The sequence below is a fragment of the Sinohyriopsis cumingii genome, chromosome 2 (assembly GCF_028554795.1).
Source record: "Sinohyriopsis cumingii isolate HCF-2022 chromosome 2, ASM2855479v2, whole genome shotgun sequence".
NCBI classification, from domain to species: Eukaryota; Metazoa; Mollusca; class Bivalvia; order Unionida; family Unionidae; genus Sinohyriopsis; species Sinohyriopsis cumingii.
In genome coordinates this window covers 102,652,476-102,720,633 of record NC_142962.1, presented here as the reverse complement: position 1 = coordinate 102,720,633, position 68,158 = coordinate 102,652,476, and the positions used below count along the sequence as shown (strand labels likewise).

The window sequence follows — 68,158 nt, the reverse complement described above, 5'->3', positions numbered from 1 at the left end:
ATAAATCCCGAAGAAATCCCAAAACTTAAGGCGATGACGTGTCTGTTATAGCTTATAGAATGTTGATGTGTCAACGGACTTTGGTTGAATCACAGTAAAATAATTCCAATGTTTAATTCAGTATAAATTCCAGTGAATGTCTTTATCCAAGAATTTTATCACAGCACTTTTGTATTTCCAGCGAATATAATCATTCGATTTCAATATTTTGAAGAAAATAAAAATCATTCCAACTGGAAACAACGTAAAACAACTTGAAAGCGCTAGATGTTAAAGCACGAATGTCCAAGTCCTCACAATCACAAGACTACATAGTTCTCTACTTGACCTCGGGTCACAATAAGCATTTTCTATTTTTTTTAAAATTAGATAATGGAAAATAACCTTCTAGAATGATCCTGATGTTTACAAAAACAATAACCTGGATTACGTATAATTCCCTTAGGAAACTCCAAAACATTGACCCAAATAAACATATTTACCTCTTATATTAATAAAGATCCTGATATTAAGCCCATACAAAGAGAGAATAATTTAGCTATGTATTAGTTGCTTACAATGAATAAAATACAAAAGATGTCAGTCAAGTCAAGCAGAAATGAACTCAATTTTGGACAAGATCAAGAATATCATATCATGTTAAATTACAATAGCATGTAATGAAATAATTTGTTAAAAAGAACCTAACAAAAAAACACAATTAAATTAAATATACATAACACTATAATCAACAAATAATCACTAAAATATAACAAAGCTGTAATTATGGATGTAAATGCAAATAGTACATACGTAAGGTTTATTACAATATTTTTTCTAGTATATTATCAACTCGTATCAGAGGTTCAAAAAAGAAATGTGATCATTTTTTGCATGTTTTTTAAAATATATTTTATAAATCGCCCCAAAGGTGACTAGGAATACTTTAAACGTCTAAATGAAGCTTAATGTTGCCTCAGTATACAGCTGTACATAATTAACTAATTTTTCAATTTCCTTCTCATAAGCTGTCTAAACTGAGTACAGAACGACTAACGGCTCTAAATCAGCTCAAACTCTACGTATTTTTTGTGCTAAAATACGATATTATGATTAAGCAACATTTCACGTTTCCTCCGGATCGTAAGAATTTAGAAAACCCCAAAATTGATCAAGTACAAGAATTGCTCAGATACAAAAATAATCTGGAACAAATTCAAAATTGTAGCAACAAATTTGAATAGGGGACACAATGCGTAGAGAATCTGAGGATCGAGTTTCCCACAAAACAAATCGAATACAGATTTGGTAACTTTGAAACTTAACGTTTCTGAAGAAGTTTATGTTCCGTTTAGTTATGCAAAGACTGCTTGAGGTAGACCAGTTCAATTTTATAGGCATGTTGTCATGCATTTGTATAAAGTAAACGCTATAATAACACTTTTTAAAACTTATTTGATTGAGAACCTTTTGGACTAAGATCTGTGTGGGCTGAAAGTAAGCTCACTCTGCTACGCTAGTTTTGTAATATTTAAATGTAGCTGTGTACATACTTGACAGGAGAAGGGCATATGTGTTTCACAAACACAAAGAAGCGTTCATTCTTCACTGTATTTAAACGTTTTTTTTTTAACGTTGTCAAGAGTTTGAAGGAATGTAATATCATTATGTCAAACAAAAACGTTGAAGCAAGATTATATTATGTTCGCCAAATCATATTGCAACAACGTGAAAAGAAGACCATCACTAGGAAATAAAATTATTGTAACGTTGTATTGTTAACTGGGAAAAAGGAAAATAATCATTAAAAAAAGAAATACTTAAACATGAGATTGAGGAAACACTCGAACCGTTGCACTTATATTTGACTAAGGAGAGAGAGAGAGAGAGGGTGAGAGAGAGAAAATTTCGATGAAATTCTGTACCGTTTTTAACTCACTTAGAAGACGGGAATTAATAATATTTTTATCGTTATATTTTTTTAACGCTCATGACTGATCAGTGGAAATTCATCACAGGATTAGAGAATATAGAAACGATAGCCTACTGTTTTAAATATAACCTAATGTTGAAACAAGAGTTATTATATGTGCGTATTAATGTGTCATAGGCAGATCAGTTTGATGTATCGACAGTACTGGTATATCATATTGCTTCATGCCAAAATTTGTAAAGCCATATATATATATATATATATATATATATATATATATATATATATATATATATATATATATATATATATATATATATATATATATATATATGCACATTTTAACAAACCAAATTTTGTTCATGTGGCCATATGGCGAGGTTGTAGACTAGTCATTTAAAATGATACAGGTTTTTTCTCAATATTTGTAAAATACTTATCAAAATGTATGTTACATATAGTTTGAATTATATGAAATGATTAAGTTTTGAAAGATTTTCAAAATGTTGTCTTTGTGTATGACAACCATTTCTCTATCTTCCCGGTATCCCATACTTGTCCTCCTATAGCAGACAAGTCTCCGATTTTCGCTGTGCACAAGGAGAAGCGTTCCGGATTTTTATTTAATTTAAATAATATTTGGATTACTTACGTGACTGCATTTTGAACGTTACGTGTCCGTTTTAACCGTATATCTGTAAAACGAAGTGACCATTTCTAGGGTTGTATAGTGGGCTGTCCGGTTTTCAGCTGGTCTGCCTCCTCCTTGACATAATCACTTTTTGCCAATTTTTATGTTCCCTTCGAGTTATTTGGATTCCAAGAGATTATTTTCTCCTGGAAATACTTGTGCTCTAAATTAATTCTTGGACAAGGACAGTTATCAAAATTCGTATTTATTTTAATTTAACTGTTTGTCAGTTTTAATTTTTTAATTCTATTATATGCTATTATAATGTAAATTTATTCAATGGAGATATTTTTACAGACAATCAGTTGACCTGAATCATTCTTTCGTAATCACCAGGTGTTGACCTAGATCATGACCTTGATTCAAAATTAGTATCAACCACGTAAATAAGTTCTATTTTTATTTTAAAATGATTGGTTGTTGTCGAGGTCATGATTTAAGATGTAAACAATTTTTTTAAAAATTTTTATTCTCAGAGGTAAAATCATTGGGTTAATCAAGGCCATATTATGTGTACGTTATTTTTTATACGTAAACACGGTCACGTTGCCCTGCGTTTCGCAATTCCGTTTGTTCCATTACTGCGCATTTGTTACTTTTAATAGAGATGCGTAGAGAGAGATTTCTGTTTTGGGCTCTGTACACTGATGTCAAGTAATTTTGTTGTAGCCAGATTTTGAGTTATAATTTTCTTCACATCAGTTGGATTTCAAAAGGATAAATTCTTTTTTCTCTGGAAATATTTTGAGGAGTGCTGACACAGAAATTTTGGAAAAACATTGCTTACAAATTTAATTTGGATTTCCAAAACCGGAGTGTCATTGTTTGTATTTCTACAGAACAACTATAAAAAAGGAAGAAGAAAAGGACAGACTACAGTATGCATCATCGTCAAACATCTTGGATTTTCCATCAGGATTCGAACTTGAAATTATTAAAACAATTATTACTAGGACGTTTGCAATTTAATTCGTTGATTATTTTTGGATATGATTCTTGAAACCATAAGTTTTCCTCCTTTTTTTTCTTCATTTTTACAGAATTTTTCCAGGGAAATAATTTGTTAAACTTTAAAAAAGCTTGTTGTTTTCACTCTTTCTGTGTTACTGTTTATTAGAGCCTAAACACGTAACATTACACACAACTCAAACACTGGAATATTATTTTCTGTGACTCAACAAAGAACTGTTGACACATCAGAATGGCGCTGACCACAGCATATATCATCACCTTTCATTTTTTGGATTTCATCGTGATTAGAACTCAGTTTCATTAGAACTTTTGATAACTAGGACTTCTAGTTTTTAATTCTTGGATTATTTTTGATTCGATTCGTAAAATAGCAAGTTCTTTTTCTCATTTTACCTTGTGTTTCTAGGGAAATAAATTATTTGTTAAATTTTACAAAGCTTACTGTTTTTACTCTTTTTTCGTTACTTTTGTAAGAGCCTAAAAACGTAACAGCCCATAATTAATATCTACGGGCAAGGATGCCTTTAGATCTAGTCAACTGACATATAGATCAATTCTACAGGCAAGTAGGCCTATGGATCAAGGCAAGTAGACCTATAGATCTAGTCTACAAGCAAGTAGGCCTATATACCAAGTCAATAGGCAATATGTATGAAAATAATTCATGGAATCAAAGTAAATGAACAATGATGTCAAGGAACATTGCTTTTTACTAGGTTCAGTGCTGATTTTATAACTTCAATGTTTCAGAGATTTTCATTACCATCATTCCTTTTTTAAGACAATTTTTGTCAAAAATGGCACAATCGGTTGCTTTATTTGTTGTTGTGTTGTACATCATTCCTTCATTTAGTTATTTTCATCCAATTATTATTATTGATTATAACCAAATTCTGCAAAACTCGATCAGCAACAGAAGAAAATAATACAACCGCCTATACCAATTGCAATCAACAATTTCATTTTTTTGTTAGTATAAAAAACAACCAAAACCATTATTAAATGCCATTTTGGTGAAAATGTCAAGCTGATGTGGCAATGGACATATAGGGGGCGATTTAAAAGAAAACCCACAGCTTGTCTTAATTTTTCAGTACGCCAAGAATGAGCGCAAACTATAACGTATATAAAATTTGCAAATGTGTTATATGGTTACAGAAGTGTCTACCGTAAAAAAAATCCAATCAAGTTCACTGTACCACTAGTTTTTGGAGGACTCCTAGAATGCAGAAATCAGACAAAATTCGAATTCTTCATGGAACAGATGCCTGTTTAGTAACACAATTAAGTGTCAATTTCACACGATTTTGTTGTGTATGTCAACAAATAGCAGATATAGCACAACCATGACAACTACCAATCTTACCCTTTATCATTCCTGTTGGAGGCCAAAATCAGCCTTTACCGAACCTGTCCTTTGGTTAAATCCTTTTGAGCGGAGAACATATTATGTACAAGTTTTGTAGTTTTTTGTAACGGTTGCCAGATTTGGTAGCGCATCAACATTTGTACAAAATGTAAAGCCCTTTAGTGCCAGTGTGCTTTCTGTCAAATTTAGTCCAATTCTGTTCTGCTGTTTTCAAGAAAATGTGTTTACCGGTGTTTGTTTTATTTGTTGCATTAATAGCAGCAATAATTGGAGATGGATCTGCATCATTTATATAAATATGAAACGACTTTCTATATCCTTCTAAGTACAAGCTATTTTAATTATAAATGTTTATTATTTTGTTCTGCTTATCTCATAATTGGAAATTTAGTAAAAATTTCATCAGTTTGATAAAATACTTAATTACCTTTAATCAGCACTATCAATGAAAATAATTATGTCAAGCTTGCGATGTATCAGGCTAATTATGAATAGGGAATAATATTAGGTAATGTATTAATTATAAAGTTCTTTCATTTCTGTTTATAAAAAAGTTGACAGAATAATAAATGCACATCAACTCAATATTTGAAATATATTGCATATCAGCACTTAGACCTATCATCACTTCAAGGACAACATTCTCAAATAACACATATCCACCACAAAATGTCATGGTTGGACAATGTTCAAGTTATAACTGGTTGGACAATGTTCAAGTTAAAGCAATTTGATTTGTATATGAGAAAAGATGACAGTCATTAGCTGTCACAGTGGAGATCTGTGGATGCCAGAGACCAAGTATTGTTCATTTAATGATAGCAACAGTATTGGTTAGCACCATTATATGCAAGACTTGAACTGACATATCTCGTGTTATGTTAATGCCCAAACTCTGGTTATGACACTTGGCATGTAAAATGCCAATCCAACCCAATCCTCTCTCTCTCTCCATTCTGCAAACTACGGTGGCCTTGTTCAAATGTCTTGTTGTAAACTTTGTATTCCAACTTGAAAAACAAGATGTTCTTGAATCCAGACACTTAATCTTACATGTAGCCAAAATTAATAACAAGGAAACAATTAGAACAGACCAACTGTCATGGAAGTTTAAGAGAAGATCAGTCTAATGTACCACATTCTTGTATCATTGATGAGTTTCTGCGTAAAAGAGTAGCAAATAAGTGATTTTCATACCAGGTACAAGTAAATACGTGACATTTTGTTTTCATACAAGGTACCAGTAAAGAAGGGAAGACATTTCGTTTTCACCCATATACAGTCCTACCCACTTATATCAACATCACTTATGTTGACAAGCTGCCTATGTCGACGAAAATGCTATGTCCCTGGCCCAAGGTCTAGTGTTACAACCAAATCTGCAATGCTTATGTTGACATCGAGATAAAAATTACACTTGGTCTCAAACTGAACAAATCCTTTGTTTTCTAATCATTTATGTCAACAAGCTGTCAGTTCTAGCCCATATTTTGTTCTACAAATATCTGATATCTGCAACAACAAACTAACATTTGTTTAGTTCTCCAATGTTGGGCTTTCACGACTTCTATAACACATACACCCTTCATCAAAGCAAGTCGACTACAATCTTCAATAAAAACAAAGCACACTTCATCAAAGGTAGTCTGCACCAAACTTGAATAAAAGCAAAAGTAACTTATCAATTGTTGCAGTTTCCAAAGTGATAGCACATTTATTGTGCAGTGAAAAGTTTCCTTTTAGCAAGAACAAAGTTTATGCTTACAATCGCTACTAACAGTGAAGTAAAACAAAATTAAATTAAATTTCTGATCTTTTGAATCAACAGACATCTGGCTGCCAAGATATCTGATGGTGTGACATCTCACAAAGATGTTTGTTAAACTTTTTCATTTGTTCTTGTTTCAATTTCTCTATAAACAGCCTCATCCTTTTGGTAGATTTGGCAAGATGAAAGTGGTTTCAGGCCGACCAAAATCTAGGCCAATTTACATACAGCCACATACTACTGGCAACATAATGTAGTGAATTGTTTATTGACACAATGTTTTGACAATAGGATACAGATCAAGCAAAGACTACCATTTTTTTATATACGTGTTGTTTGTGCTTTCTGATGGGAAGTGATTGATACATTAATTTTTTAACATGTCATCTATACTTGAATTCATGGATTTTTCATATACATGTACAGTATGTTACGCAATATGGATTATAGTACACGAATGTACGTTGTCAATATACACTTGTATTTCAGGCAAGTTTCGTCTTTATTTAATCAAAATTTACATTTTAATTTCCCTCAGTGTATTTCCTACTACTGACTAAAGGTCACCTCTTACAAATTTCACTTGTATGAAAAAATACTACCTTGGTCCTGAGGATGTCAAGAGAAGCAGGTAGTGCTGCACAGGTACAGAAGAGAAGACTTTCATTTACATACCAGGTACAATTTAAGAGAGCAAAGCATTTTGTTTTCAAACAAGGAACAAGGAAACCTTTCACATTCATACCAGTATAAGTAAAGAAGACACAACTGTTTTCATACCATATACAAGTAAAGACAAGACCTTTTATTTTCATAACAGGTACAAGTAAAGAAGACGGCCTTTTATTTTCAAACAAAGTACAAGTAAAGAAGACTGGACCTTTTGTTTTCATACCATGTACAAGTAATGAAGACAAGGCCTTTCATTTTCAAACCAGATGAGCAAAGATAGGTCCCCTGTTTTCATACCATGTTCAACTGAAGATGGCAAGGCCTTTTGTTTTCATACCATGTACTAGTAATGAAGCTGAGGCCTTTGTTTTCATACCAAGTATAAGTAATGAAGACAAGGCCTTCTGTTTTCATACCAAGTAAAAGTAAAGAAGACGGCCATTTGTTTTCAGACAAGGCCTTACGTTTTCATAGCAAGTACAAGTAAAGAAGAAAAGCCTTATGTTTTCACATCAAATTCATTCTAACAATGATAATCTAAATCACAGATTTTGAATGACATATGCAGTTATACTCTCAACAAAATCAAAAGAATAGCGATACCAATCACTCACTTGTAAAGCTAGACAAAAATACAAACATGATCAACATACATCTGCATATTCAATTTATACAAACATTATCAACATACATCTGCATATTCAATTTAAACTTGAGATCACTATTATCATTACCGACGTCTCTTCTTTTTTAAATGGAGTCAGGATATATCTCAGTTTCTCATAACTCTTTCAGTGAAGAACATTCATCTTGGCTATAAATCATGGAATGGATGTATGCTCACCGCAAATGTACAAGTAACAAAGAGACTGATTTTTAAATATTTATAGCTCTTTCTCTGCAATAGCATATTTTCCTTCTCTTCTAGGAAATAATAAGTATTTAATATTCATTTATATTAAAATCCTTCTTTCTGTCATCAGCATGGTTAGATGTGGAACTTGATTGAAATTCAAGTTACAATATTTATGTAACTGATATGTTAAAAACTGATCAAAGCTTAAAAATGTCAATAAAACAGAGTCAAGGAAAATAAATTTTGCAATCTACTCCCCTCATATGGACTCAGTTGATACAATCTGTAAAAACCAGTGTTACAAGTGTGTCACTGTTATTATATAAATGCATTAGTCATACATGAAATCACTGAAACCAAAATCAACAAATGCAAACTGTAGACATATAAAGGTACTTGTGTAATTGGGAAACAAATAAGGGACAAAAATATTTTTATACTCCATTCTCATTAACATGAATAATGATCTTCCAATAAAACACAACTGACACTGAACAGTGGTTCATAAAACAAGAAATATGAGAGAGTTTGGTATAGTGGAAAAATATTTGTATAAATAAAAGTGTATAAAAAGGCATTGTCAATATATAAGCTGAATAAATTATCTTTGGTGAAAACCACACTAATCTTCGCACTTAAAAAAACCCACCAAAATATGACAAAAATTTACTGTCGTTGTAACGATTCACTAGGTGGGCCTTCACTTGGTTCAAGTAAAAATGTAATAAATGGAATAGTCACCAAATGCTACTAGTATTAATCGAATGCAACACCTAACTTCCTACCAATATTTAAAGTACAGTAAAATGCCAATTATCAAGATGCCTGAGCTGTTCACTTATATGAAATCCCACCAAGTCCCCAATAAAACTAAATCCCCATACGATTTAAATTGATTATCCAGACAAAATCTCTTTAAAATTGTACCATATTTAGTCTCAAATAAATTGTGTCCATAAGAATGAACTGCAAAACTGGTTATTTTCTAAGGTTTTGGAGCTCTTATAAGATGTGATTCTTTGTAACAAAATCAGTTCCCATAACTTGCTACAACTTGACAGCACATGTTAATCCCACATTATTCTAAAATCACCAAAACAAATTATCCTCTAATAAAAAAAGATTTTGACATCATTTAAAAGTAATGAGATATTTTATTATTCGGTAATTGTTACCTTGTTTGTTTCTGTATAACATACACACAAAGTACCATCAGATTTTTATCTACAGTTTGTATTTGCTATACATAGGTGTTGTACATAGTCAATTATATTATGTTCAACTGTACACAGCAGACCCAGATCTACAGGCATGTAATGCATTGTAAGATCTCGGTCTAAGCAATTTGTTAGTGCTTACAAGTAGAACAAACAACATAGATATTGATCTGCTGTCACATTTAATAGCAGATCAAGGTCAATTATGCACACACTTCCTTGAAAGACAGTAGAAACTCAACATCCCGACTAACAGATTCAACTCTTTTGATTCTAAAACTGTAGACTCTAGCAAATAGAAACTGGTATTAAATTAAGTCTAAACAGATGAATATAAAACTTTTAGTTTGGTAAATTTCATGTTCATGAGGGACATCAATAAATCAATGCAGAAAATAAAAATGTTGGTTACTTAAGTAAGAAAGATGATAAAAGACTGATGAGCAAAGAAAAGCAAGGATATAAATCTGACTAGTTTACAATATAGTCACTTAAGTAACAACATAACCACAATGCTCAAAAACACATTCAAACAACAATTCATGATTGCTTACAGTTAAAAAAAAAGATGATGGAGGTTCCATTATATATATATATATATATATATATATATATATATATATATATATATATATATATATATATATACATACATACAGTAACAAGTCAATTATATGTACATCAATTATTTGGAATTTTCAATCACCAAGATAAAATATTGTCTTTTTAATATTTTTTTATTCACTTTAACTATCACAACAAAATGTGTTTACTTGTCAACATGAATCCCCTCACCAACAGGAATATATCTGGAGTAGTCAACAATATTTACAGACGGGTATCAAGAGAAGATGCTGAGAAAAAGGACATTAAGAACCTTACAACAAGAGATCTGCTTGGACAGCTTATTCAGACTTGTTAGAATAGCATTTGAACCTATTACTAACTGGTTGTGTGTCTAGGTTTATGACTAAGACACTGCAAGATTTAAATGCACATCATCACAATCATGACTATACAGTGCCGAGTAAGTTGAGGTATCCAAACACAGATACACAATAAAAAGGTAAGGCCCAAAATGAGTAAAATACTTAAAAGACAAAATACAACTTGTGGATAAAGATGTCCTATTGATCTAAGTTTGATAATGTAGTTTTGTCACCGTGTTACTTTCCATTTGATGCATCTACATATGGCATTTCATGTGCAGGTTAAATGGAGTCCTGGATGCTGAACATGTAATGAATAGATAGCTGAAAATTCAAGTCATTCATGTGTGAAAAATAGGTCACAGTGACTAAGTTTTGGCATGAACAAGTTCTTCTGGACACGAATCCACTTTTAAAATGTTCAGAAGAGTAGTGAAAAAGGCTCACAGGCATTGAAGGCATAATGAATGAATGTATGAACAAAGACAAAGACATGAACATTTGGGAAAACTGCCAATTTCCCCCTCAAAACTTTGTTAGTGATGGGAAAATAATCTTGAAGTCAAATCTTATTAGGTCTGTGTGGAATCTAATGCTTTAGAAACCATGCAAATTTCTACATGTAATAATTTTCATCTTCAGTAACCTCAAAACATATCCATAACTACATGTATAAGAAAAACAAAGCAAATATTACAAAAGAATGATAAATACATATAATAAGAGATTTAAATTTATGATTCCTGAAATTCAAAAAGTCACCTTTCAGACTGGTATCTTTATGTTAACATCATGATCTATCATTTAACTGGATAAATTGTGAAGCCAACTGCTCACACTGTACACTCAAATCTGCCACAGTGTAATATGCTGGCTACAGTGTTCATTCTACTTACCATATATACTCGCATACAAATAAATTCCAAACAGCATGAACTCATTTCTACAATCAAAAATATGTCAGCAGATCTGAGTCTATTCTACTGGTTGCTGAACCTGAGTTCTATCCAAGTATATACAGTATAGTTCTAAATTATCAGAGCAGACTTTAATAATTTACATTATGAAACAGCAGATCTGGATTTACAGTGCTTATAACTGAAATGTACATCAATGGAAACATTGAAAACAGTTCGCATTTATATATCTTGAACAAATCATAAATGAAGCTTGTGAATTAGGTCTTAATGCCCTTTTCTTATACCCACAGCATGGCACTATCACAACATATCACACTAGAATTTTAAAAATCATCCATTAGCAATAAAATAAGCAAACAAGACCTTAACACAAAACTTGACTACCAGATATATTCCTTTGAATGCTGATAAAGTGTTATGTTTTCTCAACATTATTTTCCGATCAGAAAACAATGACAGCTGTATTCTGATTTTGTTGTTATGGCAAGAGTTTATGATTAAAACAATCACTGAGTTCTCACTTATGCAAATGTATACAAATCTAGATGGGTATAACCTGTGACATGGGATTATCTAAAGCCTGGGATAACATGTGACATGAGATAACCTGTACACTTGGAATGAAATGTATTCAATGATGTACAAATATTGCACTTTTATTATTCAACATACATCTCCCATATATAAACAAGGTTCACAGACTTCTGAAATACTGTCAACAATCATACTAATGTAATCCACAAACAACTGTATTTATTCTGTTGTTCTCCTATATTTTGAAATATACTTTCAATACAAGAATTGGGAAACTGGGTTGTCTATAAAAACAGAAACTATTAAACTTGGCAAAACCAGATTTTCATGACCTAATCAATTAACAATGGAATTTTCTTACACAGAAATACAGAATCGAACAGTTCAAGTAGAAAGGCATGCATTTTCTCTTTCAGAAGCGAAAGAAATACTCACAGGTCTCACTCCACCAACATATTCAGTGCAAGACCATACTGAAACTTAATGCTAACACAATCACAATACTCATGATAATCAGCCGACTGCCAACTCAAGGACATCTTTTTATGCACATTTCTAAACAAATACAGTGATATTAAACTGAATCACAAAAATCTCTATCATTTTTCAAATCTGTGAATCAAACTTTCTCTTTGCATCTGGATCAAAAATCTGGCAAGAAAGTAAAACCCTTTAACATCAGGGGTGCAGAAATCAATTGTCTGTATTGTCCGAAAAGGAAATTTGTATGGACAAGCAACTTTTGCAAGGTTACTTGTCTGTGATACATTTTGGCCTGTAATTTAAAAAGGCAATAGTTCCCATTTTGTATGAGCAATGTTTACACATGCACAATTCATACTTACAAGCAAATACTTAATGGGTGCATTGTATATCCACATCTATGTTAAAATTTATTGATTAGGACCGAAACCAGCTGCAGCTTCTATGGATACAACCAATGGAAGCAATCAGTATAGGTTTATACAACATCTTTTTATGGTTACATCGAAACAAACTTCATAGACTGAAGGACTGGGCTTCCATGAGGAATCTTGTTTTGAACCAATCACTGGACTCCTTGAAACCATTATGCATGGCCACAATGAATTTTCCCAGGAATGGATCTGGATGGACCGTTTTCTTATAAACCATGGGTCGAACGGTGAAAAGGTGAATGAAAAGTCGACAAAACAGGCTAAAACTTAACTTGACTATGACAGGGAATACAGTAAAAAAAATAAGAAAATGGGAGTTCAAAGATTCTTGGCTGCAGGAATTTCTTTGGCTTGATGTCCACAAAGTTTGAACAAATCGAATCTTGCAGACAAAACCTGTGGATTATCTGCAGGATAGGTTATCACAACGATAGACAAGGTGTACATCAAAAAGGTTGAAAGCAAAATATGTCAGTTAAAATTTGATAATGAAAAGCCCAAATCTGAGAACAAAAATAAGTTCTGGGTGATTGATCAATAAATACAATGTGAGCCAAACCGAGCAATACAAGAAGCTGTTTAATACAACATATGCCATAGCAAAGAAAATCTTTTCAGACTGAATTTCTTTGTAAGATTCAAATCAGAAATGGAGTTAAATTGGAGCTGATCACATCAACAGAATTTCATGCATAAATTTCATCAACAGCATATCTGACATGTTGTTGTAGGGTTTAACGCCATTTTTCAGCACGCGATAGGCTATACATGGCGGTCAGTATTAATGGTGGAGGAAGAAACCGGGAAATCCCCGGAAAGAACCACCGACCCTCGAGAAGCTACTGGCAAGCTTTCTCACATATCCACATTTGCCGAATCCGAGACTCGAACCCACGCAGACAGAGGTGAGATGGCAGTGATCCGTAACGGTGAGCGCTTTAGACCACTCGGCCACTCGGGGCCCCCCATATCTGACATAGGTGCTACTAAAAAAATGACAAAGTAAAATTATCCAGAGCTAAATTCACATTCATCCTTTCAGATGCTAGTACTGATTCAGCTGTTACAGACCAAGAATGCATTCTTGTTAGATTTGCAGACCCTGATCATAAAACTCCAAAAACAAGACAAGCTGAAATATCCAGTACATTCTACACGTCACAAATCTATACTACATGCATTTAAATGGTGCAGCTTAATAAAAGTAAAAATTTTAACAGTCCTGTCTTCCACTATTATTTTAAACTATGAAAATATGTACAAGTGGGTCTTGTATATGGACAATAAAGCTTTTTAATTTACAAGTCTGTGGACAACTGAAGCCTGACAATTTATGCACCCCTGAACACATAGCATAATCTTATCATTTAGAACATTATCACACTTAAACCCCTTCAAAAGAATTTGGTCAGGGTCATTATAATTGCTCACTGAGCAAAATAACACCAATCACACATGCCATAAAAGTTCATCAATCTGCCCATGCAATCTGCTTTCATATAAGGAGATATTCCTGAGATTTAATTATGGAAAATCCACGAATGGATAGGAGTAAAATATATTTGGGCTACACAGTAGTCAAATTCAAAGTCTAGCTAATGTCAGAAAATTTCATTTGAACTCAAATTTTTGACTGATCAAAAATTCTATCAGCAACATTATAAAATTCTGACAGGATATATTTTCTGATATAGTTTCACAAAGAATAACATTTGTAACAAATGTTATTAATTAACTTGACAAAATATGTAAGAATGAAGATAAACTGTTTTATAATTCAAAGACTTTACTTTTGGTTCTATGCTTTGCTTGTAATGCATCACAATCTGACACAATGAAAGTGTCATTAACATGAATCATCAACATCTCCAGATCCTCAGACACAAAACAATGAGTATGAGCTGTTTAATTTAGACATACTTGTTTTAAATTTGGATATACACGACTTTTAACTGGACTCTCCTGCCCTGCTGCATACTTTCAACTTTATTTAAGTAAATCTGTGAGCTGGGTATGAAAACAATATATGCCCATCTTTATGCTGATATATTGATTAGAATATACACTTGTATGAGATGACAAAATATTCACACCAAAGCAGTCTAAGTTTGTGTTACAGAAATGAGACTGGTTATTATATAAATCAGTCTAAGTCTGTATACAGAAATGAGACTGGTTCATGTATTCTTCAAATATTTTGAGCAAGAAACTCAATCTCAAAGTTCTAAAACTCTGATAGTCTTTAACTAGATTAAAGCTAGAAAATGGGAATATGCATATTTTTCTTAATTCAAGTCCCAATACTATACTGCAATATTACCACATTATGAGTGCATCCTAAGCATCACATCTGATGTTGAGGTTTTGATTTTTAACTAGAGGTTTATGCTAAAAATGTTTTGAGCATACAGGGCCAAATGTAGCTGCCAGTACAAGATTCTTGTAGACTTTGGTTAAAAAAGGCTTTGTTTCAACACAAAATAACATATGACATTGTCCATATAAGTTTAAAAATACAGATAACACTTACTACATCAAAAATATTTGTAACATCATGTGACTGTCCTTTCTTTTATTCTGCTTATTCATATAAAATAAATGGCTGACTAATGAAATCTGGATCCAACTAATCTTACAAACCTGTGCAGTTTATCTGGCTCTTATATTCATGGAAGATTATAAAGCACTTGGCTCAGTTCAGGCCAGATCTTGCACATTACAAAATAATGACTGGAAAAGAAGGATCTATTTCAATGGATAAATTCTTGCTTTCAATGTTGCCATTGCAAATAATACCCTTGTATATTGGTAAAGGATGATTATGATAAAAAATATTCTAACACAAAAAACAAGAGTCTCTTCAAGGGATGGTAGCTCTACTGGGCAAAAACATTACTCAAGGAATTCAAGGTAATACCATTTCAACTTTTTAACTGCTGAGTGTTGAAATCATCCTTGATATTCTTCATCAAAAACTAGATGTTAAAATTACCTGCTGTGGTGGACATACTGGATGTCAGGTTGGGATCATTTTCAATTGGGATAATCTAAAGTCTTTGCTCAAAAAACCCAAATTGTCCATTCAGGGGGAGCAGTGACAACAAGATTTTCACAACAACCTTCACTGCAGCCCTTTTAGACCTATGACTGGCACCATTTTCATTTAGGACTAACTAGGCATCACAAGAAGTCTACTGGTGAAAACCCTATGTTGATATAACTATCAATTGGGGAGCCAAGATACAAATATTTTCAAGACAGCCAATATAGTGACCATACTGAGGGTCAGTCATTTTCATTAAGACCAAGAGACACCAGAAGAGCTCGAAAACCCAATATTAAAATGACTTTCCATTTAAGTGAAGTAGTGAAGACAATATTTTCAAGATGGTCACATACTGGACATTAGATAAGCATCATATGAAGTTAAAATTAAACCCCATGTTGAAATGACAATTCATTCAGGAGAAGGAAAGATTGATAACAAGATTTCCAAGCAGGCCACTAAGACAGCCATATTAGACCCCAGATCTGCACCAAGTTCTTTCAGGACCAAGTAAAAATTAAAAGTCTTTATGGTGAAAACATAATGTCAGTATGACTTTCTGTTTAGGAGGAATAGCAATAAAAAGATTTTCTAGACAGATGATATGGTGGCCATATTGGATGTCAGATGGGCACCATTATCATTTGGGACTAACTTGACATCACAATTATATTAGTGAAAATCTCAAACTGATACAACAACCCATTTGGGACTAGTAGCAATAACAAGATATTCAAGACGTCAAATTGTCACCATGTTCATATAAGACCAAACTAATATCACAAAAAGTTTTCTGGTGTAAACCCCACATCAGTATAACTTCCTGTTCAGGAGGAACTGTGAAAAGATTTTCAAGATGGCTGCTGTGTGGCCATTTTTGACTTCAGATAGGCATCACTTTTATTTATAGTCAACCCGACAAAGTAAGTCCTTTAGTGAAAAGATTTTCAAGATGGCTACTGTTGTGGCCAGATCAGAACTATTCTCACTTAGTTCCAATTAGACATCAAAAAAAGTCTTTTGTGAAAACGCCATACTGATATGATCATTTAATCAGCAGTAGCAATAAACAAGATTTTCAAGATGGCTGCAGAGACGGTCATATTATATCAGATCAGCACCTTTTTCATTTGGGACCAACTAGACATCATAAGACTCTTTTAATGAAAACCCCATTTTGAAATGATTAACCACTGATGAGGCAAGATGATAAGATTTTCAAGATGGTCACTCAGGCAGTCATACTGGATATACTAGTGGCACCAATTTCATTTATGACCAAGTAAACCATGGGATGAATCTGTGTTTAAAGTTTCAAGGCAATCCTCCAAGTATTTTCAGAGGAGTAGTGATAACAGACAGATGGAAGTCCAACACATGACAGATAACAGACCATCCCATGAGATCTTCTGGCTTATGACCAGCAGAGCTAATTAACAAAATATGATCCTATTTACATCTATTGCACTTAGCTGATCTAATATTACTGCACACAGCCAACCAGCTCATCCACTGACTGGAGCTATGATCAGGTTGCAATGTTACACAATGCTGTTCACTACTGTTGGTGAAATACCTCTGAATTAGGTACCTATTGTTCGGATAAACGACTCCATGCATTGTAAAGGGCTTTGAAAAAGTGGTTGTTAAAATAGACACTTAAGGTATGGAAAGGATGTTTGGTCATCTATTCTTAAATGAATGCATTTCATGTGCCACACTGATGTATTTACAAGCTCTCTCTCCGTAATGGAATCATAATTTTCACAGAAAGATGTACTTCCTCCTGCAAGTTCTCAAACCTGTAATCCGCTTCAAGCCAAACAATACCTGCAATTAAAATAGTTTAGTTTCTTCAGTCAAATACTGAACACATGACGGACTGAAATTTTATACTTAAGATGTGCGTTTTAAATAGTGCATTAAGTTTAAAATTCTACATATAACAGGTGAGGATCTCCGTAATCACAAGTTTTTCAGCATTCTGTCAAGTTAGGATGGATTCTTCAGTACTCTCTTCAGCTTTAAATCATACACCTGTCGACAGAGCAGGACATTGTCTGGATCTATGTCGGTTGGCGGCCGCCCCTGCTCACGGTAACCTTCCTCAGGATCAGGAACAACTTTTGGACGCGGTGGAAAATTGCAGCGAGATCTGCAAACTTCAGCCATATACCTGGAAATTATTGGAAAAAGTTTAAATCCAACCAATTTCTAAGTCTATTTAGATTACTATCCTTATTTACATAATGCATATAACTCAGGAAGTTCAATTGGGTGTGATGTTACTTACCCAGCTAATATTAATGGCTCATATGTCCAACAAAACTGGAACTGACATAGCAGTTTTGCTGCAGATTGTTAAAGATTTTTGATAATCAATGTATTGAGTATATTGTTGAGTTTGGAGGGTCATCACAACACTAATATAGATAATAAAAATCGGATGGAAGAACTCCAGAAATATTTCTATATTCATTATCCATTTAACTGTCACGCATACTGCTCTAACACAATATTGTTCTAAATTTACTTTTCATTAAATGTCGATTAAGAATTTATATTAACATCCGATACATTATTTGGAAAATTACTGTGATTTACTTTTTTTTAAAAAGCATTTTCTGCTATTATTTCATGTTAACACCATCAGTGGAACAATATCCAAGAATATATAATTACAATCTGATCTATTCATGTACCAAAATATTAGCTGCCTTTCTTGACATATAAGTTGACATTAGGCCAGTAGATATATACCTGATACTGATGTTTGTAAAACCATAAAGTTTGTTACTATCTTTAGTAATACAGACTATATATGGTAACAGAGAATGGGTACTATGCCAAGGGCATGGTGGGACTGAAATCCATCCAAACCAAAATTTATACGTAAAAATACCCGTTTTCTCCTTTGGGACAGAATGCAATTTTAGATGGCAGACCTGCAATGGTGTGACTAAAATCTACATATTACTGACGACGTAAACTTGTACAATGTTTGCCCTTGGTAAAGACAATTAAAAAGTATTAGGGAGTGATAAGAAACATGTGATGCTCACTGCCAAGAGAGCCATGGGTACCTAAACTGACTGCTGGAAGGGCAACCAGCAATATTTTGGGATAGACAAGTATGTCTATGTCCTTTGATTAGATGGTATCCTCTCATCTTTCACCCATTTTAAAATATGTCCAGGTTTAAGTAATGATTAATGGCAGCGACAAATGCTAATCACCCTGCTCATGCAGCAATTTGCTCAACTATATCATACTGAAGAGCAAAGCATTTTCACACTTTTATTTGTTGTTGCTATGATAATTTCACAAAAAGTTAACAGCCGATATCTAGAACTTGAAACTGATGTCTTATTGCAAGAAACAAAATAGTGACATATTGCAATATTTAGAACAAGTTATTGGTGTCTGATAGACAAAAACACAATATTAAAACATTCCAAAACTGCAATAGGACTTAAAGCCCTAACATTTAAACACTGCAAAAAGTCTGCTTGACAGTACAACAGATCACAGGTTTGATACCTGCCCAAGCCAGCAAGATTCTGCTGCCTTAGTGTTTTCTTGGGAAAGGTATTTAGCTCCAAATTCATTGAGAAACCAAACAACCAGCCAACCAACCTGCAGTATTCATTGTATGTCAGAACATAGCCCTTGTCCTCAATGCATGCCAATGTGGTCTCATCCCAATGTCTGCAAGCAAACAGTTCATTTTCAAGATGCTGAGGCTTTCTCCCAGCCTCAGTGTGCTCTGGACGGTAGTACCATAACAAAGTCATCATCATCTCTCCTGCAACGAAATAGACCTCCTGATCATACAATCAGCTAGGGATATGAATAATCAGCTTTTCCGAGAGGATGTATTTAGGATGTTAAAAAGTGCAAGGTCAACTTAAATTTAAAAAATGGGAGTTATGCAGCCATCATGTTATAAGTCAAACTGCTTTATAACAAATCATATTATACGTGTAATGGGTTTTACCTGTAGTATAAAAATCTAAACAGGTCATCTCCTTATACTTCAAACATGCATTAATAAATTTCATTCACTGACCTCAAGTGATTTTTGTTTAAACATGCTCAAATAAAATTTCAAAAAAAAGTTTTAAAATATGTTTAAAAAACCCTGTTTCAACTGTTGTCATTGTTGACAATTTAATTAGGTCATTTATATGCATAAAAACAAGTCATCTAAAATCTATATTAACTGAGGTACAATGAAATGTACCATGACTCTTTTTAAATATTGTGGAAAGAAAAACAACCACAAATTTTGATTCCATTTGACATAATGATGTACTGTTTGTCCTATTTCATATGCAAACCACAAAAAGTATGAGGTATTTACTCTAATGCAGACATCCTTATTTTAAATTTAGATGTACAATTTGTGCAAGTTTTCAATTATGGAGGTGCCAACTTGATAGGTTTCATCTTTCAGAGATCAACAAGTACCATTTCTGAGGTACTACATTTTTTACTACATGGATACATCTAAATACACAAATTCATTCTTAACAGCATGAAAAACCAGACACTGAATTTTTTTAATATTATTTTCATTTTTCCATAAAAAAATCCTGTTCAAATTGTCAAAATCAATGCCATCCAAGTTTTCCATCAGCAGAGTATCATGACTATACTTATTCCATCGTTTTTAAAAAAACTCAAGGAAACGATTATCCCAGTTTTATTTGATTAAATGATTAAGATCTGCACTGTGCAGGTTTCCACAACAGATGTACAAACAGTACGAACCATTCAACAAAATATGTTTCTGTGATTCCCAATAATTTAAAGACAGAATGGTAAATCACAATATGGCTTTTAATTATCGTGGCACTATAGTGGTAGTTTGACAAGTATATAAGTCTGGTTTAAAGTCTTTTAGTTCAAGTTTCCTCTGAATTTTCATTACCCATTCTAGATATTTTGACATTTATATTTAAATAGGCTAAGTAAGGTCAGTGGAAACTAGGACTAACAGTCTCTGACAAACAACTATACCACATAAATCTAACAAAATCAGTCAAGATTTATAGAGCTTCGTTCTGAAATACAATTAGTCAGATCCTAACTGTGAAAACCCTCAAGGGAAGCAAATGAATCAGAGATTCAGACAATTTGTACCATGAAAACTATGTCAGACAAGAAATTACTAGCATCAGACAATTTGCATCATGAAAACCATCAGTTAGGCAGGAAATTACTAGAATCAAACTATTAAGCATCACAAAAACTATCAGTCAGAAAGGAAATTACTAGCATCAGACATTTAGCATCAAGAAAACTATCAGTCAGACAGGAAATAACTACCATCAGACGTTTAGAATCAAGAAAACTATGTCGAACAGGAAATTACTAGCATCAGAGGGCCCTGAGTGGCCAAGTGGTCTAATGCGCTCACCGTTACAGATTATTGCCATCTCACCTCAGTCTGCATGGGGTTGAGTCTCGGGTTCAGCTAATGTGGGTATGTGAGAAAGCTTGCCAGTAGCTTCTCATGAGTTGGTAGTTTTTTCTGGGGGTTTTCTGGGTTTACCATTAATACTGGCCACCATATATAGCCTATCTTGGGCTGAAAAATGGTGTTAAACCCTACAACAACAACAAGCATCATGAAAACTATCAGTCAGACAGGAAATTACTAGCATCAGATGATTTGTATCATGAAAGCTATCAGACAGGAAATGTTGTTGTTGTGGGGTTTAATGCCATTTTTCAGCACACGATAGGCTATACATGGCGGCCAGTATTAATGGTAGAGGAAGAACCCGGGAAAATCCCGGAAAGAACCACCGGCCCACGAGAAGCTACTGGCAAGCTTTCTCACATACCTACATTGGCCGAATCCGAGACTCGAACCCACACAGACAGAGGTGAGATGGCAGTGATTTGTAACAGACAGCGCTTTAGACCACTCGGCCACTCTGGTGCCCCCAGACAGGAAATAACTAGCATCAGACTTTAGCCTCATGAAAACTAAGACCGGAAGTTTACTAGCATCAGACTACAGTGTATCCCCTAGGGGTGCAAGACTGAGTCAAAAATCTCCTTGGTGTCAAAACTGGGGGGTCAAATTAAAAATGTGGGGGTCACTGAAGCACAAATGTGGGTAAAGGGAAACAATGGACTATTATCATCATGAAAACTATCAGTCAGACAGGAAATTATTAGCATTGGACTATCAGCATCATGAAAACTATCGGACAGAAAATTACTTAACTAGCATCGGACTATCAGCATCATGAAAACTATCAAACAGGAAATTACTAGCATTAGACTATTAGCAGCATGAAAGCTTTCAGTCAAACAGGAAATTACTAGCATTAGACTATTAGCAACATGAAAGCTTTCAGTCAAACAGGAAATTACTAGCATTAGACTATTAGCATCATGAAAACTATCAAACAGCGAATTACTAGCATTAGACTATTAGCATCATGAAAGCTGACAGTCAAACAGGAAATTACTAGCATTAGACTTTTAGCATCATGAAAACTGTCAGTCAGACAGGAAATTACTAGCATTAGACAGCAGACAATCACTATTTTCAAGCCCTGGTAAAGTTCTAAATAATTACTAGCAACTGTCATTGATAAATTAGAATTATAATTTATATCCACCACAAATATTCATAAAATGTATTTTAACATTAACAGTTGCTATATCTTAAGATGTCAAATAAGATATTAAATTCACAACATTTTGAATAAAAATCCTGTCTACATGCTGTAGTAACAAACTCATGCATCAGTAAAACTCCAGTTGCCTCTCTCTCAGTTTTAAACCATGCATATCCATTGTCAGTTAACACAAATTAACTCACAAATTGTCTAATCTATACTTTAAGTCACAAGGGTCATGTAGGCATTCAACGCCGACGGTTTCAGTAATGGGTGTCATTTTTTAGAATTTGATTCTGCATACCTTGAAGTGGCAAGTATTCACTTCATTTGGATTCCTATACATCCATTATCCTTTGGAAGGGCATTATTTAGACACCCCGAGAGGTGCATACAGCAAAATCAATGTTGACGTGCATAGACATTTTTGGACCAAATGGACCTAAAGGTGTGATCCAGTACAATCCAAATTGAATGTTGAGTGCTGTGATGTCACAATGAAAGCTACGCATACTGATAAATTCGTAGTACCCTCGATTGTGAAGATTCCACTTGACGCACTTTTATTTTGACCAAAGTTTAGTACATGGCCACCAGTGTAAAAGTCCACAGAGATAGATAATTTTCATCTGGACTTTCTTGATGACAGCTAAGTTGCAGAGCATTCAATAATCAGGACTGAAAAGACTTTGGTTAAAGAAAATCAGTGTTAAAATTTAAAAGAAAACTTTATATCTAATTTAAAATGAATAAATGCGCATACATGAACCATCTGACTTGTACTATAAACATCAATTTTGTTGCAATTGGTCAAGACAGCAATTTTATATTTCACAGAAAACAACATCATGAATATAAAAATGTAAAATAATATAGATAAAAATGGGGTGGACATATTGGAAGTATATATGTTTCATCAGAACAAACAAGGTATAGTTGAATGCATCAATGGAAAGTTTAAAGCACAATCTGCAAATTAGTGCCAAAAACTACGAGTTGTCAACAGCATGTGATTTTAAGAATAAATCATGTTGATCTATACCTGGGTGTTATTGTGATGCTGGAACTTTCATATAATGTAATCAGCTACAGACAAGTACTTTCTTAATTAGCTTTGTGCCGTTGTGTGAAACTACCATTATGTTCTCAACAAGTGTGAAACTACAGCTAGCTCAGCAATCAAGTAAACAATTAGGTTTTTGCAGAAATGGTCATGGGCACTGACATAACAACTGATGGATTCTTTTAATATCTGAATAGATGAAGGCATATATTTATGATCATTATATTAAAACAGAATTAAAAAATATGGAAGTAAAATATGAACTTCTCATAACAAGACTTCTTTAATATGCAGTGTTGTCAACAGTAGGCATTCTCAAATTTTCAATGATTGATATTTTCTCATATAGTGTGACCCCGCTATAGCACACCTCATTATAATACGAATTCCGATATAACATGATCGTGGTATGGCTCCCAAAATTTCACATACATACTTTTTTGTACATTAAGAAAACACTCCTTCTTAAAACTATGAAAAATGGCGTGTAAAAAGTTTGATTATGAATTCTACAATAAGTTGATTGTGATGTGGCTCCTGAAATTTCATATGTGCAACTTTCTCTTACAATTAAAAAAATATTTTTTTCCTCTTAAAAGAAACTTCAAAGAAAACATTACCTTTCAATCACCAATCATTCTGTATAAATACCAATCAAATTAAAAAAGTACAGTCTCAATCAAAGTTCTGCAATTATTTGATGTTACATTGCAATAACAAATGGGCATTTGTTTGGTTCTCCAAAGCTGGCCTTTAGCAGTGACTTCAAAAACACATGCAACCTTCATTAAAGCAGGCCGACTACAATCAGCAATAAAAACAACGCCTGTCATCAAAAGGAGTCAGGAAAATCTTGCAAAATATGTGAGATATAATTCAAATATATTGACTTTCATGAAGATTTAAAATTTTCACACAATGACTCCCATCTTGTTTACCACAGAACAAATCATACATACACATCACACTTCATTCAATAATTTCAATCAGGATATTTTTAATGCTTGGCAAATTGCAACATATTTTTTGCCAATATGACAGGAGAGAAAAAATCAGATCAATACTTGCCTCCACATTATAACTTGGTTCACAAGTTATTTGTGCATGGAAAAATGAGGGAGTGAAATAAACATGAACATGATAATAACTATGGAGGTGGTATTATCTCTAGAACTACTATTTTTTTGCTATATCTGTAATATGTCTGCCCAACTGTATGTTTTTCAAACTTGTAGTTCCATAATTAGACCCATCTGATTTTTTCTTGGTTTAAAAGAGTATTTATTATACAAGTCATCATGGAAAGTACATACAACTGAGGAAAAGATAAAGACGACGGGGCAACAAGGATAAACCTTTTTTCATCATTATCAATAATATTTACTTTTATTATGTGGTCAATGAGATTAATGATGGCATAATACTGTAAACATTTAAATGTTTTCTTCTTCTTCTGCTCCTTTGTTCTCTGCTTCCTTCATGATGAACAGATCATAAAATAAAATAAGTCAAGACTGAGGAAAATGTATGTAACCAATTTGGAGGGTCCACTGAAAATGCCTGAAAACAACCTCCAAACAACAGAAAGTAGACCTCAAGTACAAACTTTCTTTAACATAGTTTTCCACACCAATCAAGTCTTGTATACCTGTTATGCAGTACAACAGATGGTGACATTATTGAAGGAAAACATGACTGATTAAAATAAGGAAATAAAATTGTTTAAGAGTGATTTTAACTCATCACAAACATAATCATATTTGAAAACATTGGAGAAATTGGGTATAGATGAGTGATGATTGTGAACTAAAATTAAATGACAATCAAAATTTGGGTGCAGCTTATGTTAGTGAACATCACTTGCCATGGTCACACAATTTGCGCTTGAATGTTGAAACAAACAAAATCTTTATATGTAAGTTCATAATCATTAAAAACATTCATCCAAAGATGATATGTTCTGAAGTTTGTCAGATGTGACCACTCGATGGATGATGTTGCTACAGTAAGATACTCTCATCACATATCAATCGGCACACAAATAAGAATCTCTTCATTTCTGAGTGACAACAATTTTACAAAAAACAAGCTGAAACAATATATATATATATACACACACACACACACAGAGAGTACATGCAACATGTTTTACGGATTGCCCAATCTATCTAGTCGATGTGGACAGTGGGAAAGGGTATTATATGAGTAGTGGAAGTCCACTCAGCCTCATGGATTCTCCCCGCCCTCTAATGGAAATTCACTCAATCTAGCATAAGTCCATGATGGATTTATTGCTGCGGTAGTGGGTTTTATGCCACCCATTGCTGATTCTATTGTATTCGCTCTAAGAGTTAACACACTAAACAGACGGGAGAAACCGCTGACCCCGTAAACCTGAACTTGGCAGGGATCAATAATGTGCCTTATCCAATACAAACTATACAGTGGTGAAATTAATCAAAGGCCTGGAAAGTGATACATAAAGAATGTATGTAACACAAAACATAGTTTTAAATTTCTTTGATATCCATTCCTGACCATAACTACTGGTATACTTACTGACTATGGCCAGTCAGAAAGGTACTGAGCTTCAATGTTGTATTTTAGCACTATCAGTATCTTTTTTTTAAATGGTCAAACTAATAATGCAATTATATCTCCTACTGAAAACATTACATGTACACTAGACAAATGACTAAACCAGCAATGAAAAGTATATTTGTTAAGCTGCTGGTTATAGTATGCAGCATTACATGCTTCACAGAGTCTGCGTAAAAAACAGTAGCTCTACAGTAACAGCAAATACGTGTTTAGTTCCATTGAAAATTCATCACAAGACATGCATACTTGGATCACAAGTTCTTATCAGGCTGAACTAATAGAGGTCATAATTTGGTTAGTGCTGTGTATCTTTCATTGTGTGGGAACATGTTAAGCAAACAAGTTAAAAGTAACTGGAAAAGAAAAAATATCACAGCATTTCTCTTTTTAATGTCAATAATGGAATAAAACCCAATAATACTTGCATGTGGTTTCTTTTTCCTCTTATTTTTTAAAAAGCACAGCATCTCTCTCTTTCATTAAAATTACAATAATTAAACTATATTTTGCGAAGCAATAAAAAAGTCTCAGCTCGGAATTTTGTTGTTCGTCTCTCACAAAACATGTACTAATGCATTTTGGTGGGTGAATTTTTAAATATTAAACGGCACTGTGTACTTGCGGCTCAGCCAATAGGTAAGTTTCACATGAAGTTCACTATTACATCAACATATTGCTGCAACTTTGTAAACGGGGCCATAAAAGTGAATCCATCCACTATGAACCTCAATGTGGACAATCCATGATGACCATTATATCTGGCATGTGATGGAAACTGCATGAAAGTAATAAGGATCATCAAGGGTAGCTAGATTTTTTTCCCTAAAATGGGACTAGTTTACCATGCCTAACCACTTGCTAAATACAGATTCAATTGTTATTCTGCCATACAAGTGAATGCTTTATCTGCACATACCATTATCCAATTCTTCCCAGAAATTGCTGATTTTGGCAACATATGGGATGTCTTTTGGCCTGGGTCCTGAGCAGACTAAAACACAGTCTCGTACCTGTATAATATCATCTTTATCATGTTTAATTGCTGGGTAACACTTTCTTGTTACTGTTTGACCGTCAGGCTAAAAAATATAAAAAACAGAGAGAAGAAATAAATGAATAATAACATATTCATGTAATAATTATACAGTGTGACCCTGCATGATCCGTTAACACGAATTAGGATATAACATAGTTGTGGTGTGGCCCCCGAAATTTTATATCATGTATTTTTCTTGTCATGAAAAAAATTTCTTTCTTAAAAGTATGAACAAAATGTAAAAAGCTTATTATCATTTCGGGGAAGATATTGCACATGAATATTACAAGACGATCCTGGCGTGGTTCCTGAAATTTTGTATGTATTTTTCTCATACATGAAACAATATTTTTTTCTACTTAAAGGTACGAAAAATAATGTGTAAAAGGTTTAATCTGGGATCGCGTAGGGTTTCGCCAATGTCACAAACTACAGTTTTATTTTCCTTACTGGCAGCAAAATATACCATCTGGCGATTTTTTGTTATTGACAACATTGCTGGCTGTTTAAACTTGTATATAACCATTGGTTTGGAGTGGAGAAATTTAGAGGCCCCATGAAAGGAAGCCACAAACTTGATAAAAAATGCACTGAAATTTATCTCATTACATAAACATTTTCTTTGTCCATACTGACAAATCAATATTAACAGTGCATCGTTATATCATAATTCTCTTATGCCGACATCGAGCATGAGTAATCTACGTTGTGAGATATCAGCCTTTTTATTGGTAACATTAATGGTAGCGGAGATCAACCGGATGTGGCATTATCTCGTAATCTATCGCCACTCGCTAGTAATTAATATATTTACATAGACTGACATTTGTATGTCGATGTTAAGTAAAATTCCTCTTCTTTTCACTCGGAATTAAATCCATCACAACATTCACATTTTCTGTACTAATCCGTGTCATCATACCAGAACACCTGTGTCTCTATTGTCCGTTGACCCTTTGTTAAATTTCTGACTGAAGGCAGCATCACTCGGCTACCACAATAGGCAGGGAGGAACAGTACCTACAATCAACCAAACATTGGCCAATTCTGTTTTTAAAATATTACCCAGATAAAATAGTTTGCTGAAATTTCAAAGAAAATAGATTACCTTTGAAGCACCAACTGTTATGAAAACGTCCTAAAGAAATGGGAAAAAAATCAGTCTCAATTATACAATACAATTATTTGATGTTGCCGCCACAATAAGAAATGAGCATTTGTTTGGTTCTCCAAAGCTGTCCTTTAGCTGTAACTTCAGTAACGCATGCAATTCTCATCAAAGAAAGCAGACTACAATCTTTAACAAAAACAAAGGACTTTTCTTCAAAGGAAGTCAGTACCAAACTTAAATAAAAGCAATAGAATCTGATGGATTTTGTCATCTTCCAATGTAACTGGAACATGTTTACTGTGCTGTGAAAGTTCCCTTTTTGCAGGGAAAAAGTTTATGCTTACGAATGCTACCAATGGCGTCTTAAAATGCAGACTAACTTTTACCGACTTGGGACACACTGTAAAGTAAATGTGCTTCATCATTTGTTACATGATTTTGCTATGTTTATCCACTAAATTCAGACCTATATGACCTGTGACAAAATTATTGAATATTTTAAATGTGTGTGTGCATATTTTCGATGGAATTATTTGTATTGTGGATTTAATGCATGTGATGAGATTCGCAGGGGAGGACACAGAGTTGATACTCTATACATGGTATACATTTGACGTGTATATATAAACAGTATACACATATATTCCAATGCGTGGTTCTCTAAATAAAGTAAAATAATATATATGCCTTCTGTTTTCACCACAGGTGTATTTCCCATTTAATATGCATCGATTTAAGGTAACTGTGCCAATGAAGCACATTTTACCGCCTGCATTTATTTCCTATCCCCCCCCCCCCCCGGCAAATTTTTTGGGGTACATGCATCATTTTCTTCAGCTAACTGACTTGGTTGCTTATAACATGGTTCAGTCTTTAACACGGTCAGGTTCTATGGCTCCCAACTACCATGTTATAGTATGGTCAAACTGTATATATATTAATAATTTCCATAACAAGATTTTTACCAGCAGTGCATGTTCACAAGTTCTGGCAAGTATACTGAGTATTATCTATAGTAATAACTAGAGATACATGTAGAACAAAACTGATCTCTACATGTACAAAATGGTCCAAAAATTAGATGATTTAACGGCATAGTTGTCATGTAACAGCAAAATATTTCTTGAATTCCGTTGTAGTTCCACGTTCCAACTCATTAGTCATTTCTTAAAAATTTCTGAAACCATCCATGCATTTTTGGTTGCAAGGTACACAACTGGTGAACTGTCTACAACCCTCACGATTTTGGCGTGAATTTCATGACATTTTCAGCGATTCATGAATTCATGCCACATGCAAAAAAAATCACGAATTCCCCAATTCTCAATTATTTTAAATCTTTAATAAAATAACCAATTTCCTGTTAAGCGCTAGTTGTGATATCGGCAGTTGCCTAAACAGTCCGGTACTGCTGGTCGCGATATTAGTGGAACTATAGCTGATTGGTACAGTTGTCCCGATAGCAAGCATTTTAGCGTATCTTAATCGATATGTATAAGAGTAGTTTTGCAAATGCTTTTGAGAGAAGCTGGGGCCAAACCGGATTTTTGCACTGCGCATGCGCCACAAACACTGATTTGAATTACCATTTGGCACTGTATCTTGAAAATGTCTTCACCAACAAGGAAAAAGAACTGTATTGCACAAAAAGGGAAGTTTAGTTTGGAATATACCAAAAATTGGCCATGCATTCAGCCATCAAACACCGATATACATCATGCTTTTTGCATGCAATATGCCACAAATTTTAGCATTGGGCATCATGGCAGAGATGATTTGAGGAAGCACACTGGTAGCAAAAAGCACACAGAGGTTGGGAAAATTAAGAACTTGCAGCAGGTTTCCTCTCTAGAATATTTTAAGCTGTTGACAGAAGACCTGCAAGCTACCCACGCTGAAGCATTGTTTGAGTGTTTTCCTGTTGAACACAATCTACCTTTATCAGCTGGAGACCATGCTAAACATTTGTTCCGACAAATATTCCCGGACTTGAAGACATCTTCACAAATTAATGTCCAAATTCACTAATTTTTATCCCTATTTTCACTAATTGCAAGCCTGGAGGGTTGGCAGCTATGGTTCCTGACATGTTTGAACAGCATAACATAACAGAGTTATGTGATCCATTGCTTTCTTTGATCTTCACAGTACTACATGTTTGTAGGTCAGGGAACCATCTGGTGTGGCAAGATAAAAGAGGCCTGTTTCATCAACATTGTAGATGTCATCTACACAAAATTTCTGAAGCAAGTCAGGCAGTTTTGTTAACTTCCATTGTTCAGCACTTTAAAGGTACAGTTGTTGTTGTTGTTGTAGGGTTTAACACCATTTTTAAGCACACGATAGGCTATACATGGCGGCCAGTATTAATGGTGGAGGAAGAACCTGGGAAATCCCTGGAAAGAACCACCAACTCTCGAGAAGCTACTGGCAAGCTTTCTCACATACACACATTGGCCGAATCCGAGACTAGAACCTATGCAGACAGGTGAGATGGCAGTGATCCGTAACAGAGCGCGCTTTAGACCACTCGGATAGGCATACAAAGTTGAATTCCTGAGCTAAACAGCAGTACCAAATTTATTAAGCTACGCAAAATCTAGCTTGAAGTATCAGCTTTGATTCTTAAGTAGTTCACGAGAAAGGAGAGAAGTGTCCTCCCTTGTATTATTACATAGTGCAGGAGACAGGTAATAATTTTTGTCTGTAAAAATGGACAACTATTGACACTTATTCATTTTCTACATATTACAAACAGAAGGGGGCAAAGTCTTGTGGTTTGAAATGTGCCCCAATGTCCCAACCATACCAAATCCATGCTAATTATTTTATCTGTTTAGCATATTCAGCCACTGATAACATGTTTCAGCGTAAGACATTCCAGATTTGTTCCACATGCAGTATGATATCAGTACTGTTCATTTAATAACCACATTGTGCGAAATTTATCTCTTGTATTTGAGGGCTACAATTCCAGTGCACCATGGAAAGAAATATGCCATATTAATTCTGAATGAAGGTTATTGTTTGTTCAAGTCCAGTGTGAAACAATAACCACCAATCTGAAAAGTGGTGTATTCACTGCATAACACTGGAAGCACTGGCATCCAGACTAGGTCATTTAGACTCAGTGTGACAGAGAAACTTTGTGAAAGCAGCTATTAAATGATCTGTAAATGAGGAACAAGTGTGTAATACATCCTTTTACACTGATATTTGTAATTGGTGACTAAATGGGCTGACAGGTTCTAAAAAGGTTAGCACAGAATCTGCAGCAGGCCAGATTCCAATGCACATGCATTAGAGCCACCTTGTTAATTTGTAGAGATGGAAAGGCTTTTGTCAACAGCCTCCTTTTTCACTTGCAGAAACGAGTCTGTGCCACAACAGTTGTTTTGCATCTGCAGGAAGTACAATGTGAAGGATTTGTTTATTAATCATCTCCACTCACACACGGACTTTTTCTAATATATCAACACACATCAGAGGGCACCATCTACCAATGACAGTCCTTCTATGGATGCATAGTCCATCGAGTTCATACATGTATGTGCATTGGTAATGTTATTATATTATGTGTCATAAATTTTATTGTTATGTGACACATGTGGATTACAAAGTACAATAGAATAAAAAAACAAGTAAACATTGATTCAGGTAATATACCTTTATACATACCATGCCTTCCTCATCAAACAAAGTCATTTCAATCTGCATACTTGGAGCAGTTACTGTTGATTTGCTCCAGTGACCACTGAAGGTAAGGTGAAACCACTACTTGGCTAAGAAACACATGACCCCTGTCCACTGAAGCCAGGTGACAATAACGAATTATATAGGACATTTGCCAAGGAGAGAGTGATGAAGAAGTACCATTTTACAAATACTTTAACAGTCATACCACTGATATCAGTACCAGAAATCTAGTTCCAAGGTCTCACCATTTATAGCAGAAACAATAAATGAGAAGAAAAAAATCTTGGTAAAAACTCACTTTTTTCATAGTTCTTATCTCTGGCTCACCATACCACTTCCATCCATGTGCTGGTACCTTTTTCTTGGCCTTCACTTTCTTTTCCATATCCTCGTTTCCTTTGCTCTTCCTTCTTTCATTGTTTTCTTTGACTGTTTCTTTCTCTTTCCCTGAGTTTCCATAATTTTGAAAATTTTCAGAGTTTTGAGATTCTGAATTCTTCTTTTCATTTTCTTCTTTACTGTGTTCAGTTTTCTGAGATTTCAAAATTTTCAATTTGCCTTTAGATTTCTTTAATTTCGGTTTTACTATCTCCATTGAGTCCTTCAACTTTTTAGATTTAATAATTTTTTGTGCATCCGTAATCTTATTTTTAGATGTGAGCGCTTTGATTTTGTTCAGATCTTTAGGTTTCACTGTTTTAAATGCCTTTTTGAGATCGCACGATGTGGATTTCATAGAAGAAATAACACTAAGTTTGCTGTCATCTGATTGGTTGTCCACCACATCAACGTATTCTGATTGATCAGATTTGACAATGTTTTGTATTCCTGGTTCTGCATGCGAGAGCTGCAGAGGTAAAGGGTGGTGCAAAACTATGGGGTCATGTATTATGGGTGTTCCTGAGCTGGAGTAGTACCCACCAGCAGTACAGCAAGTGGGACAACCTATAAAAAATAAAATTAAAAAAAATTAATAATTTTTTTTTAAATCATGTGTAAGCAAAGGATTCAAGTCAAACAAAATAAATAGCCCTAACATCAAAGCAGAGAAGAATACTACACTAAATGAAATTTAAAGAAGAAAATCAATGTGATGCATTCTTACTTGCTTTTTCAATGCATGATCCAACAAGAGCCCCAAGTGGATCAGAGGTTACTCAACTGGCTCACCTCTGCCTAAAGACTATACGTAAGAAAAGTTGGTGAAAAAATCTAAGGCAGTATGGTAAATTTTGTATAATTTTTTTAAAACTTCTTTTTTACCACTCCATCACTTAGTGGTTGTAGCGTCTCCCTTGGACATAGGAGGTTGCAGGTTTGAACCCTGGCCAAGTGATACCAAAAACTTATAAAATGGTACTAATGGTTGCCTCGGTAGGTGCTCAGCATCAAGGTCAGTGTTAGGACTAGTCAGCCTGGTGTCACGATACTGCGACTAGGTGGGACATTATGCTACATGTCTGCAGCATAAATGCCCCAGTGCTAGACATCACTGTAAGCTGCCAAACTGCAGGCATCGTAGCAATACAACCAAAATGTTGTTAATGCTACATTAAAAATCCAAACCACACACACTCACATACACTTCAAAAGCTTTTCATAGAATATGTTATGTTGCAAGTGTTCTCTACATCTGGTACATTCTTTTATATCTGATGGCACTCCAACATCACTTTCAAAATACATGTATTAAAATGACTCAGTACTAGTATGTTTTCTGTCAAATCTGATCCAATTGGTTTTTGAGAAGTCATATAAAGTGTTTTTCTTTATTATTCTGTACAAAGACACAAGGAAACAGGTTACAGATTGGCAGGAAGTGTTGCTTGTAATTTCATTTTTGCAAACATCACAGCATCCAGTTAACTAAAGATGCCAGTGGGTACTTGGGTATAAGGATACCCACCCATTATTAATAACCCAGGTACCCGTAAAAAAAAGTATTCCAAGTTGAGATTGAGAACCAGAACAACAATTATGGTTTGAGGCTCATGTCATGTGCACATTTATTCATCATCACAGGGGCTCATGGCTGCTTACAATTTACTTGTCATAATGTACTATATAATAATACAAGGAAGGACACTTCTCTCCTTTCTTGCATGACCTAATTTTGAATCAACGCTGACATTTAAATCAGGACAGTCCTAACTTTCTACCTGTCCATGGTTTGTGCGCAATTTTTCTTAGACTTAAACGCGTTTGTTTTGAGATCATGATGACATTCATTATGTCATTACCTTTCATTGACAGTGACAGAATGTACTTTCCAAGAAATATTCAACAAAATATAATTTAAATACGTACTACAATTCAAATTAAAGAAAAATCAATATAAATGTCCAGTTTAATTGATGCCAATTTTGCCTAAAGTTTGTGGGCCTGGAGTGAGTATTAGCTGTTCAAATGTTTGTTTACTGGACTATTTTTTTTCAAAGTGGAAAAAACCCGACATATTTTTGTCACAGAAGGCAGCACAAAAACTAAGTTCACTTTTTATACCATGTTAGCAAAAAATGAATGAATTCGACAACTATACAGAAAGAAATTTTTCACTGAAATATTTAATTATAAGGAAAATATGTTATTTAATAACACTGAAAAAATCTAATACAAACTGACGTGTGTAAATATGATAATTTTTGCATTAATTTTACTTGAAAAAGATCAAAGAAAACAGACAGAATTCTTGAATGTGAAACCTCTTGTCATGGATTCATCTTATTTTGATACTACATATGTAGCGAACCAGTCAAAACTAAAAATAGATGGCATCAGATATAATAAAAGTACGGGCTGTATTGATGTGACTGTTGGATGCTATATGACTGAAAAATGTTAGAAGAGAGAGATTTTGTTAAACTTTAAAACATGTTGCACTGGACCATCGTAATGGCTGAACCATGGCAGGCTGAGGATACCACAACAGTCATATTTGTGGACTTACAACTATTTGCAAAAGTTACTGCAGACATGTAGACTAGTTAAAGTGAGTGTTATGCATAAATAATTTATCCATTTCTTTTGTGTCTATACTCTTGTACTAATCTGCACGGATTTAGCCAATTTGTGACAACAAATTTAACTGCCGATCCAGATAAGAAGCAAAAATAAATTTATGTTAACACAATAACCCCTAGCGTCAAGTTAATGTGGCAGGAGATAGTAGCCTACTGCCGAGCTCTGTAGCATCATGGTCATGCATGATACACCAAAGTGGGTGGTATTATAGAAAGGTAGACAGATGTAGCTCTACAATGATACCAAATAATCTGGAATTTCTAGCTGCACTACAAAATACAGAGGGAAAAACCTCAATTTTTGGAATAATTTTTTTTCTACCCAAAATTGGCCCATGGTCGGAATCCAATTTTGTGTCTGGATTTTAGACGTTTTGGTCTCAAATCTAAGGCAAACTGGTATGAACTGCAAACAGACAGATGAACCGTTGCAAAAAATAGGATAAGATGGGCATTTGGAATAAAGAGTGGTCTCGATACAAAAATAGTGGTTCAATTTAGCAAAAAAATCTCCAACTTTTAACCTTCTTCTCATGCACGAGCCAAATAGCCAATGTAAAACGATGTTTCCAACACAACTAGGCAGTATGTTATTGAAAGATCACCTGGGATTTGGTGTTTTCGGGTTCATTCAGAAATAGCTTTCAAAATCTGTTTCCTACTCGAATGTCATGCGAGAAACGACAAAAACATACAGGGGTTAATGTGTTAAATAAAATAAATATGTACATTTTTTATAGTTTTCTGTAATTATGGTATGTAGTATATAGTTTGCTCTTTTTATGCTCAAATTACTCTTTTTGCCAGTTATTTTAGAAATAATATACACTTATACCTCTCTTTGGGGTTGGCATGTGTGAACCTAACAAAGCAGTTCTGGTTCACATTTAATACAATTTCCTTTTGATCGGGTACCTGGGTAAACAATCGTTAGGATTGTCGGATACATGTTAGAAATTTACAAAAACATGTACTGAGTGAGTGCAACTTTAAACGTCCAACAAATGGTCATATTATCACATGTCATTCTGCTCCACACACATTAAAACAAAACACTTGATAAAGACTATAGCCAATGTCAGGGTCTCAACAACAAAAAATTCAAAACTGATGGATAGGCAGGAGATATTAAAGTATACACTTGTAATGCAGAGCTAGATAAAATTGGTCAATATGAGAGAAGGCAATGTATCTTGTAGTTCTGGCATGGGGTATCTTGTATTCTTAAAAGACTTCAGAATATCATTTGAAATGTTTAGTACATTCAAATATGACAAGGGTAGATTATCAAAAGGTCAAATGACTACCCATTTCAATCTGACACATTAACTTTGTTCAGAAATTTTGAAGTTACTAAAAACTTTACATGTCCTGATTTTCTGCATGATCACTGAGCAAAAAAACTTCTCAAAGCTGCAAGCTGAACCATCTGTTCATGTTTGCCATCTGACCTGTCCTTCGGGTGATGTGTGAATTTCACCCAAAAAATTATGTGCATGCATTTTGGCCCTTGGGATGGCTTGACTCGAAAGAAATGTTGCCTTAAGTCAAGCACAATCAGATAACCTCTGACATTCTTCTTGTACTAATGACCACACCTACTGTATTCATCTGTGTGACATGCTAATCAACAAGCATTGTTCTAATCAACAGTCATATGGGACTATCCAATGACTAACGTCAACTTTGTTGTTTTGTTTTGATAACTGAATTAACATTTCTTTATAAATAACATGGCGAATTGGCCATGATGACTTCAAATTAAAAATGGCAGATGGAAATCAGAGAATTTATTGGGGGTATGACAGATGGAAATCAAACAGAATTGATTGGGGTATGACAGATGAAAATAAAAGAATTGGGGTATGGCAGATGGAAATCAAGAATTAAATGGGTATGACAGATGGAAATAAAAAAATTAATTAGGGTACGACAGATGGAAGTCAAAGAGAATTAATTGGGTACACTTTAAGTACATGTTTGTTTTAATGTTACTCTATCTGCAAATAAAATTATTTAAGTAATGATTCCATCTGATTCTCTATTGATTGGTTGTGTTTCTGATATAAAAGTTGATTATTTCCTATTTAATATTTCCAATGTTACTGTTACAACCTTATACCAATACATTGTTCAACTGTTGATTGTGTGACATCGTGTTATTATCACATTCAATTTTAAATTGTGTATGTAAATATTACATATAAATACAACAAATGAGGAATAATATGACTTATTTCTCAGCATGACACTGACTTGGTCTGTGAAAATGAACCTGTCATCATCAGAGCAACCTGGTGAAAGCCAGATTCATCCAGCAGGAACAGATGTCAATGCAGTAGTCACATGACAGCTTGACAAGTCTTGCTTTCTCCATGCTGCTGGGACAGCAAAAGGTGTATGGTTGTTCCATAAAAAAAATATGCTGAGAATTATGACCTTCCATTATTCTACAAACTATACCTAACTTCATTTAGTATTTCTAAATTTTTTTCTACAACAACTTTTGGAAGGGGGTCCACTGCAATATCAAGTAGTGGACCGCTGATGTCATGTGGACAGGAAGATTTGGGTAGCCATATAAATTACAATTACCGAGTCAAATTTGATTAATGTTGTAATTTTGTCTCATCTGTCAACGAATTCAAGACATTACGAGCATTACCCTCATAATTTTTGAGAAAATAAGTCATTTTCCTATCCATTTTATGCATGATGTAAGGTTGTTTACATTTGCCAGGCCCACTAGTTAGCAGCAACACTATGCCACCACCACAGGGTAGAGGGTTAATGGCAAATTCCAACTTTTAAGAGGCAATCGATTCTGACCACACAGCACTACATAAACGTCAAAAGGATCTCAAATGGGGTTAAAAAATATAGACCACACTATAAACAAGGGCACATGTTATCAAAGGACCTCTAAAAGATGAAGAGGGTGCCGTTCTGACAAGACAAAGAGAAGGCCTGGGGAGGGATGGCAGTGCTGTTTAATGGATGAAAAAATATTTTATAATTGTGTTTGGAATAATTGTAAATAAATTACTTTTCAAATGAAACTGTCTGCTTTTCAGTATAAATTACCTATATTTCGAAGATAAGTCATATTTTTATGTAACTGCGCTAAGGGGAATTAGTCACAAGAGAAATGGTTTTTCTTTTCCACAGTCAGTTCAACCCTAATGCTTCCAGATCTATATGCCAACTCTAGCCTTTAAACAATCCTACTGGTCTTCAGAGAAAGCATTCCCTGGAGAACTTTTCTGTAAATAAACTGATGGCCTGATTTGTGTTGTCTATAGATTCTTTATCTAACCCAAGTCTATATACCGAATTGCACACAATCTTTTGCAACTGTTATTATCTATTTAAATTTCCAAAAATACTGTATTAAGTAGGAAATTACTGGTCGAATTGATCCTTATTAGATAATCAATTTCAAATTAAACTTTAACTACCCAAGTATATTTTAAACATGTTATATCTACTAAAACAGATTCAAGTTTCCAAACAAATGGTCACTTATTTAAATGTTTGAGTATTAAGGTAAACTTCCTATCACTGATTAATAGCAAGCCTACAAACACAAGATCCTACCACTATAATGGCTTCTTTGTTTCAAATGGTGCTTGTACTTAAATCTACCTTGTGCTAAAAATAAACCATAACATCATTACGCCTGGCTGCCACCATACCGTTTTCGGACAAAGCAGAGAGAGAGAGAGACGCAAAGTAACACGTAGTAATTCGCGACATATATGCAAAAATAAAGTTGTTTTTATATGCACTTCCCTCACTATGTAATGTTTTCATATATTCAACTATAATATACAAGTGTGTACAGTAATAATTTTGTACATTTTATTTCTTTGTCATCCATTTGTATTGTTTTCCAATCTTATTTTGTAAAACTCTCCCATGTGTATATTATATATGTGTGTGTATGTATGCATGTATGTATGTGTGTGCATGTGATTTTGGATTTCTTAACATAGTTCTAAATAAATTTCAGTCACATAGCTATGATGTCTACAGTGTGGCAGCTTCCAGTGATGTCAAGCACTGGGGCATCATACCGCAGACCTGTAGCATGATGTCCCACCCAGTCACATTATCCTGGCACCAGGGCTGACAAGTCATAACACTAACCTCTTAATGCTGAGTAACAAGCGAGGCAGCTGTTAGTACCATTTTTATAAGTCTTTGGTATGACTCGGCCGAGGCGGACACTCCAACCTATTGACCACCTGAGCGGATTTGTATGTATGTGTCCCAAATTAATGTGTTTAAACCAATATTTATTTATATCTACTTTGTTTTCTTTTCAGTTAGTGTGTGTAAAATGTGTATTATTTTAAGGGTGGCTGTTATCATTAGGGACAGCAGTTTTTTGTGTTGCTGTTTTCATCAATACATGCAGAAAATTATACCTCCCAACAAAATTTACTACATACACCCCTCTCTATTTAAAACATGAATCACATATAAGAATACTTCATCGACATTATTTAATGGTGGGGGGGCTGGCAGTTCCCTTGGAAAAAGTAATTGTATATATCTTTTAATTAAGGAAGTGTATTATTCATGTAGTATAAACATAATCAACCAGTACTGCTCCTTTCAATAACATATCTCTAATGAACATAATGCATTCTCAACAATGATAAACTGTTTTCGAACTTCTGGAATACATATGAAACATTTCTAGATTCTACATCCATAATGTCACATCAACTCAGCAGAGTGTAATTTTGTGCACTAAGCAAAATATAAGAAATAGTCACTTTCCTACATACATCGCTCTATGTGTACATTAAAACATGAATCAAATCTAAGAATACTTCATCTGCATTATTTAATGGGGTGGGGTGGGGTTGGCAGTTCCCTTGGAATTTTCATCTCAAAATATTCAGGGTGTATCTATCGGTGATGAAATGCAAGCAATGTGATTATTAGTGTTCTAGAAAGAGTCACCAAATTTGATTATATGATTCAACCAGTCTGCAGGATTAAGCACCACTGTAACAAAATATTGGAAGGCACATCTCTATTCAGATGAACAAATTTAACGCCTGGTACATGGCTTTCAATAAGAACAATAATACTAACAATAACAAGGTAAAGAACACTGAATGCCATTACACCGGTTCGCCTTGTCTGAATGGCTATTTTTATAAACATATCACTGCGTGTGACATTTCAGAGAGATAAAAAGTACAAGTGCCATTGCCTCAGCTAGTATTGTAACCTAACACCACTGCCCCTGAGTGGCAACAGATAATACCATATTTAACTGGAATCACAGCCCCTAAATGTAACAGTAAACAATGATGTACTCCTCTATCATAGACACACAATTACTAAATTTAGCAAGAGAATGTACAGAATTAAATATAACTATCTTTTCTTCTAAAACTTACATAAATACCGTACCACTTTAAATACTAAATTTTGCCCTATAATATAACCAATCTGTGAATGATTGTTAAAAATACTGCTACATGAGATTTCAACAAAGGCCATTGTGTAATGTCAGTGCTTTTTGCATAAAAACCATTCCTTTTTCCAAAAACTACATAAATTTATTTCCTGAAAACAACCATCAACACTGAAACTTGATTATTTTAAAATCATTTGCATCTTTTAGTGCCAATTCAGGAATTATAAGATCACTACAAACTTATGAAACTTGCATTTCCATAATGAATTATATCTACAAAGCAAAGCTTTTCAATCACATCCGTACACCTTTTGATTGGTTGTCTTTCTACCTTTCATTACATTTTGACAAACTAGGATAATTTGAGGTCGTTTAATTATGTTAAATGCATGTAACATAATAATATTTATAACAATATCTGAGAACAATTGAAATGAATTGACCCGACACACGACTATGACCTCCAGCACTTATACAGCTAGGATTTGTATGCCTTTTAACATTATATTATACCATCCCCTTTATCTGATTTGACATAAAAGACATAATAATACAAGGTAAGTCTGTTTCTAACCAAGTGTAACAATATAACAAATATGCCCACAAATCAGAGATCAAAACAAAGGGGGCACTTAGCTAGGTTCTCACAGAAGAGCTTGCAGACACGGCTATGGTGATAGATTGACATTTTCCATGATTGAATAGAAGAGGACACGTCACATTTAGGATAATTATGCTGAAACCAAATTAAAACATTAATCTCACTTGTCAAAAGTTTTTTTTTATTGCTATCGATTCCTTAAAGTGTTGTCACCAGTAGGCCTTAGTGACATTTTCATTGATCAAAATTTACTGAATATTGTTATTCATAATTTAATCAGAATATTTTTAAAGAAAATGTAACAAAATATGACTTCTTATTAAATTTAAGAACTTTTCATTTACCTAATTTTATTGTGATTTTCTAACATCTTACAAAGGGTTAATGATTTTGACATTTCTAAAAAAAAAAAAAATGTTTTAAGTAGGTTTGTGAGTTATTTGGAAGCAAATTATTGGCAGAAATGTTTATTACATTCAGATGCAGCCTGATTTCTGACATCTGGCAAATCCAATTAAATGTAGCAGATTTGAGAGTGGGTCACAAATTAACATCAGTTAAGCATACAGATCAGGAATATACAAGGGAAACTAAAACCTGAATTATCAAAGGCAGAAAAAAATGAAAGAAAGCAGTGTGAATCTGTTTGTATTGGGGGTGGGCACAGGAGAATGAGCTGGGTTTTTTTCCAAGGATATTTCTGAGCTGGGATGTACAACATCTAACAGTCTGGTTTGGTTTTGGTACTTCACGGCTAAGCAACCAAAATAGGTTATTTCAGTGCCAAGGCAACTGGAGTAAAGTGCCTACCCAAGGACACATCACGGGCTCTAACCCAGGCTGGTCTGATGGTAGGATTCGAATGTGTACCCTATCAGTTTATATTTTAAATATCAAATTCCAGGACATTTTATGACAAAAATTATTTTTTGAGGATGTTTCCAGGCTACTTTCATTAAATTCAAACTCCAGTTGGATTCTAGGACCTCCTTAAAACATCAAGAGGACACAGGAATCCTGATTCATTATCCTACACATTTTTCAATCCATTTGTACATGCATAATGTTACTATATTATTTCTAGGCCACCACAGACAAAGACCTTAAACTTTGAAATACAGTTCATACCTAACCTCTCCTCAACTGTAATATCCTTTACTCCACCAAAACTTGCATTATCATAGTGATTCCTAAGGAAAAGATTGTGCTATATACTGTATTATCATAACCCAAAAGAAAAATCCCCTCAAAAGACTTACTACAATGTGAAAATGAACTTCTAGATGGTGGTGGACAGGTAAAGGCACTGCTAACACTGTATGGAGGCAGAACCTGAACATTTGAAAGACTGCCAACTCCTCCCAGTGTGAAAGTCTGGCACTGAGCTGCCTGCAACATACTGCTGTGGGCACAGTTACAAACCTGGCACACCGACGAAATATGGCCAAGTCCATGCGGCATTAAAGTATTAATATATGGACTAGATTCCAGCATTTGTAGTCTAGGAACCGTATATGGACCTGTAACATCCACAATACTGGTTGCTTTATCTTCAGTAGAAGACTCTGAGTCCCTACTGGTCCCAGCTGAATTGTGGTCAATGATATCGTTATTGCTCCAGTATATAGTTGGGCCTTGATTAGGGCAATATGAAGGGGGCTGATAACATTCATACCACCCTCCTCTGTACAGCCTTTTGGGAGTCACATTGACATGGGTCCTGGCTGCACAACACGTATCTCCTCGTTTTCGCCTAACTACGGGTTTGTTTAAAGCATTTTCCTTTTTCTTAAACTTTTTCTCCTTTTGTTTTGATTCCATCTTGTCTTTATGCATTTTTCTGCTATTTAAGATTTTCTTAGCTCTTTGTAATGTCAATTTTTTGGTCCTCTTCTCCAGGATTTCCTCTTTTATTATTTTCTTTTTCATCAGAAACTTCTTTTTAGCCTTACTAGATTCTGACAATTCTGAAGTGAGGTGTAAATTTTCAACTGATGATTTCTTCTTTTGAATTTTCATGTTCTCGTCACTATCTGACTTTCCTTTCTTCCAAGCCTTGGTAAGTTCTATCGGCACACATAATTCCTTATGTACAGATTTTGGCTCTGAAGTCCTCTGACTTTTATCTTTTTCAATCTTCTGGGATTTTCGTTCATTTTCACATAAAATTTGACAAAGTGTGGCTGCATTCAGACTAGCAAGTCGCTTTTTCCTTTTTAAAGGAAAATTTACTTCCTCTTTTTTCTTTTTAACTGAACTCCCCTTCATTTCCTCTTTCTTTAAAGCAAGTTTTCTTTTCTTTAAACCAGAGTCACAAGACACACTTCTGCCCATTGAATGATTAGCCATTTTTCTCCTGACTGGTGTTCCATCACTTCCTATTTTCTCACTGTTACATCTTTTCTTTTTCTGTTTAGTTTTGTTTTCTTTCTTGTACATGGTGTTAACCAGTGTCTGAAACCAGGGTTCGTTATAAGTTATTATACCCTCTGAAGCTTTCCTGTGTCCTATTTTGTGTGAATTCTTATACTCCTCAATTGAAGAGCATGACGAAACTTTTGATGAATTTTCACAGCACTCATTAAATGAATCACTTTGAGAATCATCATCCTGAAAATAAATGATAAATGTTTTATTAATAAATAAATTCTTAAAAAAAGGTAAACAGCTCTAAGCCTTCAACATTTACAGATTATTAAACATATTAGAATGGGCATCTGATGATCCTGTAAGAAGCTCATTTCCATTCAAAACTGAGCATTTCATGAAAATAACTATAAATTGCAAACAAAAGAATAGACAAGTTGTTTCAAAAGGTTGCCAGACACTCAGCTTAGAAGCAAAAGTGACAAAATTTCAACAAAATAAAACAAGTCCTCTAATCACTGCTTAAAAGTTCATATCAGAAAGATTCAAGGATATAAAAGATATGCATTTCTACAGCAGTGGGAAAATAGAATGGATGGACAATAATAGTTGCAGCCAGGTCTTTGTGCACTGATTTTACTGACATGGCAGTTTTGCACCACAACTGATGATTAGTCATTAATTATTATAAATAACACTGATGGAAGTTTTATCACACCGATTCAAAAACATCCATGTGAATTTTAAATGAAAATATTAAATCCTTAACAATGATAAGGCAGCAGTGCCATCCCTCTAGAAAGACAACCTCTCTTTTAAGACCACTTTCCTGTTACAGTAGGGGTGGCCTTATAAGACGGGATAACTCTTACTTATGGCGAAATCGTATTGCAACATAGATGATTGATTAGGAATATTTACTGATGCTTACTGCAACCAAAATTATTAGTTTTAGAATCATGTATAAATACCATCAAACATATTTACTGCACCTGCAAATGTTGTTATAATAAACGTTTACCAACAGTGTTTCTATCTGGGTTTTTTATTTAACATATTAACCCTGCAGGTTTTTGTCATTTTCGCCTGAAAATCAAGAAGGAAACACATTTTGAAAGCTATTTCTGAATGGATCCAAAAACACCAAATCCCAGGTGATCTTTCAATAACATACTGCCTAGTTGTGTTAGAAATGCTGTTTTTCATTGGCTATTTGGCTCACGCATGAGCAGAAGGGTAAATGTTAAACGGAGCCATTACTTTTGTATAGAGACCACTCTTTATTCCAAATGCCCATCTTATCCTACTTTCTGCAAAGGTTCATCTGTCTGTTTGCAGTTATTACTGGTTTGCCTTAGATCTGAGACCAAAAAGTCTAAAATCCAGACACAAAATCGGATTCAGACCATGGGCGAGTTTTGGGTAGAAAAAAAAAATCGGGTCCAAAACACGAGTTTTTTTTAAAAATCTGTGTTTTCTAGTGCAACTAGATATTCCAGCTTATTTGGTATCATTGTAGAGCTACATCTGTCTACCTTTCTATAATACCACCCACTTTAATGTATCATGCATGACCATGACGCTACAGAGCTCGGCAGTAGGCTACTACCTCCTGCCATGTTAACACTTCGCTAGGGGTTAATGTGTTAAAAAAAAAATAAACAAAAGATTGGATTTAAACTTGCAAACTGTATCATTGAAACAGCGTGGACACAGCAAATGAAATCGAACCAATTTTCATCGATGGATGTAGGCAATGCATGTGCATCACAGGTTAGTTGTTCCCCTTTATATTTTACACAGTCAAAACACCTATATAATATTCCCAGTGAGTGATTAATTGGTTAATTTGACCATTCTGATTATGTTTAAAACCAGAGTGTTTCCAGACATTACTCTTTGCCTACCAAATGGTCACAAGATATCGATTCATTGATGACTGTCTGCCATACTAAGACAAGTGTATGATTGGTTAGAATGAAATTTTTATTTCCATAACATGCTTTGAATAAACAAAGCTAGTACCACTACCGATCTAACTAATATACAGTTTGGGAAAAAAAATACCAATATGGAAGAACTTTACAGATATGAATTGCAATGTGGTTGAGTACTAATACATACCTATATATATATATATATATATATATATATATATATATATATATATATATATATATATATATATATATATATATGTATTATTAAACTGTCAACTGTAACCATAATTATTTATCACATATAACAAATTCTGTAATGAACATAAATTACCTTTAATCAGAGGATTTAGTGAAAAATAATGATAATTAAATTAGTTAGTCACTTACAAAATTAGCATCTGATGCTAAATAAATACTATTTCAGAAAAAATATATGTATATACTATTCAGGGCTCGAAATCTGAGGTAGTATGATTGGAGGCTTGTACATTTCCAGCTATTTCATTTTAATAATTTTAAGCATCGGACAACATCATACTTGTCAAAATATGGCAAGCGTATCAATTATTTGCTGTTAGGAATATCTATATGTGATTATATATAAAACAGGGGCATTTAGATGATTACACGTTTTGTCATTGAAATGTGTAACAAGCAGAATGAAAATTATTTTCAATTTCATGGAAAAATGTGATCAACTTTATATACTTAAAAGTGTTACAATGATCCCAACAGTATGGGATAATTGTGTCCCCTTTTCCTTCAGATTTGGGGGATGCACAAACATCAAAGGGATAAGAAAAAGTACTTGATATTACCTAATGCACAAGTTGTGAATAAAAGAGAGAAGCTTATTAACTTTCAACATTCTACCACCTTGTTTACATTTTTTGCACCATCATCATTTTCTCCTATATTTTTATTATTTTTGTTTAAAAAAAAAATAATTAATTGAATATATGCCAAATTATATATTTCTAACAGTTTTTCACCCCAACAGAAAAAGTCCCTGGCTTCTGTCATTAATTGAAATATGTTATATTCAATGTTAGGTACAGTACAGGGCTTTCCCTAATGGCCAAGAGCTGGGTTATTTACCTGGCTTCTTTTCCTTTACCCCTCAACCAATGAAATTAAGGATCTTTTGTATGCTTATGTGTAATTTTAGTCAAGGGCAAACAAGTCCCACAGGAGTGTGCATAAACCTGATATTAGATTGTTCAATGTAAGAGAATGCCTTCACATCTGTCGCCACATGAGAAGAACTCTGAAAGTGGCGATATTTTGTACTGACTGGTGAAAGATGCTGGTGACAAATTTTTATAAAGTTAATTTTTAATTTTTCAGTGATATTTGCGACTCGGGCCACTTAATACCTGTTTTCACTACCTGCGGCAGTCAGTCGATCATGTTGGTAGATGAAATAGATGTTATTGGAACATGATTGAAGCTAACTGCCAGCTATCATTCAATTTTGAGAAGGAATTAAATGTAATAGGAAACAAGGCATGATTGAGCGATATACTCTATCGTTGAACAGGTCTGCAAAAAGATTAGGTGTCACTTGCAAGTGTTGTTATGTTTATTGCAAACCACTGAGATGCACTTGGGACTGCTTAATGTTTTAGGTATTTTTTATTTAGTTTTTGTGGTCTGAACATAACTGAGTAATGCAAATTTCATGGCACAAAGTAAAATATTTCCAAGGGAGGGCCTGCAAATTTGTTTTTAAAAATGTGTAGCTTTCATTCTGAAATCACAGTACAAGGCATTCAATCCAGTCGGTTTGTACTGGATCACATCTTTATGTTGCCTTCATCCAAAAATATCCGTGTTTTTGGGAGTACCTAATTAACTCATTAACCCCTGCCGCCACTATAACTCGTCATACTTTACCTTCCTCATCTCGAGAGTGCCACAATAACAAGGCGCAGTTTACCCAGCTTGTTTCCTGAGTGCCAAGTCTGAGTGGTAGTATTAGTCTAGACCTGTATCCTGCACGAAGAGTTAAATCATCACAAACCATTGGTTGATTTCAAACCATTTGCTAATTATGCAGGCATTTTAACCAATAAAATTTTAGCTTACACAGACAGAGTGAACATCGCTGAACAAAGAGGAAAAATTCAACTTCGATAGCGGCAAAAATAGTGGAAATATTTAGAGTAGAAAATGATGAAAATTCTGAGAATCAGCCGCCGGGAGTAGACTTTTATTTAACAGACTCTGACGGAGTATTCACACGAGATTAAGTTTGCAAGAAAGACAAGTGGAATTTCTGTGTACATAAAATAGAATGAATTTCATATGGTGATAGTGTTAATTATTCAGTGTGAATTCATTATGGATTTTATGGATTATTCATGGCAAAAGAAACATAGTGGTAAGAAAATCATTTATTTCATCTTTATACACGAGTTTTATGTTTGCAAGTAGCATGAAATTTATACCATTATGTACATAATTTTACTGAGAACTACTGTGCCAAATTTTATCTTAATTAAAGGAATATAAACAAGAAAATAACATTTATTGCAAGTAGCTTCATCTGAAAAAATATGCAAGCCAAGTACTCTCAGCAAGTCTCAGGGATACATGCACTGGTAAGGCCAACACTGCTCTAGATGATCTCTGCACATATGCTGTAGAGGAATGCCTAGCTGTTTGACTCAGGGGTTAATGAGTTCATAACCTTCCCAAATATGGATGTATGAGGATCCAAATAATGTGAATGATTGCCATTTAAAGGTATGAACAATTAAGCTTAAAAAAAGACACGGGTTACTGAAGTAATCGATACTAAACGCATACATGTACTATGCGATTATTACTATAGTTGTTTACGTCCACAGCTTCCATTTGCTTGGAAACACCATTAAGTTTACAATGTTAGGGACCCCAGGGTGACAGATCCAAAATTATAAACGTATGAATGAAATTACAAGTATTGTGAATTTTTACATAATTAATACATTTCGTTTTTAAAACTGGCAGTGGCCTACAAACAAACGGTAGAGCATGCAAATCCTAGTCTAACTGCGGAAACTATAAACAAGAGCATCTGTTTTCCGAGTACTCAAACTATAAATCGAATAATTAATCTTGTACACCAGGTTGAGTCTGTTTTCATAAATATTCGCGTTTTCTAATATGCATATTAGCAGCCTCGATTTACAATTTTCCAGCAAGTATTCTGTATTTATACTTTAAAAAACCCACAAGAAAACAATAAAATATCCACGCATGTATAGAAATTTTCCACTGTTGGACCAAGGGTACCGTTTGAAACAAAACCTTGATGCGCAATAGTTTAACACAATTTATTTCCAATCATGCCAGCTGACTTTTAGAACAGACATCAATGGCTAATTCTGCATAGCACGTGTTACCTGATTTTGAATTGTGTTGGCTAAAGCGCCGATTATTACACCAGTAGATACGTCTGTGTTAGTCGCCATTTTCCAACCACGATGTCATGTTTTCGCCGCTAGAGGGAGCTACGATTTTAAACACTGTTTATATGCGGATATTAGCACGTGTGGACCCACACGTGTCAATTCCGTTTAATCGAGCAGGTCTGGTATTTGTCCTTCAATTAGTGCATTAAAGAGTACAAAGCGAATTGCCCTCCAAAAAGTAGAATTGTCATTCTTCAACCTACTTCCGTACTGAAGTTGCGACCTGACTATATTGTTGTCAGCAAATCAAATAATGTTAAAAACGTTGCAGTTTTGTACAAATTCTGTCAGTTTGTTTGTTGGAAATGGGGTAGGCCGGGGGTCTCCAGGAACGGGCTTAACAAATGCGGGGCCTTATTTGGATCATTTTGGTAGGGCCCCCTGGATTTTAGCGCGGGGCCCGCTGTGAGCCTGGCATTTGGACATAAACGCTTAAACAAGTTTTATATGATATTTAACTTAAAACTTTCTTCCATCGCTTTAAAAATAAATATTATATATATTTTTTAAAAATAATAACGCTCCGGACTCCTGAGAGCGCGGCGGAAAATTGAGCCAAACCAGTCCAATCGGCCGAAGGCTGGCTTTAAGGGTCTCAAACCAATGCGGAAAGGGTGAGAAACAAATTTGAGGAATTTAAAGCGAGGATTAGAACATCATCATCATCATCATCAATGATAATAAATAATTATATACGTTACAGCGTGTATAAAAGCTAACCCAAACCAATTAAGAGGTAATGTTATCTTTGAAACCAATTTAGGAAATAGAACTGGAATAAGGCTCCTGCATGTTCACAAGACATTGTCAGGAAAGGAGGTTACCATATAAAATGCATTTGACTAAAATAGTACTGATAATAATATAATAATTACTTTATTTCACACTTAAGTCCATGGACAATACAACCAGCAATATGACACAAGATATGCCACAAAATCACAAAACCATATTAATACAGCAATTTGCACCAGCGATAAATTATTGATGAATTAAGACAACAAGCAAAGTGAAACACTTCTTTCAAGATTTTGTTATTAGTTATTACTACTAGCTAATCTGCTTCAAATGAGTACTTTCTTTTCTTAGCAAAACACAAAGGCTATTGACATTGTTGTTTCCAAACATTCAAAGAAATTCATCGTGATAATTCGAAAGTTCCATGCTGGCATGCTCGTATCCTTGACGACGAAGAGTCATGTGAACCATTCCCAGTCACCAATCGAGTCGAGTAGAGTTTTATGCTGACCGCAGCATTTGTCAGTATGGTGTTCTATACTATATCTACTGATGCCTTCCATGCCTGTAATACTGGGATCAACATTACATAACGAACTGATGGCAAGCTGTTCAGTTGGACGAGACTACAGGCGAAGACAAAGTAACAGGAATTGACTATTCGTGATCTCTTATTTGCTGATGACTGCCCCCCCCCCCACTAATTCTCTTTCTTAGAAAAATGCAAACATGCAACAGAGAAGGGACCCATTTCTCTTCAGCTTATGACAGTTTAAGTGGTCAATGAACAGCCCGTATGCCTCTAGCTTTAGTCTCTGCAAGTCTGCATTATTTTCAGTAGTTCCACTGTCCGATCTGTATGTTGTTTGTTCTTCGAGTTCGACGATGACCATGACATTAGTAACTGGCTTTGGTTTCTGTGAGCACGTGAATGGCTGATCAAGCCAATTTGTGCTCTGAACTGTCTGTGACACACTTGACGGAAAGGGCCGATTGTGTTTGCTTTATCAATAGGGAACATGCCGCAGTTCTAAGATTTCAAATGCACGCACTTATGCATTTCGTCTGCAGTTCTCTTCCGTTCAAAGTCTGTAGCTCCAGTATGGGTGAGACTGTGCCAGGTGGAGCGATCCTGTGTACGATCTTCCCAAGACTTAGGATCAATGTTGGAGTGTTTCCAGGTTGACTTAAGGATGTCTTTGAAGAGTTTCGTCTCACCATCCTGAGACTGCCTTCCCTCCGTCAGCTCGCCGAAGAAAATCTTGTTTATATTCTACCCATCTGACTTGTGATTTCATCATCAAATTGTTGATGCTTAGCATGCATGCTCAAATGAGAACCTCAGAGTCTGGGACCTTGTCCAGCCATATTATGAGTTTCCTCAGTCAGCGCATATTAAAATTATTCGTTTTCTTGGCATGGCATCTGTAGTCCGTGGAACACAATGGCTTTGTGGACATTAGGTGCAGTTTAGTCTGATCCCTCTGCCCTCCCAAATATTTGCCGTTGACTTCCAAAGGCTACACCTGCTTTACCAGTTCTGACATTGGTTTTTTCATCGATGTGGACTGTACGTGACAGTCTGCTGTGCAATGTCCACTGCCACGAGGGTTTGCCCATTACTGTGATGTTAAGCTTCACGTGAGGCTTTCCTGATGCAGGTTGGTGCAACATCTCTTTCTTCTTTGACATAGATTGTAAGCCGAATTTGTCAGAAGCTGAAGAGAAATGGTCCATACTGTGTAGCATCTCGGAGTAAGGTTTATCATTCAGAGAAAAGTCGTCAGCGAGCGGTCTCTTCGTGTGACTTTGTCTCTTTCCGCCTGTAGTATTCTCTGATTGAAAAGCTTGACGCCAGTCCGGTATCTGATCTCGATCTGAATGTAATAGTCACAGAAGGCAACAGCAAGCATGACAGTGGGTATCATGCTGAAGAGTGTTGGGGACAACACACAGATTTGCTCAATTAAATTGTTGACTGAGAATGGTTCAGACGACTCACCAAGCATTATCTACAACACGAACAAGCATACCATCAAGTTTCTAAGAGAATGATTAATCATTCCTTTCATAATTTTTTTTTTATAGAGATCCTCAGTTTTCCACTAATATTTCAACACTTTAACACCAATAATCACTCTCAACTTGATTTTTCTTTCATGCAAAAATAAATATTGTGCATGGTTACATGAATAGACTCATAACACACACACACACACACACACACACACACACACACATATATATATATATATATATATATATATATATATATATATATATATATATATATATATATATATATATATAATTGTTATGACGATGCCTATCATTTATAACGTTACGTAATGATGTAATTTTTATTTTGAAATAAAAGACGTCATCCGTTTCTTTCAAAACATTTAATGCCTGAAGAAGCATAAATGCGAAATTAGTTGCACAGAATATTTGGCGTTTGTGATTTTTTAAAAAAAAAAAAAACAACAATTCTTTCTCAGTGAGCATCCTGGCGCTGTCAACACTCAGTATTGGAGATGATCCTCATGACTGGACGTTGGGTATTCTTCCTGATCTTGTTGAAGGTTGCCTTCTTCTATAGTTAAATACTGTCTTCTACATAGGCCATCTGTAGATAATGTTTCTGACTCAGAAGCCTCTGCATAGCATCATCGTTCTCATCAAACCAATCTTGATGTTTACATGTTGTGGGACCGAGAGTTTTGGATACAGTTTAGTATAAAGAATCTCTTCAGAATGCCCAGTTTTCCTCGATATCCTTGCAGTTTGTATCAATTGTATCAAGTCGGCTGGCCTCATTGTTCTTGGCATGTGCCTGTTCCACATTCTCCTGTTATAATTTGTTGACAGTAAGCTTTCGGGGCACCTTTGGTCTTGTGATGATCTGCTCGACTGAATTCGGATATTGAACTTGGAGACTATTAGCCTGTGATCAGCATTCTGCACTTCTCGTGACATTTGTTGTTCGGACATCCTCCCTGTCTCTTCTGATAATGGAGTGATCAATAAAATGCCAGTCCTTGGAGAGTGGATGCATTCAAAACGTCCTGTTAGGGCTTGATACACGGAATACTGTGTTCGTAATAAAGAGATCATGTTCAGCGCACTTTCTCAGTAAGAATAGTCCGTTGCTGTTGCATTTGCCAAAGCCATTTTGCTAAGACTGCTGAAATTAACAAGCTGTATCTGTATTACTATCTTCCTTAATAGCTTTAAAGCCATGGTATATTAAAGGATCAAAAGGAACGTCCTGAACACGTATACATTTCTTTGGTTTTCTGATCATACAAAGTAATAGTTTTTTTTAAGTGGGTATGTTGAACTTTAGCATGCAGGTCTATAACATTCACCAGAACTTAAAAACATTTTCATTTGTCAAAATTTACGGATTCAGAATCGTTACTTGTTGACAAGATATGAGATGGAACATTTTATAAATTAGTTTGAACCTCCTTTACAGCAAAGTCTTTGAAACTTTCGTAATATTTTGCAAATGCCCAGCGATTCATAACTGAGTAAAACTCATTATGAAAGTCATGTAATCCAGTCGATAGATTCAGGTTATTCGTACACATATCTTGTTCATTTACAATTATTTGATGAGGACAAGAGGCAGTCAGCCATTCTTAAAACACGAAGGTACTTTGGTTAGACAGGATCAGAAATATCATAATGTCAAAAGGCTCCAAAGGCCCCGAAAAGGTTCGGGTATCGAATCCTATCATTCCATCAACATTGGCTATTGTGATAAGTCGTTGTCCAATGTTCTTTTCTCTATTTGCATTGGCGCTCATTAATCTGATTGGATTGATCTGCCGGAATCCAACCTCCAAAAATCACTATATATGTACACAGTATATAAATAAACGCGTCTTGACCAGAATTCGAGTGCTCAGCAAATCCTCTTGAAGCTAATTCCCTGAAAATAATTGCTCATTGATTCTCTATTTACCAGTAAATCCTGTTTTCCATGACAATATATTATACTGCGCAAAACGAAAATAATGAATTTGAGAAATGCATTTTGTCTATAAAAAAAATTATCAAAAATGAATTTTGTTATAAAATTTACGATGCTGGCTGAACCAGCCTGCTCCAGAGTAAAAATCACCAATATCTCTGAACTGTGAAATTACTCTTAAGAAAGACTATATATATATATATATATATATATATATATATATATATATATATATATATATATATATATATATATATATATATATATAATTTTACCCTTTTGAAAGTCTCTCTCTCTCTCTCTCTCTTGAGATTGATGTTTCTCATATTATCAAGGAATTCAAGACAAATGTCGCTGTCAAACCACGGGAATGTAAACGCAATAATAACACAAAATATTTTTTTCTAAGCAACAACGAGACACGATCACGAGACCCTGATTTTACACTTAAATGACGTTTCTTACCATACTGTTTGTATGATTTATTAACACGCTTCTCTGAGCAGTAGATCTGTATTTGATGCCATCTCAAACATGCCCCAAACCCCCTATTACACATATTAGTCCTATCTCAAATGGCTACACACTTTTAATACGTTAGAATTTATCCATAAAATGTCATATTATTTGAAAAACACTCAATTTTACGTTTACATATGTTATTATTTTGTTTAATTTGAAATGAGTAGTGTGCCTAATTCTTATAAAATGAATCTTGATGTAAGTAAGGATGTGATTAAAATCGTAATTTGCAAATTGTCTTCTCGGACATTTTTATTTTAAGCAATAGTGAACACTTAGTCGAACAAAATGGAAGGGTTAACATGATTAAAGATTATAATATGTATCATTCGGAACTTACCTCTAATTCGGACAACCTTGGCTATTTACGAAACTAGGAATAACTGAGAAGTTTCCACTACATGGAACTATTTTTGTTATACGCAACTTCTGGGTGAATCTTATGGTACTGCAATCGATGAAATTGCTAAGGTGGTCCGAAAAAGTTGAAGTTTCGTTTTGTAAAGAAATTTCTGGCGAACAGAAGTTATTATTTTAAGTAAATTACTGCGACGGCATACATCTGAGGCATATTTTTGTCTCGCAGAAGTAGCCATAGTTTTGCATAAATGCCCGTTTGTTTGTACCCAATACCGATTTTAATACCGAAAATCTTTAATGTGTTAAAGAAATGCACAGAACTTAGTCATTTCATTCATTGATTTATAATTTTTAACCTGACTGATACCAGAGTGGCCCTAACACTGTTGTCTGCGCGTTTCATGCTTAACAGTTTCCATACTAGCACGGCGCCATATTGCGTACACTATGAGCAAGTCTATTTTTCTAGACAACACAGTCACATATTTCATCCTATTCGGTAACTGCCGAATAATTTCACAACTTACATAAGGTTAAGAGTTGCGAATTATATCCCACTGCACACATGTACGTAGAAATTACACCGTTTGTCAAATCCACGTAAAAGAAAATTTTGTATTCGTCATTCCCTTTCCTTTGCTTTATTCGACATTGTAAAACAAGTCACGGTACATGAACCCATATAAAATCAAAGTAGTTTATGTGAACATTTATCTCACACGAAATAATGTTAGAAGTTAGCGATTACTAAAAGAATTCACGAAAACTGGCTGAAAGATCGCTATAAAAGTTTGAATTTGTACATAATGGCAGTCGAATAAGTAACGGTATTTAGTCCAAAATATCGTGCGCCAGTAAATTACGTGATGTTCAGACCTTTGTTAGTTACAGTATTGATCAACGAATGTGCGATTCGTTTGAAGGTATGAGCTACTTAAAGTGGTGATACGTCAATTCCCCCCTCCCCCCCACATGCCTTTGTAAAAGCAACATCTCCTTTTTCTGTTACTCACTACAGTCTAGACATATGTCTATGATAAAAGAGTATATTATTTCAACAACTAATATATTCTTCATTACAAAAAGTATCTCTAACCGTATAAAATATTGAGTAATATATTTAAAAAGCCGCTGAAAATGTATTCTATTCCCCAGTCCTTAGTAGTATATGGGGCCACCCTAGCGACAATGGGAATTAGCATTACAGAACCCTTTGGGCCACTCTAGAAACAACGGAAATTTAACATGGAGAAAAACCCTGGGTCACTCTAGCGACAAGGGGAATTGAACATGGAAATTGAACATGGGAATGTCACCTGGGGATCAGTGGGAATTAAACATTGGTAACGTCATAGGTTTATAGGGTCAAAAACTTTTATAGGGTGAAATGTATTTGTAGGGACAAAGGGTTGATAGGGACAAACATAGACATACAGAAACAAACAAATGCACATTCAAACACACAGAAAAGACGACAGAAATATTCTAAAGAAAGACTCACAGATAGAATAGAGACTCGATAAAGAAAAGTCTGTTGTATGGGTTCAAAACATTTATTCAAGTACATATATACATGGGCTCTCTGGCCTGTGCTTTGGTCTAAGCACTATCCATTAAATACATAAACATTTGAACATAAAAGAAACATATTTACGAGTTGTTTAGTTATTGACTCTAGTAAACTAATGTTTAAAATTAACGTTCACTCCTTTCTAAAATCACTTCATATGCAACGAATTTACATTAAATGTTCGTTTATAAGAAAAAGTTAAAACAAAACAAGTAACAAACAATCAAATAAGAGAAAGTTTGTGTTTGTCTCTCTATCCGTTACACACGTTGTTTAAAATCTGGTCAGCTACCACTTGTGTCCCAGCATAGATGTTTCCGATCTCGTATTCCCTGTCAGTCGTAAATCTGCTGTTACGTCCATCGTGCTAGGTACACTTATCGGTAAGCAGATCAAGAGCAGTGATCGTCTTCTTCCCATGGAGGTACAACATATGCCATATGAATAGTCACTTTTCCATCGGTGATGTCAAATTTTTCTCTCACCGACCGCACGTCTTCAATAGCCCTCAAAAGTTTGGAAGAAGTTATTTCTGCAGGTGTGCTAAATCCGAGATATACAGGCGAGTTCAAACTGTCGTGATACATAGATAGGCTCAAACGACCTTCATCTTTGACTTGGCAATGACATTTGAGTTCCTCTAACAGTGAGTCAAGTAGATCCGTAATGAAACCTGATACTTCCTCGGCTGGAACGTCAGACGCGAAGTCTTTAAATTTCACCGTGTATGTGTAAGTTGTCGTTCTAAATTTTCTCGAGGTCGCTGTCTGGGTCATTTGGATGCTAAAATACTCCTTTAGGTCTATTGAATCCTTTCCCTTCTTGAACGCACTTTGCTGTGACGGTATGGTGGTGAAAGAGGTCAATGATGTTTGTTCCTTCTCTTTTTTCTTCTGCGTAGAGTTATTCATCTTTCTCGTCGCTTGTTCTCGCAATGAAGTGTCGTTCTTGGAAGTCGTCCCTTTTTATACTGGGTGATATCAGCATGCCCATAAGGTAAAGTTTTGTGGTCTGGAAGTTTCACTGGTTGCACGTAGTTTGTCATGGCATTAGTACATAACAACTAAGATGTGGTATTGCATTGGTGATGTGATTGTGAGGCATAGAATCACACTCGAGTTTCTCGTTGGACTTGAGTCTTACGCTCTATACTTGCTGTTTGAAAGGATTCATTTTTGTCGATTGGTCTTGGTAGTGACAATGAACTATTGGTCTTGGACGTTGTCCCTTTTTATATGCTGACCAATATCGATATGACCGTACGGCAACGTAAAGTGATTGGGAAGTCTCACTCGCTTCTGGTACACGATTTGATAGATTTTTTCCAGGGGTCGACTGACGATGTGGTGAGTGGGTAAACGTACAATCTTGTTCGGTTGGTGAGTGGTCACTTTAAAGTTTCCATCCTCTCCCGATTGCAAGGCTTCTTTCAATACCCCAAAGTTGACCACTCGACTGGTACGATAATTCAGAGTCAGTCCTTTCACTTTGCACTCCGTGTACACTTCTCCTTGTTTGTCCCGGTATTGGTAGCCGTAATTTTTAGGACCGCCACTCGCGAAACTTAGAATCTTGTCGTCGGGGTGTTCGTCTGTCCAGGCTCCTAAACGGTTTTCTTCGATGTTAGGGTGTTGCTGACCCGGTCGATCGATGTAGATGCAACTGTCCGTGTCAAAGTACAGGACGCGTTCCCCTAACAGTTCTAAAGCTTCGTACAATTTTAAGCGAGCATGAGCTGTCACGTAAGCCGCAATGATGACATTTCCAAAAGGGTCGTCTTGTACAAAGTCCAGATCTTCTTCGTAATTGACCAAGATCAAATTCTCTCGAACGACGTCCACGTGTTTCATGTATTTGGTTTTGTCGTGAATCATCTGGAAGTAGCGGGAAGGTTCTGTCAAATATTCCGTCTTGGGTAAACACGGTCGTTGTGCCATTTTACCCCACAAGCAATTTAACATCACTTTGGCAAACGATCGCCTGCCTTCGTTTTTCTCGATGTGGTCTAAAGAGATGCCTTCTTGTTCATAGTATTTCTCTTTGAATTGTATTTGGTCTTCGGGAGTGTGACACCAGGAAGGATAGCCGCTGGCTTCTTGTTTCAGTTTCAAAAAGGCATCCACGTAGTCAGCGAAAATGCCTTTCTGACTGGGATCACCCTTCTGGTATTGTTGTGTCTTGGGAAAGTGGCAAATTTCGTACACTTCTAACAGTTGGTATCCCATGTCCAGAGCTTTGAACAATTCTACGCTGACCCAGGTTCCCGTCAAGGCACGTTCTTCCTGGGTGTGCTGACAAGGTTGGTCTTGGTTGCACGTTTCGGCACAAGTACGGCACAATGGAAACATCAGTTTGCCTTGACAATGGTGAGGTAAGACGGGATGGTATAGGTTCGTGGGAGGCAAAACTTTACACTTGATCAAGCCTTCGTATTGTCGAATGTTTTTCAGGTCGATGTGTTCCGTTAACAATTGCGGGTGCCCTACAGGAAAGCGACAATATTTGCACACGTAGGGATACAGCGAACACACGTCCAAGTATTTGATTTCTTCTCCTTTCTCTTCGTCGGCTTGGTACAGCAAACAGGTGGCATTGGTCCTTCCTCCGTACAAACTATCCCTCGGGTGCAGCGGGTCCATGAACTGGTAACTTTCCACGAGGCGTTTAAACTCGGGATCGGTTTTCATACGGTGATCGTACTCGTGTTCCCACATTTCCACCACTTGGTATCCTTCCTGTTCCAACTTTAGGCGCCGCTGACAAGTGTCCTGGTACAAGACTTCCATGGTTCGTTGTAAAAACTGATTTTTAGTGCTACGATCAGGGTAACAGACGGGACATCCGTGAAATAAGCAACCGTTAAACTCGTACACGATCTTTGGGTTTTCTAAGTCCCAGCCATCTACCGAATACGTTCCGATGGTCTTTTCACCCCCTCCGTTGCGGGCATGCTGAATCCATTTGTTTTCCTTGTCGCACAAGTAATGTAACCAACGTAGGGCTTTGACCGAGTATTGACGTTTGACAAAGTTGGTCGTTTGAGGGCTGATGACAGCCACGGTGTTTTCAGGCATGAATCGTTGTCGATACACTAAGGAACACGCTTTGGCAATGGTGCAAGCTTCTTTCAAAGGATCGACCCCTCCGTGTTCCATGAACAGTTCTCGAAATTTTCCACAGCAACGCCGTAAAATGTCCACGTCGGAACGACAATACTGTAGCATTTCTTCCTGAAAGTCGAAAGGGTCCGAGGCGTGAGCCTGGTACCAAGCGTAGAAAGCTTCTCGTTGTTCGGTACGCATGTTGTCGGGGTCGTAATAGTGAGCCTCAGGTAAATGGGGTAGAACGGCGTGTTGATTGGCTTCCGTATTGAAAAAGTGTGGAAAGTACCCTTTAGCCATTTCTGTCATTCCAAACGTTTTAGGCCTTCGACTCAAAGGCATGGCCAAATAGCTCATTGAATCTTTAAACTGTACTTGTCCCACTTGCATGAAAATGATTTTGGCTCCGTTCAAAGTCACTTTAGGACGTTCGGTGCCATGTTCCGTATAGTATCTGAGAAGAAACTGTCCATCGTATCCGGAGAAATTGTGAGCCATCACCGTGGCATGACGATGACAATCTCCGTAACGTTCGATGTCCTCTTGGCTCCACGTCTTGTCGATGGGGTCTAAGACCCATCGAGCGAAATCGGCTAGCGTGTTCGGTCCCCGAAAGATTTTTTCACGTCCTCCAGGAATCTTGCTGCAGTGAGGGCAATGACTGAAGATAGGTTCTTGAATGCACTTCTCGCACGCTCGATGAGCCACGCAGAAATTAGGAATGTGAATGCCAGTCTATTGCATGTATTCGAAATCGAAAAAGATGAAATTGCTTTTCTTCTTGTGACCATCCTCTTTCTCTGGTTGGGGTTGGTATTTTTGTACGTAGCATTGGTGTTTCAAGTCCACGATGTGATGACAAATGTGACATTTTTTTTTTCCTGAACATACGTGTGCCTTGGTACTATTGGTACGTATGCCTTGTCCACACGTAGGGCACAATCTCAGGAGTTGACAAGCACATTTCTGCTGTGAACCTTGCGTCTTCAGATGTTGTTGGTAACAGGCAGGGCTGACAAACGTGCGCAGACAAGCAGGACAATGCAATGGTTTTTGCCCTTCGCTCAGACAGGGTGGAGAGGCCAAACATCCTGGGCATTTCGATCCACAATGTTTGTGTTGCTCTCGATTATTATAACCACGGTCACATTTCTCACAGTAATATCTGTATCCCAGGAATCCGGGGATGGCGGTAATGGTATCGAAATGTTCATCGTGATAATAGACATGAATGTATTTTCCGTCCTTAAAGTCTTGGCCTCGAAACAACAGAGGTCCGCGCACTTCTTGAGGGTGCACTTTCAAGGTGTATCGTGGAGCTAGGGCATCTTGCAATTTTTGCATCTCAGGAATGCCACAGGGTGTGTCTTTGGACAGTCCGGCTTGTTGTAACAGGAGTTCTGCTTCATTTCGTTGTTTGGCTCGATCGGATCGTTGAATAGTTTTCCAGGTTCTTTTCCATTCTACCGTGTCGTTCTTGTTGGCATAGGTTCGTCCCACCACGATGGCACGGGCTAAACACATCTGGTCTTGAGGGTTGTTAATTCGGACGAGACTTGTTTTGGTGTTGCGAAGGTCGTCCACCAATAAGACCTTTTTGCGTCCAGTCCCTTGAGGAGGAGTGACGTGGGCCATTTTCAGTGTGGCTTTACCATCGGTGATGTCAAACTGATCATTAGATTGTTGTACGTGTTGAATCTTGTCCATGACTTTGGAAGGGGTTAGTTCTGCGGGTCTGCTAAACTCGATCCAAACAGGGGATTTCAAGCTGTCGTGATCTATGGATAGTGTCAAGAAATCGTCTTCTTTGGGTTGACATTGTCGCTTTAGTGTGGTGAGCAAAGAATCCCACATCTCAGTGATAAACCCTTCTGCTTTCTCCAATGGTACGTCGGACTTGAAATCTTTAAACTTCACCGTGTAGTTGTAAGTCGTGGTTCTAAATTTTCTAGAGGGTCGCTTTTCCGTCTCTCGAATGTGATAGTACTTTTCAGGGTTAACTGGTGGACTTTGGTTTGGAGTGGGCTCTCTATGTCTGGTCGCAGACGTGGAAGGTGTTGGTTCAGGTTTGCTCATGTCTTCGTTTTGAGCGAACACTTCTTTTCGTGTGTGAGGCGATACGTCACTTCGCTGCCTCTTACGTTCTTCTTCTCTCTCACTGAAATCGTGCGATCGTTTCATCTCGATTGCTGATTCAGAAATGATTTAACCAAGTTCATTCTCTCCATATATACCCTCTCTACCTCTTGTTGTCACAATGACTTGGTATATTTCACAAGGGCAAGTGAAAGCCAAGCATATAGGAGCCCAACGACAGCGGTGCGTCTTAAACACCTCATGCATCTTGATGACCCTTCGATTCAAACCCTACCACGAAAGAAAAAAGTTGCAAGAAAAAAACCCAGACAGTTGGTGCCTTCAAGAGAGCTAGAGACGCCGGCACTGTGTCGCTGGGACACGTACGTACTCCAGAAAACTACGCCACTCGACAACGTTGTCTCCTTCTCTCAGTCACTTCTACTTTGTCGCTGAATACATTCTACCAACCCTGTTTTAACACACGTTTCTTCATCTGATATTTTTAAAAAATATACTAAACGCATTTTTAAAAGAACTACCCTTTTTCGACAGCAGTGACGGCGTCTCCTCCTGCTGTTACCACTGTTGCTGCACAAAGATGATCTTTCCTTAAGATCAAAATATGAGACAGAGCAAGTAAGTTGTGAAGTTGAGCGGAGGTGTCTAAACAACAACTGTCAAGCCCCTATGTTCCATTTCTGTTTGTGATAATAACTTGTGATACTTCACATTTTCTAAAGTGGAAATCTTTACAAACCGTACAAAAGTTATATGACTTTGGCTTCTGACAGTTGTACAGACTCTTCACTTTATAAGTGTCACGAGAAAATAGTGTATCCAAGTTTTACCATTTTCCAAAACACCCACACACTTGCAACGTGACCAGAATCTGTACTTCTTTATTTGTGGATATCCAACAGACCCGTCCCAGCATATATAGCTGGTTAAGAACTGTAGGAATATCACCTCATTTTTTTCAGAAATATCAAAGCTTTTATGTGTATCTTCCCTGTTCCACCCTTTATTAGTGCTTAGGTATATTCCCTAAAAACACAAACAATTTGGAACAAAATTAAATTTTGAATTAAGGTTTCTCTCTGTTTATACATTTTTTTCAAGTTGTTGGTACATGGCATATGACATCCAAATACTTTCTCAAACTGAGAGGCATTTCTACACATGTCATTGCCTTTGTTAAATTCGGTTTTGTTGGTTAGTCATCGTTAATCTTTAATTCTATTTTTGTGATGTATTTCTTTTTTGCTAGAAGATTTAATTTATTTATGTTGTTTAGTCTGTTGCTGCAAAAAGGAAAATGCATGTATCTGTAGCAAAGTGTTTAAGTTTGTTCAGTTTTTATTTCAAGCTCTACAAAAGGTACCAAGTTTGTCTTGCAAGGGGATTGAAACTTTAAGTTACGCGGACGTGAAGGAAAACATACCTTTGTTACTACAATTTGCTGTCTTTGTGTTCGTTCTAATCATGCTTGCCTTATATCTTTTTGTTTTAGGATCATATTTCTTCTGATGTAAATACATACATCAATGGATAGACAGCTTGGGTTATCATCCTTGAGGTTCGCTGTACTTTTAGTTTCTTTACTTCATACAAACCCCAAAATCACTAGCTTGAAGGGAAAAAAATAACAAAAAACTGACACCTGGTACTGTAACACATCTGTCTCTGTTGATGTGAGTGACCATTAAACGGCCACAGTACTGGTTCGAGTTTTGAAACAGACAAACATTTTTAATCTTACTCAAATATTTTGTCAAGCACACTCACATCAACAGAGACAGATGTGTTACAGTACCAGGTGTCAGTTTTTTGTTATTTTTGTTATTTAAGACAGCAAATTGTAGTAACAAAGGTATGTTTTCCTTCACGTCCGCGTAACTTAAAGTTTCAATCCCCTTGCAAGACAAACTTGGTACCTTTTGTAGAGCTTGAAATAAAAAACTGAACAAACTTAAACACTTTGCTATAGATACATGCATTTTCCTTTTTGCAGCAACAGACCAAACAACATAAATAAATTAAATCTTCTAGCAAAAAAGAAATACATCACAAAAATAGAATTAAAGATTAACGATGACTAACCAACAAAACCGAATTTAACAATGACATGTGTAGAAATGCCTCTCAGTTTGAGAAAGTATTTGGATGTCATATGCCATGTACCAACAACTATATATGCTGGGACGGGTCTGTTGGATATCCACAAATAAAGAAGTACAGATTCTGGTCACGTTGCAAGTGTGTGGGTGTTTTGGAAAATGGTAAAACTTGGATACACTATTTTCTCGTGACACTTATAAAGTGAAGAGTCTGTACAACTGTCAGAAGCCAAAGTCATATAACTTTTGTACGGTTTGTAAAGATTTCCACTTTAGAAAATGTGAAGTATCACAAGTTATTATCACAAACAGAAATGGAACATAGGGGCTTGACAGTTGTTGTTTAGACACCTCCGCTCAACTTCACAACTTACTTGCTCTGTCTCATATTTTGATCTTAAGGAAAGATCATCTTTGTGCAGCAACAGTGGTAACAGCAGGAGGAGACGCCGTCACTGCTGTCGAAAAAGGGTAGTTCTTTTAAAAATGCGTTTAGTATATTTTTTAAAAATATCAGATGAAGAAACGTGTGTTAAAACAGGGTTGGTAGAATGTATTCAGCGACAAAGTAGAAGTGACTGAGAGAAGGAGACAACGTTGTCGAGTGGCGTAGTTTTCTGGAGTACGTACGTGTCCCAGCGACACAGTGCCGGCGTCTCTAGCTCTCTTGAAGGCACCAACTGTCTGGGTTTTTTTCTTGCAACTTTTTTCTTTCGTGGTAGGGTTTGAATCGAAGGGTCATCAAGATGCATGAGGTGTTTAAGACGCACCGCTGTCGTTGGGCTCCTATATGCTTGGCTTTCACTTGCCCTTGTGAAATATACCAAGTCATTGTGACAACAAGAGGTAGAGAGGGTATATATGGAGAGAATGAACTTGGTTAAATCATTTCTGAATCAGCAATCGAGATGAAACGATCGCACGATTTCAGTGAGAGAGAAGAAGAACGTAAGAGGCAGCGAAGTGACGTATCGCCTCACACACGAAAAGAAGTGTTCGCTCAAAACGAAGACATGAGCAAACCTGAACCAACACCTTCCACGTCTGCGACCAGACATAGAGAGCCCACTCCAAACCAAAGTCCACCAGTTAACCCTGAAAAGTACTATCACATTCGAGAGACGGAAAAGCGACCCTCTAGAAAATTTAGAACCACGACTTACAACTACACGGTGAAGTTTAAAGATTTCAAGTCCGACGTACCATTGGAGAAAGCAGAAGGGTTTATCACTGAGATGTGGGATTCTTTGCTCACCACACTAAAGCGACAATGTCAACCCAAAGAAGACGATTTCTTGACACTATCCATAGATCACGACAGCTTGAAATCCCCTGTTTGGATCGAGTTTAGCAGACCCGCAGAACTAACCCCTTCCAAAGTCATGGACAAGATTCAACACGTACAACAATCTAATGATCAGTTTGACATCACCGATGGTAAAGCCACACTGAAAATGGCCCACGTCACTCCTCCTCAAGGGACTGGACGCAAAAAGGTCTTATTGGTGGACGACCTTCGCAACACCAAAACAAGTCTCGTCCGAATTAACAACCCTCAAGACCAGATGTGTTTAGCCCGTGCCATCGTGGTGGGACGAACCTATGCCAACAAGAACGACACGGTAGAATGGAAAAGAACCTGGAAAACTATTCAACGATCCGATCGAGCCAAACAACGAAATGAAGCAGAACTCCTGTTACAACAAGCCGGACTGTCCAAAGACACACCCTGTGGCATTCCTGAGATGCAAAAATTGCAAGATGCCCTAGCTCCACGATACACCTTGAAAGTGCACCCTCAAGAAGTGCGCGGACCTCTGTTGTTTCGAGGCCAAGACTTTAAGGACGGAAAATACATTCATGTCTATTATCACGATGAACATTTCGATACCATTACCGCCATCCCCGGATTCCTGGGATACAGATATTACTGTGAGAAATGTGACCGTGGTTATAATAATCGAGAGCAACACAAACATTGTGGATCGAAATGCCCAGGATGTTTGGCCTCTCCACCCTGTCTGAGCGAAGGGCAAAAACCATTGCATTGTCCTGCTTGTCTGCGCACGTTTGTCAGCCCTGCCTGTTACCAACAACATCTGAAGACGCAAGGTTCACAGCAGAAATGTGCTTGTCAACTCCTGAGATTGTGCCCTACGTGTGGACAAGGCATACGTACCAATAGTACCAAGGCACACGTATGTTCAGGAAAAAAAAAATGTCACATTTGTCATCACATCGTGGACTTGAAACACCAATGCTACGTACAAAAATACCAACCCCAACCAGAGAAAGAGGATGGTCACAAGAAGAAAAGCAATTTCATCTTTTTCGATTTCGAATACATGCAATAGACTGGCATTCACATTCCTAATTTCTGCGTGGCTCATCGAGCGTGCGAGAAGTGCATTCAAGAACCTATCTTCAGTCATTGCCCTCACTGCAGCAAGATTCCTGGAGGACGTGAAAAAATCTTTCGGGGACCGAACACGCTAGCCGATTTCGCTCGATGGGTCTTAGACCCCATCGACAAGACGTGGAGCCAAGAGGACATCGAACGTTACGGAGATTGTCATCGTCATGCCACGGTGATGGCTCACAATTTCTCCGGATACGATGGACAGTTTCTTCTCAGATACTATACGGAACATGGCACCGAACGTCCTAAAGTGACTTTGAACGGAGCCAAAATCATTTTCATGCAAGTGGGACAAGTACAGTTTAAAGATTCAATGAGCTATTTGGCCATGCCTTTGAGTCGAAGGCCTAAAACGTTTGGAATGACAGAAATGGCTAAAGGGTACTTTCCACACTTTTTCAATACGGAAGCCAATCAACACGCCGTTCTACCCCATTTACCTGAGGCTCACTATTACGACCCCGACAACATGCGTACCGAACAACGAGAAGCTTTCTACGCTTGGTACCAGGCTCACGCCTCGGACCCTTTCGACTTTCAGGAAGAAATGCTAAAGTATTGTCGTTCCGACGTGGACATTTTACGGCGTTGCTGTGGAAAATTTCGAGAACTGTTCATGGAACACGGAGGGGTCGATCCTTTGAAAGAAGCTTGCACCATTGCCAAAGCGTGTTCCTTAGTGTATCGACAACGATTCATGCCTGAAAACACCGTGGCTGTCATCAGCCCTCAAACGACCAACTTTGTCAAACGTCAATACTCGGTCAAAGCCCTACGTTGGTTACATTACTTGTGCGACAAGGAAAACAAATGGATTCAGCATGCCCGCAACGGAGGGGGTGAAAAGACCATCGGAACGTATTCGGTAGATGGCTGGGACTTAGAAAACCCAAAGATCGTGTACGAGTTTAACGGTTGCTTATTTCACGGATGTCCCGTCTGTTACCCTGATCGTAGCACTAAAAATCAGTTTTTACAACGAACCATGGAAGTCTTGTACCAGGACACTTGTCAGCGGCGCCTAAAGTTGGAACAGGAAGGATACCAAGTGGTGGAAATGTGGGAACACGAGTACGATCACCGTATGAAAACCGATCCCGAGTTTAAACGCCTCGTGGAAAGTTACCAGTTCATGGACCCGCTGCACCCGAGGGATAGTTTGTACGGAGGAAGGACCAATGCCACCTGTTTGCTGTACCAAGCCGACGAAGAGAAAGGAGAAGAAATCAAATACTTGGACGTGTGTTCGCTGTATCCCTACGTGTGCAAATATTGTCGCTTTCCTGTAGGGCACCCGCAATTGTTAACGGAACACATCGACCTGAAAAACATTCGACAATACGAAGGCTTGATCAAGTGTAAAGTTTTGCCTCCCACGAACCTATACCATCCCGTCTTACCTCACCATTGTCAAGGCAAACTGATGTTTCCATTGTGCCGTACTTGTGCCGAAACGTGCAACCAAGACCAACCTTGTCAGCACACCCAGGAAGAACGTGCCTTGACGGGAACCTGGGTCAGCGTAGAATTGTTCAAAGCTCTGGACATGGGATACCAACTGTTAGAAGTGTACGAAATTTGCCACTTTCCCAAGACACAACAATACCAGAAGGGTGATCCCAGTCAGAAAGGCATTTTCGCTGACTACGTGGATGCCTTTTTGAAACTGAAACAAGAAGCCAGCGGCTATCCTTCCTGGTGTCACACTCCCGAAGACCAAATACAATTCAAAGAGAAATACTATGAACAAGAAGGCATCTCTTTAGACCACATCGAGAAAAACGAAGGCAGGCGATCGTTTGCCAAAGTGATGTTAAATTGCTTGTGGGGTAAAATGGCACAACGACCGTGTTTACCCAAGACGGAATATTTGACAGAACCTTCCCGCTACTTCCAGATGATTCACGACAAAACCAAATACATGAAACACGTGGACGTCGTTCGAGAGAATTTGATCTTGGTCAATTACGAAGAAGATCTGGACTTTGTACAAGACGACCCTTTTGGAAATGTCATCATTGCGGCTTACGTGACAGCTCATGCTCGCTTAAAATTGTACGAAGCTTTAGAACTGTTAGGGGAACGCGTCCTGTACTTTGACACGGACAGTTGCATCTACATCGATCGACCGGGTCAGCAACACCCTAACATCGAAGAAAACCGTTTAGGAGCCTGGACAGACGAACACCCCGACGACAAGATTCTAAGTTTCGCGAGTGGCGGTCCTAAAAATTACGGCTACCAATACCGGGACAAACAAGGAGAAGTGTACACGGAGTGCAAAGTGAAAGGACTGACTCTGAATTATCGTACCAGTCGAGTGGTCAACTTTGGGGTATTGAAAGAAGCCTTGCAATCGGGAGAGGATGGAAACTTTAAAGTGACCACTCACCAACCGAACAAGATTGTACGTTTACCCACTCACCACATCGTCAGTCGACCCCTGGAAAAAATCTATCAAATCGTGTACCAGAAGCGAGTGAGACTTCCCAATCA

At 36.2% G+C, this 68,158-nt stretch overlaps 1 protein-coding gene across 2 annotated transcripts; it reads right to left on the bottom strand.

Moving 5' to 3' along the window:
• Positions 1-7,433: 7,433 nt before the first annotated feature.
• LOC149805503 (uncharacterized) lies at positions 7,434-48,827 on the bottom strand. 2 transcript variants are annotated; one of them, XM_089950101.1, is made up of 6 exons: positions 48,709-48,827; positions 42,272-43,622; positions 32,250-32,896; positions 27,025-27,187; positions 19,440-19,608; positions 7,434-17,979 (listed from the first exon to the last, which is right to left on the bottom strand). In XM_089950101.1, exons 1-6 carry the CDS (start codon positions 48,775-48,777, stop codon positions 17,796-17,798), a joined length of 2,583 nt encoding a protein of 860 aa, XP_089806227.1. In that variant the 5' UTR covers positions 48,778-48,827; the 3' UTR covers positions 7,434-17,795. The 2 variants fall into 2 exon arrangements, with proteins under 2 accessions (XP_089806227.1, XP_089806228.1); XM_089950102.1 differs by lacking the exon at positions 48,709-48,827 and adding an exon at positions 47,216-47,317.
• Between the last annotated feature and the right edge of the window lie 19,331 nt (positions 48,828-68,158).

Excerpts from the sequence above, each read along its gene's own strand:
- LOC149805503 (XM_089950101.1), bottom strand. The coding sequence starts at position 48,777 with ATGGCGACTAACACAGACGTATCTACTGGTGTAATAATCGGCGCTTTA. Across the intron at positions 32,897-42,271 it reads AAGTTCATTTTCACATTGTA|GTTGTCCCACTTGCTGTACT; the intron begins GTAAGTCTTTTG and ends TATTTTTTATAG. Across the intron at positions 27,188-32,249 it reads AGATAAGAACTATGAAAAAA|CCTGACGGTCAAACAGTAAC; the intron begins GTGAGTTTTTAC and ends TATATTTTTTAG.